The sequence below is a fragment of the Phaenicophaeus curvirostris genome, chromosome 3, assembly GCF_032191515.1.
Source record: "Phaenicophaeus curvirostris isolate KB17595 chromosome 3, BPBGC_Pcur_1.0, whole genome shotgun sequence".
Classification (NCBI taxonomy): Eukaryota; Metazoa; Chordata; class Aves; order Cuculiformes; family Cuculidae; genus Phaenicophaeus; species Phaenicophaeus curvirostris.
The window spans coordinates 632,164-704,252 of NC_091394.1; the positions used below are offsets into that span (position 1 = coordinate 632,164).

The 72,089-nt window shown below is 40.2% G+C and overlaps 2 protein-coding genes across 2 annotated transcripts; both read left to right on the plus strand.

The window, feature by feature from the left end:
• Positions 1 to 853: 853 nt before the first annotated feature.
• On the plus strand, positions 854 to 18,781 carry RNMT (RNA guanine-7 methyltransferase). Its single transcript, XM_069853250.1, has 11 exons — positions 854 to 912; positions 3,407 to 3,683; positions 6,109 to 6,241; positions 7,695 to 7,817; positions 9,095 to 9,210; positions 9,749 to 9,930; positions 10,532 to 10,696; positions 11,569 to 11,686; positions 13,149 to 13,250; positions 14,895 to 14,928; positions 16,942 to 18,781. The coding sequence occupies exons 2-11, from the start codon at positions 3,423 to 3,425 to the stop codon at positions 16,977 to 16,979; spliced, it is 1,272 nt and encodes a 423-aa protein (XP_069709351.1). The 5' UTR covers positions 854 to 912; positions 3,407 to 3,422; the 3' UTR covers positions 16,980 to 18,781.
• Positions 18,782 to 44,007: 25,226 nt separating this feature from the next.
• Positions 44,008 to 48,351, plus strand: MC5R (melanocortin 5 receptor). Its single transcript, XM_069853251.1, has 2 exons — positions 44,008 to 44,260; positions 45,041 to 48,351. Exon 2 carries the CDS (start codon positions 45,123 to 45,125, stop codon positions 46,098 to 46,100), a length of 978 nt encoding a protein of 325 aa, XP_069709352.1. The 5' UTR covers positions 44,008 to 44,260; positions 45,041 to 45,122; the 3' UTR covers positions 46,101 to 48,351.
• The last annotated feature ends 23,738 nt before the right edge of the window (positions 48,352 to 72,089 follow it).

Below are 72,089 nucleotides of genomic sequence, written 5' to 3' on the forward strand. Positions count from 1 at the left end.
TCTTCCAACCTGGTGATTCTATGATTCTATGATTATAATACCCAATCTAAACTTCTCCTGACACAGCCTGAGGCCATTCCCTCCTGTCCTGTCACCTGGGAGAAGTGATCAACACCCACCTCGCTGCAGTCCCCTTTCAGGCAGTTGTAAAGAGCAATGAGGTCTCCCCTCAGCCTCATCGTCTCCAGGCTAAACTGATACAAGACATCGCTATTATGACAAAAAGTGAAATATTTTTTATTTAAGCTAAACTTTCATCTAAGCAATTGTATTTTTTTCAAAGTTAGACAGAATGTCCCTCTGGTATCATGCTTTCTTTCAGGCAGTGTTTTTTCCAGATGTCGTTCATTCTTTGGAGATCAGCACAGACCAGACTTCACACAAGGCGTTATCATCTTCAAAGAACAAAGAATGTCTGGGAAAGAAACTGCCTAAAAGAAAACATGCTTTCAGAAAGAAAACAACTGCTTAGACGAAACTTTACTATTTCTTGTATGGCTCTGAGACCCCATTTGGTGTCAGCAGGCACAGGGGGCTGGTGAAGGCTGAGTTCGACCCTGGAGGTGTTCAAGGCCGGGTTGGATGGGACGTTGGGCAGCCTGGTCTAGTGGGAGGTGTCGCTGCTCATGGCAGGGGGCTTGGCGCTGGATGGGCTTTAAGGTCGCTTCCAACCCAAGCCACCGCATTCTGTGATTCACAAGGAGTCCGCGCTGCCCCTCCACGCTTGCTTTTCCGCAGAGGCCCTGCCCGCACAGCGCTGAGGTTTTCAGGGGCTCGGAGGTGATCAGAGCAGCGCCCTCGCACACATCCATGTTCCCCCTCCCTTCCTCCCCCCTCCCCGCCCCCAGCCGGACGTGACGTCACCGCTGCCATCGTCACTTCCGCAAACAGGATGGCGGAGCGCAGGCCCGGGTGGGTGCCGCGCGGCTGGTGGGGGGCGTGAGGCGGCGGGACCTTCGGCCCGGGGCTGCCGGGGCCTCCCCCGCGGGCGACGGCCTCGGGGCCTACGGGCTCCCCGTTCCCAGCTTTCCCCCTCTTGGCCCTGCGCGGCTCCCCCCCCCCAGCCCGTTCCCCCTGCGCGGCTTCGCCCCCCCCCCCCAGCCCGTCCCCCCTGCGCGGCTTCCCCCCCCCCCAGCCCGTTCCCCCTGCGCGGCTTCCCCCCCAGCCCCCTCCCCTTGCGCGGCTCCCCCCCCCCGCCCTCCCCCTGCGCGGCTCCCCCCCGACCCCTTGCCCCGAGCTGCTTTTCCCTTCCAACCCAGTCCCGTCCCGGGGAGTTTTGAGTGTTTTCGGGTTTTCTGTCGAAGAAGATACAAGAAGCGGTCTCTGTTACCAGAAGCAGAGTATTTTTGATTTATGCTAAAGTAGAGTTAAGTTTCATCTAAGAGGTTGTGTTCTTTGAGAGTCAGAATGTCCCTCTGGTAGGATGTTTTCTTTCAGACAGTGTTTTTCCAGACACTGCTCGTTCTTTGGAGGTGGTAGCACCCTGTGCTCAGTGTGACCCACACTGTGGTGTCTCTGCTGGGATCACCTGTGCCTGCAGCCTTTCCCCATCTCCAGGGCAAAGTCAGGCTGAGCTGGAGCCAAAGCTCTAAATCAGCAACAGATTTGACTGTTGTGAAGTTCATAATAACATTAAAATCAGTCCTTGGAAAGTAACAGAATATGCATCAGATTTCTGGGACCATTTGTACACGTACGTGTAAGTGGGAAGTGTGTCCCGTCCCCAGCTCTTGTCTGGCTGCACACGATGGATGGAGATCACTTCCTCGTGTTGCCCAGGCCTGATAAAGGATGTCTGGTTTCTAAAACTCCAAAACCAGCCTTGGAGAGTTTTGTTTGCCAGCATTTTTGGTATCAAAGGAGCTGCTGCTCCTGGGGACTTGGTTGCCATCGCTAGTTGGGGAACTGTGCTTGTTTCTAAGTTTAGGCCTTAAAAGCAGCTGGTAAACTGCTTGGGGCAGCCGGGTGAAGGTGGGCGAGCGTGTGCTGCTTCGGAAGGATGAGGTAGATGCAGTGTCCTGTTGGAAAAATCATTTATGTAAGTTGTAATTTTGGGACCATCAGCGTTGAATTGTAGAATCACAGGATGGTTTGGGTTAGAAGGGAAGTTCGATACTGTGACCACGTTATTTCAGAAGCAGACTTATCAGTTTTCAACAAAAAGGGTACTAGAATATAGCTTGAAAGAAATTGAGAGCACTAGGAAATGGAAATAAAACAAAATTTCTGAAGGTACTTCATCTACCCACTCCATTCTCACGTGCAGCGTTCGAGAGGTGCATCTTTTCTAGGAGATACTGTTTTGTCTTTAAGAATCAATCTAAAACAGATAGAATCATAGAATAGTTTGATTTGGAAGGGACCTTAAAGATTGTCCAGTTCCAACCCCCCTACCTTTAGCAAGGACACCTCCCACCAGACCATGCTGCTCAAGGCCTCATCCAGCCTGGCCTCGAGCACCTCCAGGGATGGGGCAGCCACGATTTCTCAGGACGACCTGTTCCTGTGCCTCACTACCCTCACAGAAAACAATTTCTTCCTACTATCTTATCTAAATCTACCCTCTTGAAGGAAGCTGTTCTGGGCCTCTGGAATGGTCCTCTTAGTGTTTTGTCCCTCGTCAGGAGACTTAAGCCTGGATACTTGGAGTATCTAATTTTTGTTAGACTGAAACAGGCCACTGCTTTAGATAAGGAATTGACAAATTGTCCTCTCCTATGCTTCATTGAAAAGTAGGTGCTGTACTTCCTGATGATGGTGTAAAGGAGGCTGGGGGGTACTGGAAGCTGAATGAGCTTTGTAGCAGTGATTTGCTTTCCCACAGACTGTAGATGTTTGTGAAGTACAGATAGGAATCTTCAGGTGTAGCTGCATTTCCCTAGTATTCCAAGTGAAGCTTGAGGCATAGCAGATTCTTGACAAACCTGAAAATCCACAACTAATATGAAAATTTGCTTTTAAAAGCCACCGTATTCTTTTTGTTTGAGGACAACCATTAGAAAACATATCAGATTAAATAACAGATTTACTAATTTGAGGGACTCCAACAGCTTGTATTTCTAAATGTACAGCAATTTGTAAATTACTTTAAATGGGGATGAGAAAAGAGAGATTACAGGCTCAAAACCAGTAATGCTCTGCAGTTGAATCTGTAAAGATAGCTAAGAAAGACTCAAACATGACGAGTGTAAATATTTATCTTAATTTGATCTTATAATGAGATTCCACATGTTTTATTGTGCTGTCTTTATTAAATAACTACTCAGATTTGAAGCTTTTATGTTGCCTCGGGCAAAGAAGTATTATTTTTTTATAATGCTTGTGACTGGAAGTCATGACTGTAACAATGAGTAGGTGAAATTAAAAACTAAAAATAGTTGGTGGTTTGGGTTTTTTCTCTTTCTAGGTTTCTGTTCTGATCAATGGACAAGGGGACTAACTGGTCAAAAATGGCTGATATAACCAAGACAGAAGAACAGGAAGTAGAGAAGAGTGTGGATGAAGAAGTGGAGAAAACCTCTCGTACTTTAGAGGCAGATTCAGATGTTGTTTGGGGAAGCCACGGTTCAACTTCAGGTACAGTGCACTCCACTGAAAATGAAAAAGAAGTTGGTAGTGGTAATCAGGATGGCGGTGCAAAACATAAAGCTTTAGATTCTGAAGATGAACCTCCTAAGAAAAAAGTGAGTATCATTTATTTTGAATTATGCTTCGAAGTCTTAGCTCAAGCCAAGATTGAAAATACTTGTGCTAAATGTATGTGACCCAGCACGAAGCACCTAATGTCAGAGTTTGTGGGTAGCTTCCTAGCAAAATAACAGGTGCAGCAGTTACGTTTGGCTTAATGGGATAGAAAGAGGGCTAGTAATTAGAATTTTGAGAAAGCTGATCTCAGCACATGCTTAGTTAAATTCTAAAACTATTGTTCCGTTGTTTATGTAGCAACAATCTGGTGGTGTAGGTTTTACTGGCATTATGCCAAGTCCAGTACCTTGGTTTTGTATGTTGTTATCCTGTGTGTTACTTATCTGTGCATGGGAGGTTCTTCCCTAAGACAATTTAGCCCTTTAATTTCCTTAGCAAGGTATTGAGTGATTTAGAAGTTATTGTGCAGTTTAGGAAACTCTGCAAACGACGTCCTCTGTGATATAATTTCGGTGTAATTTGTTAGCCAAATGAGATACCAAAAGGTTTACAGATGCTGGTTTGTGGGTTTTTTTGGGTTTTTTTTTTTTATTTCTTAAAAGACTGCAAGAGTAGCAGGAAATATTTGTCCTTTTAACTGGGAGGGTGAAAAGGATGTTTTATATGATACTGTCCTTTTTTATGTATGAGCATGCAGAAACTGATGCTATGTTATCCAGTCTAATTTTGAGCTAATTTTTAAGTATAATTTGAAAATCAGGTTTGTGACCAAATGCTTTGTTTTTCCCAGGATGTTAACTTATGGCTCAGCAATCTGGTAAAGTAAAGCAGGTCTTTTGTTGTGGAAAAAACATTATTAACCCATTGCATCTCTTTAATAAGGTTTAGATGGGCAAGAAGTACGTTGTTTTTGTGTAGCTTAGGGGTGTAGAGAGGTGATTGGATTGAACACAGCTGCCAGCCTCTAGATGTTATTGCTGATGGCTCTTTGCAACTGTGCTGGCAGCAGCTGAGATGCGTTGATGGATTGTATGACTACGTCCTCTGTGTTTGTTAAAGTCAGCCATTCTAGCATACATCACCCTCAGTGGCCATTCAGGGAGCCATCTGTGCTTACCTTAAAAAAGACTAGAAATGATCAAAATATTTGTTAGTACCAGTCAGCTGAGTGTGGTATTAAACAGATGATGGTGTCATAGTGATTGCAGACAAGTACATCTGTGTTCATTCTGAAGGTTATGAAATACTGAAGAACTCACGTAGCAGACAAAGTCAGTCAGACCTTCTTTTTCCCTTGAGGAACTGCTGTTTGATAATAAGACATTGGGATGTTGGCTTTTGTAGTCAACTGTTGTGAATGCTTTTAGTTGCTGTGTGGACGCCTACTGGCTGGCGCTTTGTAGCGTGTTTGTGTTTTTTAACCGAGAAACCTTCATTCGAACTTGTACTGTTATTTCAGGCAGTTCTATGTCTCACAATTTGTTTGTTCTCCACATTCTGTTGCTTTGTATTTTGTTTATGGTTTATTTTAATTTCAAGTATATAATTGAAGGTTATTTTCAAGGTGAAGAAGTGTTAGGAACATAATATCTGCACGTACACTGCTTCTGTGTTACATGGGACAGAAGTTTTTTTGACTATTTACAGTTAAGGCTAAATCAGAGGCATTTCTACAGCTTACTACTAAACGTTACATGGGATGCTGTTGTCAAGTCATTACTCTTTTTCCCTTACCACAGTCTGTTCAAAGCTTTGGCAGTATGATCACCCACTTAGGGCTTTATGCGACATCAGCTAGTTGGTAATCTTGCTAAATTGGCAGATTATACATCTTTGTTAGGTGTAAACACTGAATTTCTGAACAGGCTGTTTGAAGAAGCTTAAAGCTGAAATAATACTCTTTGAGAAGGAATATTCTCTTCTTCAATCTGAGGTTTACGGGGAATGAAACTGACTCTTTGAGGGTGGTCAGAGAGCTAGAGAACTGCAAGTTAAGTATTTCTGTGAAGGAACGCTGCTGGGCATCATCCATCAGAAAATTACTTGGAAAACTGAGAAGGGATTTGAATTTTTAAGGTAGTTGTCTCTGTGATGACCAAAATACTGACGGGTTACCAGGATGGTTATGGGAAATGTTTCTATATATATAATAATCATACAATCATAGAATCACCAGGTTGGAAAAGACCCGCCAGATCATCAAGTCCAACCATTCCTATTAAACACTAAACCATGTCCCTCAGCGCTTCGTCCACTTGTCCCTTAAACCCCTCCAGGGAAGGGGACTCAAACCCCCTCCCTGGGCAGCCAAACCCCCTCCCGGGCAGCCTGTTAAATAGTGTTCTTCATAGGATTACTTGTTTATTTTCTTAAATCCTTAAAGTGAACATGTGTCTTTTGATAAATGGAGAAGTAGTAAAAAGAATTCACTGCATGAGTCTATTCCTTCACTCATTTCTACAGCATGAGATAGGCCATGGACAAGCTGTAGCTGCACATTATAATGAACTTCAAGAAGTTGGATTGGAAAAACGTAGCCAGTCTCGCATATTCTACCTCCGAAACTTTAATAATTGGACGAAGAGTGTCCTCATTGGTAAGGTTCCTTAATTGACTTCAATAAAATGTAACTAATTTTTCTATCTTAACGTAACATTTTTTCTGCTATATGATGTTGATTCTGACACTTTGTCGCTTAACACATGGTCAGGTTTTCAAGCGCAATAGAATATCTATTTATTTTCATTTTGAATCTTTGGGATAGTGTTTTGTATTGTTGGAGTGCTGAATGTATGCTAGTTCTAAAGATCAGCTGACCTGAAAAGCAGAAAAAGTTCATATTGGAAGCTGTTCTTCATTGCATTTTTAAAGAGAAAGGTACAGCTTTATATCATGAAGAATCTATTTGTTCATGTGTAGATTGAGCTGTTCTGGTTATTTAAATCTTGTCTGAAATAATTTCATAGCCATTTTCTCAAAGCAGTCTGTCCTCGGGTATAGATTAAGGAATTCTGTAGGAAACTTGAACATGTAAATATTTTCTCTATTATCCATAGTCAATGGTTTAAAAAGATGAAAAACTAGAGGATGAAGTTCTTTAAGAGTCAGCAGCTCCTTATAAAAGGCCAAGTCCACTATCTCACAAATTAACCGTGAGATAGCTGCAAACAAAGTAAAGAATTATTGGCATAGCACCACGGGTTCATGAAGGGGATCTATGCCAGGAGATGTCAGCACCATTTGTATTAGTATGCTGGCTTTTGGTGTGTAGTATCAGTGCATTTAGAATCAATGTTTTGTTTTATATAAAGCCATTCCTGGAGCCTTTGTTGAAACCTTTTCATGAATTCCAGTAGCGTGGCATTGTAGAAGGTGTATCCAAACATATTTCAGGCCTCTTACTGTGAAGGAAGTTGCTAGTGTGATGGTATGTTTTGCATAGTATGCCAGTGTTGGCTATAGCAGAGATAATCTAGGCAGAGTGGAGATGGAATTTTCTATTCTATCAGTATATGTAGGATAAAAAGACAGCAAACAAGTAGCTAGTGTTATTGCAAGGCCTAGGAGAGACTGAGTGAACATCATGTGTGTTTGTAAAGTGACCGCAAGGAGTAGCTGTGGCTGATGCGTTTAATTGGCTTTTACTCTTTTGCAAAAGCCTTCTCCATACTTTCAAATAACATCTGCCTTCATTATAATGGTAATGAAAGGGAACCCTGTTTCCCTACTTATGCACAGGGTGGTGGTTTAGCCATGTGGAGTTTTGTCTTTGCCAGGGAAACAGTTCAGAGCTCCAGTCACATTACAGGCAAAGCACATTAAGGACAGAAAATATTCATTATCTTCTCCATAGCCTTGCAAGTTTGTGGTTCCTTTAATCATTAGTGGTGTCTAGAAAAAGTGTTTTAAGTCTGTAACATTATGAAGACTTACAGGCAAAGTAAGTGTTTCAAAATTCTCAAATCCTTTTAGTCCTTTAAGGTGATTGCTGTGCAATACAAGTGAACTAGAGAGATATCCATATGCATTTTCTCTTTTTATTTTTCTAGGGGAATTTATAGACCGGGTCCGACGGAAAAAGAGCGATATAACGGTTTTGGATCTGGGATGTGGCAAAGGTGGAGACTTACTGAAATGGAAAAAAGGAAGAATTAAAAAACTTGTCTGTACTGGTAAGAAGGCAGGATAGCTTTCCAGGGAAAGCACAGTGTTCTGTGTGAAAAACAAGCACAACTCCAGCCTATTATTTTCTTTTTTAGTAAGCCCAAGCATATAATTACATACCTTTTGTCAGAAAATCTTTGTTGTCTTTTAACCTGAAGACATCAACTTGATTGCTAACGTGAGTGTGTAATGAGCTTTCAGTTCAACTTGTAAATAAAGATTATCATCACTAAAGAAATGCATGGTTATCACAGATTGTCGTAGGCAAAGGGTAATGCTGGGGAAAAGACCAGCGTATATTTGTGTATTTTCTTCTGTGTGCAATATCTTGCAGTGTTTTTACCTGTTCTGAAAATACACAGCTAGGAGTTGCATTTAAAAAAGCAAACCAAACTCACAGCGGTTTGACAAAGTGACCTTGTATGTTACTGTCAGCCAAGGATTTTCAGACTCAAAAGTGGAAGAGCTGAAAGCTGATTAAATAATCTTTTACTTAAATAGTCTGCTTAGATGTTAGGAAGACTGCCTTCCCTTTTCCCAAAAAGCATGCCAAGGATAATCAGAGGGAGCATTACTTAAAGTTTAACAGGTACTAACATTTCATTAAATTCCATTAGTTAGAATTATTCTGGGTATTGTATGTTTTACAGTTTCTTCTTCCCTTTCTTTTGCAGTTGTCAGTCTTTGAATACAGTTAAGGAATTCAGTTAAGGAATTGGCTTACAAAGTTCTTATGTAAATTTATTGTATATTGTTAGTTTTAATATTTTTCAGGGAAGCTCTGTGCTTGAGAGAGAAATAGTCTTGAAACAAAACAATTCCCATGATGCAATATATCAGCATATATCATTAATAACTGCATTTCAGCGTCTTGTATATTTGTAAGATGATGATGAGTTTTCAGTACTGTTGGAGAAGCTTTGGAAGCTGAAGTGTTTTAGCTAATGCATACCAGAAACGTGCTGCTAGCAGCACTTAATATAAATCACCCAGTATCCGTTGAAATTTTGGAGACTTGCGTTGCACTCTTGAGGATGGGAGCTTTCTAAGATCTTAACTTTTGTCTGAAGTAAGGCCTGAGAATGACAGAGTGTTGTAATCCCACACAACCTACAAAGTAAATTCCTTCTTTACAAATTGGAAATTAAAGAGTTTGTTCCTATCAAAATGTCACGGAAGATGAACTTTTTTCCCTATTGTAAAGAATCTGCTGTGTTGCGGTAATCATTCCATTTTCTTGTCTGGGGAGCAGTTTACATTTTTGAAAATTTCTCTCTCTCTCTAGATATTGCTGACATTTCTGTGCAACAGTGCAAGCAGCGGTATGAAGACATGAAGGCCCGATGTCGTTATAATGAACATATTTTTGATGCAGAATTTATACAAGCAGATAGTACAAAGGTACAGTTTCGTATGCTTTGTAACATTTTTGAGATTTAATGTTCTTGTGTTAAGCAAGTACGGGAAGTGATGATAGTGCTGTAATGTTTAGAGTATGTATATTTTTATGTAATTTCATGTTTTCAGGTTGTTGTACTTTCAGGAGAATCGGTTATAGAGGTTACTGAGATGTACCTAAATGTGCTTCTTTACTGTTTTACAGGGTAATGTTCTTGGAACCTAAATGTCTTTTTCTGATAATAAATCTGGCGCTTTCTATTTCTGTCACTTGACAAGGTCCCCTGCGTGATAACTTTGAAACACGTGTATGTATCCTTATTGTTCTCAAATGTTAAGTATGGTTTTCTGTGTAGCAGAGGACTTTTTCTTACTCTTATTTTTTCATCTTATTCTCATTGAACTTGTGAAGGAGTTGAGCCAAAAGGAAAAACTTCAAAGAAAACTTCAAGAAGCAGCATATTTTGTTGGAAGATTTGAGTGAATCATGCTTGTTTCTGTAGCTTTTGTTACAAACATTTTTCTTTTTAATCTGTTTCAGGATCTCTTGTCTACCAAATACAGTGATCCAGATACACGCTTTGACATTTGCAGCTGTCAATTTGTTTACCATTACTCATTTGAGACATATGAGCAGGCTGACATGATGCTTAAAAATGCTTGTGGGAACCTTTCTCCTGGAGGGTATTTCATTGGCACAACTCCAAATAGCTTTGAACTTGTGTAAGTACATTTATATTCTATTAGTCTTTCAAAAGTCTGTGAAACATTGTTAAGTGATAGTTGTTCTCACAGTGCTCTGATGTATTTGTGCAAACAAAAGCAAGTTTTTTTAAATGATTTTGGATTCCACTCAGGAAAAACTCACTTGTGAACTTGACTCAAACAGGTAAATCTGTACAAATTCTTGTCTCTTGCACCCAGGCCTATTCTGGTATAGAGTATAGATCTTCATTCATAAACCCTTTGTAGCAAATGAAATAGTGGCAAAAAAGGCACAACCTGGGAAAAAACTGTCAGGATTTGGTTGTGGTTGTTCCAAGAAGCCTGGCGTGTCCATATAGGGTGTGTCTGGCCTAAAGGTTAATTTTTTAGGTCCTATTAGTTCTTAGTGTGTTGTAAAGGAATGATAAACTATTAAAACCTAGTATGATGCTTCTCTTTGTTTCACTGTTTCATTGCCGTATTAGTTGAGGGAGGTGGGACACTATAGAGATCACTGAATGCTGTAATGCTGGAAGGAACACTATCAGGCCTCTTACAGATAAGTTTGCCTGTTAAATGATAAACTGGTCATACAATTTTTTTTAATCTCATTTTATAGGAAGCGACTGGAAGCTTCAGAGACAAATTCATTTGGGAATGAGGTATACAATGTAAAATTTGAGAAGAAGGGAGACTATCCCTTGTTTGGCTGCAAGTATGATTTCCACTTGGAGGAAGTGGTTGATGTTCCTGAGTTCTTGGTTTATTTTCCATTACTGGAAGAGTAAGTTAAGTTTTGAATTAATTATATAATGAAAGCTGTGAAACATAATAAGACTTGGTTTACCTTGTGTGTCATTGCATAATACTTGCAGAAATTTGTATTTCATTATACCTTTCCTTAGTCCTTCAGCAAGCCTCCTTACATATCCTCTTTGTCATGGTGCCTCTTTCTTGTCTTCTTCAACGTTATTTGGATGTTTGTAGGATTTTTCCTGTGACTTATTTTTTCTTCTTCTAAACTGTCTTCATCTGTGAGCACACATTTTGCTGTCACCTCTATGTGAATTCAGATTTGCCTTTCCCAGCCTGTCTCCTGAGGTACAGACAAATGTTTTCACGTTGAGGGTTTTTCCTGCCATTCAAGCTCAGCATGCTTGTTAATATTAAGCTTTCCCTTCAAACCAGTGTATTTTCACATTTGTAGTTCTCTATGAAAAATACCAGCATCTGTCACTGACACCTGTAGCTTAAATGTTGTATGACCACAGTGTCTATATATAATTGAGATGTAAGGCACTAAAACTAGTAGAAAGATTCTCTAAATATATCCATAATATCTGACGTGACTGTGTGATGACACTGCAGGGAAAATAGTGTGGAACTCCTTTGTGTTGGGAGAAGAGACGTTTTTCTTTTAAAATGTTTGAAAACTACTTCTGCATAGGTTTTTGGTGTCCTAATTTAAAAAAAGTACATTTTTGTGGTGATAGTGCAGCTTTTTTTAATCCAAACATCTTTACTCAAAGACCCAATTTGAGAAAGAGAGTAATCCTAGTGAATACCATAAGATGTCACTGTGGATTAAAATTGTTCCTTTGAAAACAAAACTACAGTAATTTTCTGGTTTCCTAAATAAGCTTATTATTTTGACAGAATGGCGAAGAAGCATGGTATGAAATTAGTCTACAAAATGACATTTCGGGAATTCTATGAAGAAAAAATCAAGAACGAGGAACATAAAATGCTGTTAAGGAGAATGCAGGCCTTGGAGGTAAATATGGAGTTAACTTGTTTCACTTAAATACTGTTTTACCTCTTGTTAATTATTCGTGCAATCATTGAAATTCCTGTTGTGAACATTGTGCAGTTAATTAAGGGCTATCAATAGAAGAACTAAACTGCTGTGGCTGGAAGTGTGACTGTGGTGAATTGACCTTGACTGGCTGCCAGACACCTGCCAGCCTGCTCTCATTCCCTTTTCCCAACAGGATAGGGATAGAAAATAAAAAAAACCCTGAACTTGTGGGTCAAGATAAAGATGGTGAAATTACTTAGCAATTACCATCACAGTCAAAACAGGCTGAACTTGGAGATTAATTAAACTTACTACAAAAAAAAAAAAGATGGTGAGAAACAAAGACAAACCTATAAACACCTTCCCAGCACCCACTGCTTTTCCCAGGATCAACTTTATTCCTTCTCTCCTGACTTTTCTACCTCTGGTCCTTGTCCAGTAGTGCAATGTAGAGGCAAGGTTTTTGTTTTAGTAAGTTTTATGCAGGAGCCTGAGAATCCTGCCTGGTGTCATACAGTGGTAACCATAAACCATTTCTTGCTCAGCAGAGAGAGACTGAAAGTGGCATCTTTGTGCAAGGAATATTGATTGAAAAGACAGAAAAGTAATCTGTGTAGGAATAAAAGGACAAGCTGTCTTTGTAGAAAAGAAAAATGGTAGAAGCTCTAGTTCTGGATGACTTTAACATCTTCAGAGAAGCTTTTCGGTGCCATCTTAGTCAGTTCTCTGTGCTTCCCTGCTCCCTCAAACAGTAGAATTTTTCAGCATAAAACTATCAAGCCAAATATCTGGTGATTTATTAAACTGAGTCACGTGGGCTGCATGTGGACTTGGCTCTCCTTGTTGACTGGAAGGAGAGCCAGTCAATGCTGGCTCTCCTTTGCTTTGTATGGGCTCGTACTGCCAGTGAGCATGGTGACGCAGCCTTTCACGTTTCAGCTTTGTTCCTAGAAAAGTGAGAGTTGTCTTAAATTAGTGACCAGTTACAATTGAGGATTACAGACCATTTTCCTGACTGGGATATATATATGGACTGGGATCCTGTGTGTTATCGAAGCATTTAAGCATTCAAGCAGAATTGCTCATTTTTAATACTTCTGCTTAAGAGATGCTGGTTTGTTCAGTTGCTGTTCTAGAAGAGAGTATATATCTAGGTAATAGTCATAATGAGCTGTCCAGGGAGACTAATTTTTCTAGTTAGTCTCTTTGCCTTGTTTTGGAGATGCAGGGATGCTAGTAAATCTTGGATGCTGGATTTTCTGCAAAGTAGGGAGTATCGGACCTGATCTTGTAGATGCTATGTAGGAGAGATCTCGATTTAAGATCCTCTCTATTACTGACCTCTGTTCTGGGTTGTGTTGTGACAAACCCTTGACTGATGTGATTAATATGTCTTACTATGCAATTAATGTTCTTTTCTTTTTCTTTTTTTTTCCAGCCATATTCTACATTTGGTGATTCCAGGCTTGTTTCTGATAATCCTGATGATTATGAGCATGCAAAGGAGTTCATCAAAGATAGCAAAGCCAAGTTACCATTAGTAAGTTCTTCTTTACTTTACTAGAGCAAATGGTGTCTAAAGTTGAGGTCCTGTTCTTTCGGATATGTGGTGCCTCCTCAATTTCAACTGCAGTGTTATTGGTGTGAATGTCTCTGTGCATGTGAAAAACCACAGAGCTGCAGGGCCAAGGAGTTAATCTAACCTATACCCCATACTCAAAAGAATCAAATTCACTTAATTTGGTAGCTATTAAGAAATTTGTAACAATGCAAAAGGGAAAGGATATTTTGCTGTCTTTCTTGGCAGCTGCTCTAACTCTACTTAATTTGAAAAAAATTCATACATTTCTGATCATCACTCTACTGATTTAGAGGTTTAGATTTTTTTTCTTGTAACCTTCAGACAGGATAGTTGAAAACTTTGTATTTGAATTCTTAAACATTGTTTTTCTGTTGTGTTTTTGGATGAAGAAGGTCCAGCTCCCTTCTCGAACAATTTTATTAGAATTCTGTAAATACTGTTTTTTAAAATCTGCTTTGCCTTCATTTTTTTTCATCCTAGAGTTAGACTAGTCCTAGTTGGACTCGATGATCCGGTGGGTCTCTTCTAACCTGGTGATTCTATGATTCTACATGCATAAAATTAAATCCATATATTTATATATTTCCTCCCTCAGTTTTATTAAATATGATATTGTATTCACATTCTGGAATGAAAAGAAACTTGCATTGTGATGATTATAATCTCACCTGTACAAAACTTACTCTGCTAAGGTGATAGCACGGTGATATAGGGCCTTTTCTTGACTTCTGCACACAGAATCACTAGGTTGGAAAAGACCCACAGGATCATTGAGTCCAACCATTCCTATCAACCATTAAACCATGCCCCTCAGCACCTCATCCATCCGTCTTTTAAACACCTCCAGGGAAGGTGACTCAATCCCCTCCCTGGGCAGCCTCTGCCACTGCCCAATGACCCTTTCTGTGAAAATTTTTTTTCTGATGTCCAGCCTGAACTTCCCCTGGCGGAGCTTGAGGCCATTCCCTCTCGTCCTGTCCCCTGTCACTTGGGAGAAGAGGCCAGCACCCTCCTCTCTACAACGTCCTTTCAGGTAGTTGTAGAGAGCAATGAGGTCTCCCCTCAGCCTCTTCTCCAGGCTAAACACCCCCAGCTCTCTCAGCCGCTCCTCATAAGGCCTGTTCTCGAGCCCCTTCACCAGCTTTGTTGCTCTTCTCTGGACTCACTCCAGAGCCTCAACATCCTTCTTGTGGTGAGGGGCCCAGAACTGAACACAGGATTCGAGGAGCGGTCTCACCAGTGTCGAGTACAGGGGGAGAAGAACCTCCTTGGACCTGCTGGTCACGCCGTTTCTGATCCAAGCCAAGTCAACCAACACCCCCTTCCCGTCCTGCCTGAATTTGATTCTACTCCTGCAAGGCCCAATGCCTGAATTTAGATGTGTTCCTTTATATGGGGTGTTCCAGTTCCCTACTGTCCTTTTTACTGGAATTATAAGTGTCTGTGGTGTACAGTAATGCTCTTCTCATCCCTAAATAGACAACCAGTGTGGGTGGTTAAAAGTTGACCTGTGAAAGATTGATAATCCTGACCTAAATGGGTGGTTCATTGTTTTCTTATTTTTTTGTTGAAACTTGCTTTTTGCGTTTTGTCCCCTTGTAGGGAACCTTGAGTAAATCTGAATGGGAAGCAACAAGTAAGTACTGTATTGAAAACTCAGTGTTGACTTGAATGACTGCTATGGAAAGCGTGTAAAATAGCCTGCTGGTTATGTAAGAAAATTCAAATTTTAAGTATAACAAGATTTTTTTCCTTGTTTTGTTCAAATGCCTATGTATAAATTATGTAGTGCATACATCACAAGGAAGTGGAAGGGAAATGCATAGAATAGGTTGAAATTTGGCTTTATTTAAGTAGCTTCTAGCATGCAAACTTTTGGGCTAAAATAATTTGGGGAAGCCTTACTTAGGATGTATGAAAATAGGATGCCAGTGTTAAAAGATTATTTTGATAATTGTAGAAGATTAAATACTACTATTTGGTGTACTTGGATATTATACTCCTACCAGTCAACTAGAAAACACTCATTTGGGACATGCATTACTCAAAAGTAATACAAATCTTTTTTGGGAAGATAGGGACTGAAGCACTACTCTTTTCCTGTAGTGACATATGTTTGAGAACGAAGCAATTAAAAGAATGGTTGGTGAAGAGGTGTTTGAATGTTTTATAAAGGGAGGAGAAGACAGTCATAGAATCATAGAATAGCTAGGGTTGGAAGGGACCCTAAAGGTCATGTAGTTCCAGCCCTGTTCCATGGGCAGGGACACCTCCCACCAGACCAAGGATGGGGCATCCACAACTTCCCTTGGCAGCCTGTTCCAGTGTCTCACCACTCTCATGGTGAAGAAATTCTTCCTAATGTCTAGTCAGTGCTTCAGACATCGGAAAGGATATAATGTTGTTAAATTATGTTTTGAAATTTTGTGCGCTGTGCCATGGAAAACTTCTGACATCAGTTTTTTCCGATGTTGAATTTAATAAAACTCAGATATAAAAGACTGAGAATCCTAAGGATGAAAGTTGATTCCTAGAGAGACTGTTACTTAATTCTGTGTAACTGCAGCCAACCAATATTTGCATTTTTGCAGACCATTATACTGGTTGTGTTAGTGGTTTGAAAACAATGAAAAATGCTGTTTAATTCATGAATGAAAACAAATCTTTAGTTGAGCTGTTTGCTTTCTTAAATTATTACTGGAGTTCAAAGGCATGAATCATAAGGTAGGCATTAATTCCAGCAATGTAAAAATATTATGTGAAATATTAATCTGATTGAGAGGGGCTTTTTATAACTTTAAAAATTCATCAATGACTGTTTTCTCAGTCGTCTCTTTTTTCAGAGATAGTTGGAGTACAGAGCTTCAGATAGATGGGGCATAAACACAACTTTCTCATTACATGGAACTTTGCTTTGTTTTGTTCCTGAGGAATGTATGATAGGCTTGTTTTGAAATATTTGTAATGTAGCTATGGTACCTTCATCCATTAAAATAAAAGTTGAGTTCAAGTGGAAATCCATAAATATTTAATTAGTCTCGTGGTCTCAGGAAACTGGTTTAACCTATCTGTCTGGTATGAAGCATAAAATCATCTGACTTAGCTGGCATTAATTTTATGCCAAGTGAGAGTTTCCCAAGGGTGCTGGACTGTATGAGTATCCATTTCTAGAATCATACTGTTCTGGAGTTGAGAAACAGCTATCTAGTGTTTGTAAATATTTCTTCTTTGTCCTTGGTACATTCAGAGAGCCAAATTGATAATTTGGTACCATGAGTTTATTCACTTTAATTGAAAATGAAGTTGATAATTTCACCCTTAATTGCCCATTACTGCATGTATGAAGAAGCCTATGACTTTTTCTGCACCAGTGAATTTTAATTATGTGTATAGTGTCTTAATAATTTATGAATTCCATTCACATTCCAGTAATATCGTTAACTAAAGTTAGTGTTGCCTTCATAGCTCTATTGTGAAAGCGTGTCTGAAAGCCTGCTGGAATTGAATGCTAGAGTTACTCATTGGGAAACTAGAGTATTTTCTGTAATTCCAGTAATCTGCTAACAGGTTGTTTGGGGAGACTTTTGAAGACTTAATTGAGTTGCAGAGGAAGCATAAACTTTAAATACTCTTTTTTTTTTTTTTTTAGGTATTTACTTGGTATTTGCGTTTGAGAAGCAACTGTGAAACTGTATGTACTGGGTGCAACAAGAAGAGATCATGTCCATGTGCAAGCTGGAATGGTCAGAAATTCTTTGTGGCAACTATTTTTTTATTTTTTAATTATCAGAAGTGTGCAGGACACTACCAAAAACTAGAGCAAGATCATGATACTGAGTTACATTGCCTGTCTGTGACAGATGGACTTGTGTGTGTATATATAAGAAAGATTCTGAACCAGTCTTTTTAAGCATTTGTAAGCAATCTGCATGCTCTCAAAACTTATGGTTGAACTTTACGCAACTTAATGTTAAAAACAAATGTTTTGTTAGTAGAAGTATGTTTGTGATTATGAGCTTGACCCTGCACTTTCTGAAGTTGATGGCAAAATGAGTGTTGACTTTGGCGGTGCAGAATGAGGGCCTAAATATTGTAATGCAGAGCTCAGTAAATTCCTAATGAGGTATATTCAGACATATAGGGTATGTCTGCATTGCATGCAGAGCTAAGTGGCAAAAAATAGCTGAGTCAGTTTGAGTATTAATACCTCTGTGCTGTGCTCAAGCCTGCAGTGTAAATCTACCTTAGTGATACCCAGGCTGTAGTTTACATGGCAAAGTCCCATGATGTTCTTTTTTATCTTTTTTTTTTTTTTTTTGTGCTTGCTGATATGTAGTGTCACTTCATGGTACTTTCAAGATTACTTGAGTTGATTCTGTTCAAAGCTGCTCTGAAAGAACTGAATTTCTAAAGTTTTAAATCTTTGTGTCATTTTTCCAAATATGACTGTGTGGCGATCAATAACAACTGCTAAACTTGAGAATTAAGAATACTGAAAACTTTCTATTGTATTAAAGACTCCTGAGATTTTGGTAGCTTTAATGTCTCCTAAAATTTGTTAGACAGTTCATAGGACGTGTTTTGTACTTGTCTCATAAAATTCCAAGTGGGCTTAGCAGAAGAATAATAATGGAGACCTCATTGCAGTCCTTAAGGCATTAGGAACATTAGGTCACGTACTGAATTGTGAACTAACGTGAGTATTGAGGATACTAGAAGCTCACTCTGGGAGTGAGGAGTGTGTATTTGTGTACACACCCCAATATATGTGGATAATAACCTCCAAATCAGAGCCAAGTACTTCGTTTGGGAATGTAATCTAGTGATACCAATAGGCAGAAATGTGCCTAGCTACCATCTCAGCTCCCTGCTGGTCTCTTGGAGCTGGCTTAGGGATTTCTGACATGGTGTGCACTCTGCTTTCCATGTACTTATAGCCACCCACTATTGATTGGGGATGGATACTTCATGTTTTTTCTGTCCATTCTTGGGCTAACAGTAGCTTTTTGCTGCTGTTGGCTTGTATAATTTACACAGAGATGAAACGATGCCATGTTGATCGTTTATGAATATTTTAAAAAGTTATAATAAACCTAGGAAAGATGATTTCTGTTACAGAGTTAAGTGTTCAAATTTGAGTTCGCAGTTGTGTTGCCTTGCCCTTGTGGCTAAGGTCATGTTCTTTCCTCCATGAGTCCCGATTTGTTTTTTTATTGTATAGAACAACACCTATAACCTTCAGCAAAGTAGTAGAGTCACAGTCAGTTCTGCTGCTGAAATTAAGTCAACAAGACATTCTTGTCTGCTAGAGTTAGTACTCATGAAACTATCTGCAAAATGCTGACACATTAGAAGTGCTCAAATGTTTCATAGAAATTTGTGTGCGTCAAAGCTAGTTTTGTTAGATTTCTTGTATCAAATTTAATTTGAAAGTACATTGTTATGCTATTTTTGGAAGAAATTAGAATAATAAAAAGAGGGGAAATAGAGTGGGGTGTCTTTCGTCTTTTAAGCAAACTTTAACATATCACAGAATCTCAGAGTGGTTGAGGTTGGAAGGGACCTCTGGAGATCAACCTGTCCAACCCCCCTGCTCAAGCAGGTTCACGGAGATCTGGTTGCCCAGGACCACGTCCAGAAAGCTTTTGGATATCTGCAAGGATGGAGACTCGGCAGCCTCCCTGGACTGCCTGTGCTGATGCTCAGTCATCCTCACAGTACAGAAGTATTCCCTGATGTTCAGAGGGGACCTCCTCTGTGTTATGCCTGTTGCCTCTGATCCTGTTACTGGGTGCTACTGAAAAGAGTCTGGCTCCATTTTTGCACCCTCCCTTCAGTTATTTGTACACATTAAGATTACCACACTGTGTCCTCCCTTCTCCAGGCTAAACAGCCCCAGGTCTCTTAGTTTTCTCTTAGAAGAGAGATGCTCCAGGATTCTGAACGGGATTGACACAGGAATGACCCGTGTGGTGCACTGTTAGTGGACTTATGCTATGTTTTATCACCACTCTCTAGGACTTGCTGCTCATCCAAGGTGTTAAGAGCCTTCCTGAAGTCAAGGCACACTATATCCATTGCTCTCCCCTTATCTACTAAGCCAGTCATTTATTTCATCATAGAAATGTATCTGGATGGTTGGTTAAGTGTGATTTCCCCTTGATGAGCCCATTCTGACTACTCCTGGTGGTATTCTTTTCTTTCACGTGCCTTGAAACTGTTTGCAATATCTGTTGCTCCATCGCCTCATCAAGATGTGGCTGATCGTAGTGTTGCTTGCCAGTTCCTCGTTGCCTTTCTTGGAGACAGGAGGGGCATTTGCTTTCCTCTAGTCTTTGGGCACTTCTCCCAGTTGCCACGAGTATGCAAAGGTTATTGAGAGTGGCCTCGCAGTGATATTTGTCAACCTCCTCAGCACTCATGGGTGCACCCCGTAAAGGTCTGTGGATTTATGCGTACCTAGTGTGCTTAAGGAGTCTTTAACCTGATCCTCTCTCACCTGGGTGTAGAGATATGAGTTGGGAACAGCAGCTAGAAGAGGTTCAGCCTTTTCCTGTAGTTCCTTCTGTGAGGGCAGGGTTCAATCAACTTAAAAAAACTAGGCTTGCTGTAAATCTTACAAGTACTCCTGTTACAATATTAGAATAGCTTAATTTACATAATGAGCATCTCATTCCTTTGACTGAAAGTGTTTTCCTTTTGAATTATAATCTATTTAATAAAGCACTCTTTTCTAATACCTATTTTTATTAAAAAGAACAATTATATGCTGTATTCTAATTGCTAAACTGTGTTTGTAAAGACTTCAAAACCAGTTAATTTAGGGAATGTTAAACTGCACAGCAATAAATTTAAAACATCTGCAGAGTAATCAAGGGGCTGGTAATAAATCCAGTTTTGCAATCCACTTATTGCCAAAGTAATAATGCTTCTCAGAGGGGGCAAAGGGTTTGATATCAGGCAGGATTAACAGCAGTTTTGTAATCTCAGTCCCCAGTGTTACTGCCTTCGCCCAGTGCCCCTCTCTGTATGAAAGCGAGAGAAAGGACGCTGTTACTTGTATTATTACTTACAAATGCAAATAAGCATCCTGATTTTTCAGAACTGTGAAGCACAAAAATCAGGTCATTTAAGTGCCAAAAGATACGCAGGCAAGTGGTTTTGAACAAGAAACCTCGTTTGATATTTAAAGAGAGTCTGAAGACTGAACCCTTGTGCTGATGACATTATGAATGCTGTGTAGTGAACTAGAAACTGTTAATATAGTTGAGTTTTTTGTGGCTTCAGTGTGTAGCATTTTGCATGGATAGGCTAGTGCTGGTGAAATGCCTTTCCCTTAACCTCTCTTAGAGCATAATCCTTTAATACATCACCATCACAGATGTATGCACTGCCTTAAAGTGTTTCTTTTACTTAGAGAACAGATGTAAGGTAGAACAAAGCTAGCTTGATAAATCAGGTTTTGATAAGTTTTCCAATGGTGCATAAATGCCATTTTAATGGAAGCTGTCATTCTTTCTTCATTTTATCTTTGTATCTAATTTAAATCCACCCATGCTTAGTTTAAAACCATCACACCTTGTCCTACCATTACAGGCCCTGGTAGAAAGTCTCTCCTCGTCCTCTCTATAAGCCCCTATAAGCCTTTCAGTTCTATAAGAACTGAAAGGCCTCCCTGGAGGAAGGTCTCCCTGGAGCCTTCTCTTCTCCAGGCTAAAAAAACTGGAGCAAGGCAGCAATATTTTATACTGTGTTGGTATTTAGGAGCATCCAAAATTGATGTACCAAAATCTGGCACTTTATCATAGTTTTTGCCACCACATGACAGCATCATTGCCCCCAAATAAATAGATATGTGCATTAGCCCTTGAGACCAGGATTTTAAACACCCATGCAGCAGCTGTTAGCCCGACATCTGGGACAGGGGGATGTACAGAAGGCAAAGGGTCTATACCAAATGGTTTAAGACTCCCTAGGACACTTAATGGATGCAATAACCTATTTATTTCTGGAACAGAGGTTTGTTTTCTTAGGTAAAGTGCATGTTACTTATCTCTGCTTTGACATCTTTGAAATAGTTTTCCTCTTCTTGCCACACTTTCACCCTTGCCAGAATACAAATTATAAAATCACTGTTTCAGGAAATTATTCTGCTGATGGAAACCGACTTACTCTTTTACTATGCACTAGCAAAATATTAGAAAAAAAGAGGCAGAAAAGTAAGTATTATGTTTTTCCTTTTCAGAGGTTTCTGTTGACTCCTGAGGTAAATGGAAATTAAATGTGCAGTTTGGCTGCTGCCTTCGCTGTTTTCATACACCAAGCAAAACTCTGCCCCTCTTTCTGAAGACAGAGGGAAGGGTGTCCTGCTCGTACAAGTCCATTGATTCTGCAGCATTGTAACTTGTCATTTTCACAGCTTTATTTATGAATCTCAAGATGAAACAATGGAGTGATATAGAGAAATTGCTTTTCAAAGACTAGCTAAAATGTTCTTTATTTAGCAGACTTTCACCTACAGCCATCATGACAAGATAAGCCAGCGTATTAAACTATTTTCTTATGTTCTGACATTATTTTTTAGTACAATTGTTAATTTTAGTCATCAGTCCTGTTGTCAGTTTGTGCTAACGCCAAAGATAACTTAGGTGCATCGACCAAGAGCGTCTGCAGTGTATGAGTATCTGCGCATGAGTCACGGCTGGAGACTGCTGTAGAATTTTTTTGGCTCAGCAACTAATTTCATTGGGTTTTGCTTTAAAAGTGGTTTGTACAGAGCAGAGTAGAACACTTCATCATAAACAAAGAGCATTTAAAAAAAAATCCTGCATTTCCTTTCCGCCTTCTCTATTCTATCAAATGCTGTGCTGAAAGGGTATTTGTCGTGTTCCCTGTGGGAGTTGATCAGTTTAATTATCTTAACTGTGACTTTTATAGTAAGGCTATTTTGGGGAGAAGACAACTTTTTAGTAAAATACATTATTCAGCTTTGCAGGTTTCCCTTCAAACTGTGGTGTAGAATAATGACTGCCCATTTCTTTGTTTTGTTTGGAATGAATCTCGGGAAGTGGTGGTCATTGCTGTCAATACTCTGTTCCTATTAACTGTATGAAATGCTTCCATTTCATGTGTGAAAAGGCCATGGGTCCTTCCGTACAAATACGATTTTGATGGAAATCTGCATTACAAAGCAATGTAAACATTCTGGGTCCCGCAGGTGAGTTGTTTTCCATAAATTGCCCACAGTGGGGAACAGAATATTGTCCTTGTGGATTCAAGGCCAGAAGTGTTTCATGGGACAGAGAACACACCCTCATTGTGCTTTGTTTAGCAATTTCTACTTTAAATTAATGGCTTAAATCGGGTAAATATTTTCTTTCACCCTTTCTTGAAGATGTGCTTGTCTCCAGACAGTATCTGTGGTTTTGCTTATCATGTTTTCTCCTCTCACAGCTGCCCTTTCTAGCAGCAATCCAGCAGTGACACACGGAAGCACATCTTATAGAAAGAACAACTCATCTCTCACAGACGCATGACCTCTCAGTCATTCAGTGTGCTGAGCCTCTTACGTGGGCATGAAACTGAATCCTGATTGATTTAGGGTGTTAATTTTGTCCTCCTCACCCAGCAGAAAGATGACTGTGTCCAATGGTGTGGAGACAAACGAATTCATAGTCACGATTTCTGTTTGACTAGTGGGGCTAACTACGTTTCTCCTCAGCCAAAACAGAAAATGGCATTTAATCCCTATAGAACTTTTTCTTTCTTTCAGTAATAAACCAACCTGGGAAATCTTGACTTTGCACTTAGATAGCGAAGTATTTCTTTTACTTCTATCACCTGGGAACTCTTTTTGGATTTAAGTATGTTAGATCTATTCTAGAAACACAACCCAGTTTGATCGCTGTTTATATAGACAGCAGCTATGGAGTTCCTTGTGGAACTCTTCTTCCTCTTCTTCCTCTTCTTCAAGACCACAAGCTTTCTGCAACTCAGCCTTGTGCTGTAAGGCAAAACTTCATCCTGTTATCTGGCTTGCTTGGCTTGGTTTGTACAAAGGGCTAGTAACACACAAGGTCTCATATCTCTAAAACTGGACTAAGGAGGAGTTTTAAGTTTTTAAATTTGAAGTTGTATCTCGTCCCCACCTGCTTACTAGACTCCAGATTCCTGTAGAAACCACTTCATCTTTTTCCTCTCCCCCTTTTCCCTTGTTTTCCCCAAGTTTAAGTGCATTTTTACCTCTTCTGTAGCAGAGTCCTTGAGAACAACCTGGTCTGGTTGTTTTGCTCACAGATAATGTTGAACAGAATACGTATCGCCTAGAAGAGCCTGTTTTTTCAGACTGACTTTATTGCCATCATTTCTGCAAAGAGAGGGGGCAGCCAGAGAGCTAGGGTAGAGGGGCCAATGTGGAGTAACTCCAGCTGAAATCTAATTTCTCTTCTAGTCACTGGAATCACCAAGTAGGAGCTAAGAAGAATAACTCTAGCGTGAACATTTACTAACAAATCAAATAAGCAATAAATGAATTTCCCAGGCTTTTGTTTACCTATGCTTAATAAAGTGTGAGATAATGAATTACAGTAGATTGCTTATTAACAGGCAATGGCCAGTCAAGGGGATGTGTTGTCATGAACTACCAGAATGAAGTATAGGTGTCTATAAAAATGTCAGGTCCCAGCTGAAGGCAAAGCTTAGGGATTAGTTTATAATCACTTTTGTGATATACAGTGAATAGTTTTTACAAGTAAATGACATGCCATTCAGTACTGCTGTAATTAAAGAATGTTAATGAGACATGCCAGACAGTGCTCTGCTGGGCAATTATCCCAATCCATGTAACGAGACGAAGCAGGCAGCAGAATGAATGCAGACCCGCAGTCTGCCACCAACAGCTCAGGAGTCTGGGAAATGCTGAGCTCATACACCTACATGAATAAGTAATTGAATTCTGATATCTATGGATATGCTGATGGATACAGGAAAACACAAAGTGACTCAGCAAAGGCTCTGGGCAATATTACACACACAAATATTTTTGGTTGCTTGGCTAGATGACTGGTTAGGCCAGAAACTATTCTGTAGGGAGCAACAGGGGTGCTCTGTAGTGTTTAAGCACTGCAGAGCATCACTTAAGAGACAACTAGTTTGCTTTCAACTTCTGGTTTTCTGCTTGTACATACATAACATTTCTAATTCCTGTACCAAATATCAGTAGTTGGCGGATCCAGCTTGACTCTCATCCTTCTATCCTGTTCCTGTGCCTTCAGTTATATTCACATACAGTACTGATGCGATGTTATGCTGTGTCTGTACAATTTCATGTTAGCCTTTACTAGATTTTCTCTCAGATCCACTTCCCCATGGAATATAATTACGACACACCGTTGTCCTTGTTTTCCCAAGGGTGTATGTTTCTGGCTTATTTCTTTGGACAATGCCTAAACAGAGAGTCAGACCAAGAAAGTCCCTCTTTACCCCAGCTGTCGTAGCCTTTGACCAAAGCCTTTTCTGCTCAAATCTGCATTAAAAATGGTGGCAAACCATATTCTGTGTAGGTAGTCAGAAACAGGAGCGGGGCAGGGAAGGCAAAATTCATAGAATCATAGAATAGTTGGGGCTGGAAGGGACCTTAAAGATCATCCATTTCCAATCTCCCCTGCCATGGGCAGGGACACATCCCACTGGATCAGGTTGCCCAAAGCCCCATCCAACCTGGTCTGACACCTCCAGGAATGTGGATAAATATCTTATGTCCACGCTAGATGCACTGTGCCTGAATCGAAACTAAAAACATATAATTTGAAAGCTTCGTTTTATGTTGTTAGCCTTCTTTTTTTTAAAAGTTAGTTGGTCCCTTGCCTTGCTCATTTCAGCACTAACTTTCCTTTCAATTAGTAGAAACTAAATGGTGTGTCAATTTTCAGAAACTGTTTCCCTAAATCACGTGGGAACTTCAGGCACATTCAGAAGCAGAACTTGCCAAGAGCTATAATTTAGAAAAAAAACCATTAGTGACACACATAAATTACAGCCTGACAGAGGAAAAGAAGAAGTAAAGCACGAGATAACTAACTTATTTCCTTAATAACATGAGAGCATTGACGTAGCTGGAAGGAAACAACAACACGGTAGTACATTTTAATACTAGATTACATTTTTGGCCCTTGCTGCCTTTAAAATAATTTCCAATGATGTTTAAATTCTGCTTTTTGCATTAACCATTTGTCTCGGATGATAGAATTATTTTCAGCCATCTTCATGACTTGAAAATTTTTTAGTGATTTTCAAGTGTAAATAGAGGTATCCAGGTATCACACGGTGTCTGTTCTGGAAGACATTTCATTCAAAGGGCTGCAGGTAATTGCATTTCGATCTACTTTCCCTTGCACAGAAGCAGCAGCACTGTGTGCACTGTATGTTTAGGCTCATCTGTACACAATCTTGTATCGTGGGTACAGTATTTTTTAACATAATAACATAAAGACTCTTTAAGGCAAGAATTCTTCATCTTCTTTTACATCTCTCTTAAACTTCCCAAAATAACAGGGGCTGGGAATTTCCAAGGAGGCTACAGGGAGCTGAGATCTGGCTTTGGCTCAAAAGAAATTATGAGGTTTTTTTGTCTCTAGGCTCCTTTTAAATTTTAACCTCTGTCTGTTTTCTAAGGGCCAGGGTACTAAAATACTGTGAAAAGTTTTGTTACATACTCCTGGGTAGCAGGAGTAGATGGCAACTGGGACTCATTCATACGCTACATTTGGAAGTGTCATTGCCCTTTTCATTTCCTGCCCCTATCAATGAGATTCATGTGAAATACTGATGCAATCAAGGCTTTTAGCACTGGAGGTGGCCTATTTTTCTATCCTAAGTGTGTTTGGCTTATTAGTGAAACCACTATACCTTCTTTCTGGAGGCAGGCTGGCAATCCAAGGAAGTGGTTTGCAGTTGTCATCTTTTTTTCATCAGCCTGCATGATTATTCCTTCAAGCCAGTTCCCAGCTCAGCTTGCAACTTGGTGTTGATTTGCACAGACGGGCTGTAATCAGAATGCAGGCTCATCATATGGTTGTATTAAATCTGAGCAGCCTGGTGGTTACGTAGGTGTGAATGTCGAACACATTATTTGCCCTTCTTTGGCCTTCGATCCTTTGCCGAGTGGTATCGCATTTTGTTAGTTTCTTAATGGAGGAAAAACTAGTGATGCTTAACCAGGGAGTACCACGATATACTGTGTTCTTTTTCATCCAGCCCCTCTCTTTGTCATCCCAAGACCAAGGTCAGGTTTCCTCACAGCAGCTTTGCATCCAAGATTTATGCGGTTCCAGTCCGAGGCAGTGGCTGCATTCTCCAAAGACAGGGTAACTTTTTCTTGTCTCCAGGGTTATTCTAACAAAAAACTCTAAACAATCCAGAATGCTAACAGGAACACACTTTTCCAAGAGTCACGATTACTCATTAAGTAAAGGGGGGCAAAGTGCTTCAGACCCCATGCACAGTCTTGTAAGGTGATAATGCCCATCCTGGCAAAGGCCAGGGGCTCTATTGTCCTTAACACAACTCCATGCTTTTCTTTGCCTTTTTTTTCCATACAGAATGTATTTTCTGAGACTGGCTACACATCTACAGACAGAGTTCTAGACATTCATCTGCCATTCCACTTTTAAACCTGAATTAATGCTGAGGAGTAGCCACCAGAGTATAGTTGTCCCTTAACACCAGCAAGAGGAAAGGGACAGAGTAGTGGAGAAAGGATATGCACACGAATATGCACACGATATGCACACAAGCAACACTTGGTTTGCCTGCTCCCTTTCCCTTTGAGATGCCCCACAAACAGAGCAGGAGCATCGCTGAGTCTTTTGTTCTGTGCTAGTACAGGGGACGCTGGTCAAAAGGTAACAGTGAAGTGTGAAAACAGTAAATATGGGCAGGAAAATCAGAAATTTGCTTTCTAGCACAGAGAATTTCTGCCAGGCTCCTATATTTTTGTAGAACGCTAATGCTGTGGTTGAATATCACTGAAGAAATGTAGGAAAACAACAGTGTCCATATTACTCAACACAGCCATGTATTTTCTTCCACTTTACTGCAAGTCTCAAACTTCTCTTCATGCATTTCTTTTTTTTTTGTGAGGCAAGCTGTCCCGTACTTTGTGGGTGGCTTTCCTTGAGAGAGCTGGTTGTAGCTGATAAATCACTCTGTGAGAAACCTCAGTGATAACAAATAACAGGCAACACTTCACTCATAGAAGAAGGAGGAGAAGACACTAGTCCAGAAAGATGGTTTTCTGAATTGAGGAAGCTCCTTTTTCTCCCTCTCATGCACCACATTAGGAGCAAAACACAAATGCTTTTTCATTTGTCTGGTAGGTCTTTGCAGCATAAACGCTGATAAACATTTATTGTGAACAAACTCAGTCACTTTTTTCTTCCTAAGAAAAGTAAAAATAGAAAAAAAGTAAAGCAAGATAGGCAATCTCACTTGTGGAATCTCACAAGGAATCATGTTAGGTGGTTCTGGCAATGGTCTTTTGTCCAATAACTAATCCCAGTCTAGAAATGAAAATATTCTGTAGATCTGAGCACTATGAGGCTTTTAGTGGTGCAAACAATGCCACCATTAAAGCTTTACATGCTAGTGGAAACCTTGGAGTTCACATTGCAGCGTGCACTGATGTTTTCATCTGATATTTTGTGCAGTTCTGTCTAGGTTGTGCCCAGCATGGGGCAGCTACTGAAGGAGCAACGAGGGAGCCAGATTGGCTTCTTTAACGTTTTGGTGCATTAAACTCTCTCTGCTACTCATTACTTCCCAGGAAATATCTTCCGTTTCAATTAGTGTGGGGCAATTATATCGACTGTGGTGACTGTTCTTCTGCAGCAAGCAGTGGCCCTCAACATATATTGCAGCCCTTGGAATCCTGTCAGATATAATCAGAATAAAGAAGCAATACTACCAGCACAAGCTGAAAGCAATTTGCTCTTATTACCTTGCTGAAGAAAGGCAACACATACCACAAATTTTACAGGTTTTATCACAACAGGTGAGCATGTACGCTGTTACGTTAATGAGAGGATGAACATGAAATAAGAGATGCCATTCAGTGTGCCTGAAGACTAGCCTATAAACAGACTAAATCTCTGTTAGGTGAGGGTACAGCACTAAAGCTACCCACCCCTTTGAGCATTTTCCATAGGAAAATCCCCATACACCTCACAGAGGTTGGAATTATTTACCACAAAATCCAAATGAAAAGTGGAAAGTGGCATGCAGCTGCACAAAAATGTGAAGAGGGGAAGTGCAAAGATGGTACCTATGGAAGTAGTATAGATGTTACTCTTGCCTCTCCACATCATCAGGGAGAGTGTGGACAAGTTCAGATTTTTGTGTGTATTTATTACTTCCACATCAAGGCTGCCTTATTGACCTGTGAGAAGTTAGATTCCTCAGCTGCCAGCCTTACAATGCCAGCAACAAAAGCCACACTCTCTTATGGACTTTTTACATCCCTCAAATGATAGTGAAAATCACGTAGGAAATGATCGTTGACCTGTGCTTTTGCAGTGTATTCAGAGTGCGTCCTCAGCTGTACCATACAAAGGTATAAATCGCATTGCAAAGGCAGAGTTGAAACCACATTCAGGATCCTTGGTGATGAAGGAAGCCCCTTCTTTGGTGTAAAAAGGTTCAGTATATTAACTAGACTTCAGTCTGAGTTTCTGAGTAAGTAAGGTGATGACGGAATCAGAAAAGCACAGTGAAGAAAGTTGTTCTTCCTATTCGTCCAGTCCTGAGGGAGGGTTTTATAAGATTTGTACTACACTGCCAGGATCCTCACACAGAACAAGTCCTCCTCATTCACCACAAAGACCCAGAATGACCAGTTTCCTTGATAAGAGTAGCAGCAAGCAAATAGGGATAATTTCTTTCAGTCTTTACTGTCTTCCAAGCCAGCACTTCAACAGAAAGCTTCTGCTTGGCTCCTTTTCAGTATGTTTTTTTATATCTAATGTACAATTGTTCTGCTTTATGCGTTTCTGTCTCAGAACAGACATGCAACTGCAATTCAGATCTCTCTGCATATCATCACAAGCGACATGTCTTGTAATAGAGGCTGCATTTCAACACAGCACATTTACCTGCTGTGCTGTTTAGCCTAAATGAGGAGCGCTTCTTTTGAGGCATCACCCATCCATCAAGAGATTTCTTTCAAACATTGAAAATGAGTTCCGTAAGTCTTTGGCTACTTGCTCAGTTCTAGGAATTTTACTTGAGAAAGACCATCACAGAAAAGGTAAGTTCTGTTGTTTTTGCATCTTTAAGTAATACATTTTCATCTCTGAATTGAAGAGTAATAAAATGGAATAATTTTGATTTTCCTTAAAGGTGGAAATACAGTGTCTGGTGGTACAATCAGACTGTGGTATTAAAGCCTTATTATACATGTTCTGGACTTGTATTAAGGTATTTTCCAAGTACAATACTGTAATGCTATAAGTATTCTAAGTTATTTTACTATAATCCCTTTTGTATGGAGGCTGAACTCTGAGGGCAGTAGCTTATTATTCATCATAAAAGAGTTACCTTCAGTCCCCAGTGGGCTTGCAATCAGCAAATATACCAAAAATAATAAATGGAATAGCACAAATAGTACCCAGACAAACCAGTGCTGCCAAAGTCCATATGATGTCTGCTCAGCAGCAAAAGCTGCGGGAAAGAAGGAGGAAGGGGGGACATTCATGGTAATGACTTTTGTCTCCCCAAGTAGCTGGTTATGCATGCTCAGGCTCTGCTTTCCTGGAAGGAGGCTAAACATCTGCCTGCCAACGGGAATCAGTGAATATATTCATTGCTCATTGCTCTCTACAACTCCCTGAAAGGAGGTTGTAGAGAGGAGGGTGCTGGCCTCTTCTCCCAAGTGGCAGGGGACAGGACAAGAGGGAATGGCCTCAAGCTCCACCAGGGGAGGTTTAGGCTGGACATTAGGAAAAAATTCTTTACAGAAAGGGTCATTGGGCACTGGAACAGGCTGCCCAGGGAGGGGATTGAGTCCCCTTCCCTGGAGGGGTTTAAGGGACGGGTGGACGAGGTGCTGAGGGACATGGGTTAGTGATTGATGGGAATGGTTGGACTCGATGATCCAGTGGGTCTCTTCCAACCTGGTTATTCTGTGATTCTGTGATTTTTCTTTGCCTCGCACACAGGATTTTCTTTCCTTAGTACACTGTCATTATCTCAATCTATGAGTCTTTTCACCTTCCTTCTATTTCCTCCCAACTCCATGGCAGAATAGAACCAGTAAGGAGCAGGGTGGATGTTTGGTTGTTGACTCGGGTCAACTCACCATGCTACAACAAAGCCGAATTTTAAGACACTACTGTTTTTAGAAATTATGTTATAAGACACCTTACAGAAAATGGTATGAAAAGATCAGAATTTTTAAAAGATGACCTGTTCAGCAGTCTTCACAGTCCCTGGTAATGGGCACGTGAAATCTTAAAATATCCTGCATATAATACTGAATATACAAAGCTACTCTCATTAGCTGCTAAAGTGATCTGGGTGTGCTGATGTTTGGTTATCAGTGTATACCATACAGCAAAAGGAACATGTTAGGAAGATGAGCAAGCTTCGGGTTCTATGATCCCCTTCTTCTTGACGGCAAAATAATAAGTTACAGGCTGACAGGGAAGATTATTACTGGTGGCTACCTTTGTGTTATGTATTTGTGTCCCAGCTATTGAGTAGCAATACAACGTAATCTTTCGATGCTTCTGCAGTCTTGTCTTGTCTCAAGTACCTGTAATCATTACATTGATCTACTTCATCATAAATACACAGTGTAATTTTCTGCATCCCTGAGACCCAATTAAACGCTTGTGTTGAATATTAAATATTCTTTTAATGACTGCGTTGTTTTAAGTTTCAAAATTTGGTGGCTGCACAATCAGTGCAACCAAGTGATGGAGCTGGAGTGCAGCATGATTATGACTCTAGTTTTTATGCAGGGACCCAGCAGTGGATCAGGAATATAATAACTGCAGCTGGTCGCAATGCAACCTAGTCGCTTAGCTTTGCTAAGTTGGACCAATTCAGGCCTTTAGAAAAGAAGAACGCAGATGATTTTTGGCTATTTGGCAATAAAGTGCAGTGCCAGTTTCAGTGAAGTAGGAAGTTACATAGCAAATTTGTCCTCAATACCATTTTATTAATTGCTTTTTCAACTCCAGGAAAAGAAATACAGTATTTAGTGTCTTTTATTCCCTGGTAACTTCTGGGATCACACTTATTTTATGAAGTATTTATTTAATAAATAAATTTTGTATTTATTGCATGTCCAGAAAGAAAAAAAAAACCTAAAAGAAAAAAGAAGCAGTAATTTTTTCTTTCACATTTATATATTAATTAGAAAATACTGTGCAGGAAATGATTGAATTGTGCAGTCTAAAAAGGAGATGAGAAAGAATATCTGTATTACTACTGCAACACCAGTGAAACAACCTGCCATTGAAGAAAATACGTGATTTTATATCTCCCCACTGCAGCAACGGCAGCCACATGTACTCTGGGACATCAAACCCTAAATCATCAATATGGTTTTGAGTAAATTTTCACAACTGACAGTCAAGGTGACTTCCAGTAACTTCAGCGGGTAAAATAGGGCTGTGGTGACCTTTAATAATACCAAAGGAACAAGGAGAGGCAAAGGGGAGAATTTCTGGACAAGGCTTTGCTTGCTCCTGAGTGTCACACCAGCCTGTTCAGTGCAATGTTCAGCTCCCATCGGTTTGAATCTGCTCCTTGAAACTTTCACAATTTCCTAATATGTGGTCAAAATGCCCTTGAAGAGAAAAAGTCATATTAGAAAACAAATTGTTTTGAACTACTTATGGCCAAATTTATCATTATGTTATTTAAAGATCGGATAGAGTGCTCCTGTGAAAAGCTGGAGGCTGGAATTTTCATTAAAGCCATGACCTATTGATATTCTGAGAGCTCCCAATGCTTTCTCTGAAATCAATCAGTATTTCTCTGTGTGAGGATAGGTCACTGTGCCTTCTCTGCCAGTAACAGTCACACTAGGCATGCTACTAAGTCATAATTTAAGGTAAATTTATTCAGAAGTATGTCTATCTTACATTGCTCATCAAAGTTTCCCTGAAAGTCTTCTTATATTTTTGGCTTGATTTTAATGGTAAAATCCCAACCTGATTTTTATGAAAAGGCTTCAAAAGAAAAAAAAATACTGTAATGTTAAATATGATAATTAAATATGATTGTCTCCTGACTGAAAGCAAAGGGCAGAGTTTCATCTAATTGATCTTATTACTAAGAAAAAAGAAATCCCACTTACGTTATGGATCAAGCTGAGGACATTGGCTTCCCAAACGCTATTTGAAAAAGAAATTATACATAAAGTAATGGTTTTTAATTTGAACCAATGAAAGAAAACTGGGTAGAGTGGAACGTATTTACACAGTTTCCTTTAACTTCTCACCCCTGCCAGAGAAAGGCAAGTGAGCCTCTTAGGGACTGTGTTCCAGCTGGGGTTTCCTGCCTTCTCCTGCTCCAGCTCCACTTTCTGGGATTCTCTCCAGCACACGATGATGATTAGTCCTCAGTTTTTGTGTCTACTCCCGGCACAAATACACCACTTTACCTCTTACGCATCTTACCTGGAGAATAAACTGCTGCTGAACTGAAAACATGATTTCAGTTCATGTTCCCACTGGAGTCCTGCGAGCGTGTTCCTGAGAGCCAGTGTAAGTGCTTCAGAACTACACCTGTCCTGTAAGCCAAGAAAACGTGCTAGTCTCTTCTAAAGTAAAAATGTTAAAACAAGTATGAAACAATTAAAATTTATACTATGCAAGCCTTTTCAGAGCTGTGCAGGGGAGGCGTATAGGATAAAAATCTGGAGTTAAAACACAGTCATGAATGCATGGGTTATTCTTTGTTGGTAATAGTAATACTGCCTTTTAAAATTTTTTTTTGAAACAGCAAATCAAGTGCAGTTAGTACTAAAAGCAAAAGTTCACACAAAAAAGTCCTTAGATATCGCAGTTAATTGCAGAGGAAGATGCTAGAGCACAGCTCCTCAAAAAAAAGCACAAGGATCATGTATTTTAATCAAGATTTCTGCATCAGGACTAAAAGAAGGTTTCTGTACCCTTTAACGAGTGCAAAGGCTGCCTTGCTGATACAGTTGCTCAGGCTTTTTTTCCAGGCAGCAAATAGAAATAGGCTAAACAAATATATCATTTCTCCTCTAAGCAGTTGTATGTGAGCATCCAAATGCTCAGTTTCACCCAGGGCTTCCCTATAGGGAGCAGCTGTTTTGCATTAGTTCCACCAGTTACGTGCAATTGGTACAATTTCTTCCTGCAGGTGCAGTTGTACGGTCACAGCTCATTCACAGACGCAAGGAGGCAGCTGTGCTACAGAGAAACATCTCTACTCATTCCAGGATAAAGTGTGACAGGGGAAACTGTCCTAGTACAGATGTCACATCTATTCCTGGCATATCTTTTCTAAACTAGATAAAGAAAGTTTAATTGGAGTTTGATCCTCCTGTCATAACCTCCAAGCCAGAGCAGTAGAAAGCTAACATTGCATTGAATCATAGAATTATAGAATCATAGAATCATAGAATAACCAGGCTGGAAGAGACCCACCGGATCATTGAGTCCAACCATTCCCATCAAACACTAACCCATGTCCCTCAGCACCTCATCCACCCGTGCCTTAAACCCCTCCAGGGAAGGGGACTCAACCCCCTCCCTGGGCAGCCTCTGACAGGGACCAATGACCCTTTCTGTGAAGAATTTTTTCCTAATGTCCAGCCTAAACCTCCCCTGGCGGAGCTTGAGGCCATTCCCTCTCGTCCTGTCCCCTGTCACTTGGGAGAAGAGCCCAGCTCCCTCCTCTCCACAATCTCCTTTCAGGTAGTTGTAGAGAGCAATGAGGTCTCCCCTCAGCCTCCTCTTCTCAAAGAGAAGAAATTGGTTCGGATTTACAGCCTGGTGTTCCTGGTCTCACTCCTGCTCTGTCAGTATCACTCACTTGGAGAGGGATTCCCTGTGTCCTGTTACGGGAAGGGAAGCTTGGGCTTCTAATTTTAACCATTTCATCCTGTATGACCTATTTTCTATCATGGTTACATTGAACTTGGCATCGCTGTAGCTGAAATAACTGTCCATCAGGCTGAATTTCCATGCCATGACTGGAGCCTAGAGCCGCGTGTTCAAAGAGATGCTGTTGGGACCCAAACTGGACTGTCCAGGGGTCTCTGGCCTTGCCCCATGGATTCCCTCAGGCTAAATTAAGATGAAAAGACACCAAACAATCAACTTCAAATAAATTTATTTACACGAGTGAGGTTTTAGGAATAAGATAGACATTGGCTTGTTGAATCTGCAGCAAGGAAAAGGGAAAGAATAGAGGGGAGAAATGGAAAGAAAGAGAAAAAGAGTAAGATGTCACAGCTCCAGCGTTGTCTTCTAAGATCCCAGAATGGCCAGCCCACAGGTGCGTGTGCTACCCTTAGAGTGTTACTTACAGGTGAGAATCCTTCAGCGAGGAGTTTTGTTGCTTGCTCAGTGCCCTTTCTGGAAGGTTCAAGAGATTCTGGAAAGGAGTCTTGGGTCCTCAGGGTTCTTAGTGATCTTCTTGCTCCCTCTACCGGCGAGATCCTGGGATCATGGAGTCCTGGAATCATAGAATGGTTTGAGTTGGAAGGGACCTTAAAGACTATCAAGTTCTAGCCCCCTGCCATGGGTCCCACCAGACCAGGCTGCCCAAGGCCCCATCCAACCTGGCTTTGGACACTTCCAGGGATGGGACATCCACGGCTTCCCCGAGCAGCCTTCTATGACCTTCCTTGTCACGCCAGGGCAGTCGCGCTGCTTGCAGGATAGGGAGGTTGGCACAAAAAGAGGCATCCCTTGCTTCCACATGAGTTGCTTCTTTCTGAAGTTCAACAGCCGGAAAACAATTGGTTTAAGGCACACCGGTTCCATCACAGCATTAGCCTGTCACAGATTCCTGCCATTTATTGAATGACTTTGAGGCCCAAGCCCTTACTCAGGATGATGGCAGTTCCACTGCAGGACTCCTCAGAGGCAGGGACTTCAACCCCAAGCTTCCCACTTCCCAAAGAAAAAGACCTGCACATCTGACTACAGGGTGAAGCCACACCGAAGTGAGCTCTCTCAGGCTGAAAAAAGGATCAGACAAGAGGAAGCCATGATCTCTAAACAGTATCTGATCTATAGGACTCTCTTCTGAGAAAGGAGCTGGTATTCCAGGGGGTTGGAACTAGATGATCTTTAAGGTCCCTTCCAACCCAAACTATTCTATGGCTCTATGATTTTTGACCTTGTTCCCTGGACAAAGTGTTTTATTGTCATTGGATTAGAAAAAGCAACAAACCTCACAGAATTCAGCTCTTCTTCCTCTCAAATGAGTATATGGTCTTCTGGGCAGCTAAGGGCCATGATGGTATCTGGGTCAGGAGAGGAGGAGCTGGCAGTTATCGTTGCTGTGCTTCTGCTGAAGGAGGCTACCTCATTCCCTTCATCCGCTAATTGTCTCCCTCAGTTAAGTAAGTTTTTCCCGAGCTAGCTCATCCCGTTGCTAATTGTTCTGCGCTTCAGTGAAAGCAAAAACCATTTGATATGCATTTGTATTCCTGTTAGCAGATCCAGTTTGTTAGCTGACACACATCAACAACTAAGGTCAGCTGTATTTATTTAATTTGTATGCGAAAAGCATTTAAGATAGCAGAATTTTTTTGTTTTCTAAGGCTGTGGTTGGGCACAGAAATCCTTTGGCAGCTCTGCCGGCTGCAACAGTTTCTGTCTCCCATTGACCACTTCTCCCTCCCACTTGTATTGCACAGATCTATATGCGTATATATAGACCAGAGACCAAATTTAGCAGAAAAATAAGCATCCTTGTAAGAGACTATTTTTTCCCAACCCAGAACTGTTCCCTGATTCTGCTTACCATATGGCTTCCAAGAGTTCCTGCTGGCATGGCTGGTATGGAGGCCCTGCTGGGAAATGGAGCTGTGGAAATACATGTATTTCCACTCATGCCATATTGTGTGAAAGCTTCTTTTCATGGTTTTACTTTCCAGTGTTTACTTGTAAATGATATTTTTCAGATGCTTCAGAAAACTTCAGTTATGCCAAAGAAATAGGAAAGATGCAAACCCTCCCTCAAACTTAAAAAAACCCCTGAATTCCCAGCTTCCATATCTACAGTATATTTGCATAACTCTACCTGGAAACTCTGTAGGGCAAGGTGTTCTGAGATGTGTGCCTGGGGTTAGCCTTTAAGTCAATATTTAATGACCCAAAGATATGTCCTGAATTTCAAAAGTAATGACTATTTTGCTGTTAATAACAATCTATTCTGGAATGTATTTTAGGAAAAAAAAAATTCCATGATTGCATAGGAAAATCTGAAGAAACTCGAAAGGTTAAGAATAAAATTAAAAAGTGGTCTGAAAGCACAGGAAGAAGAATTTTTAGACCAGGCTAAAGTATTGAGATCCACTGCATTTTAGTTTTCTTTATTGTGTGTAGTGGACATGTTCACATGGAAAAAACCTTATTATTACAATTGCAAGTAGTTGGCATGTTAGCGTGCAATATTTAAATTGGCAAGGATCTTGACTGTAAGGGATGTCGGAGCTGTGGTTTGACGTGACAGTAAAGTTAATATTCCGATCCTCTGCTAGAAATGTGTCCGTGATGTAAAGCTCTGATGCCATGCAGATTTATTTAGCTAGTTCAAATGTCTTTAAACAATTTTGGTGGGTTAAGTTGATGCTGACATGCCTTCTGGCAGTGCTTGAATTGCCTGTCCACCCTGTTCTACCTCTGTGTCTGGTTAGAGACTGACAATCTCATTGCAGGTCATCAACTCTATATTGTGTGCTAAATTCAGCAAAAATATTTAGGTTAAAAATATCAATTCCATTCAATCAGGTGTCCTGAACTTTTTCTCATTGAATCTCCGAACTCATAGGAGCATGTCTTCATAAGAAATTCCCATGGTCTTCCTGTTATTCTCTGGCTCTTTACAGGCTAGCTAGGTTAATCTCAAAATAATCGAAGAAGACATTAAGAAGAACCATCTAGTTACTGACAAATTTATTGTCTTTTAGGAAGACTGTAATGAAGATAAAGAGGTGGAAATTTCATTAGTTGATTGAATTATCACTCTTATATTACCAATTCTATAATAATATTGTATTTTCATTTGCCTCTGTATTTTAATCAATTGTATTATTTGTAACTGAGAAACAGTAAGTTTTTTTCCTAGTTGTGTTTAGTTTACTGAGAATAGACTTATATAAATCTGAAAAAGAAAACTGCGCGTTAGTTTCAGTTTTGTTTTGTTGTTATTATTGTCATCAGATTAGTAGCTGCTAATTTCAGCTCTCAGCGCCGGAACCAACACTTTGTGGCAAAACTCAAATTAACTGTACATTCTTGACAAGGTAATAAATTTTCTCTAGTTTTAATTTTGACTATATATTAAGTCAAATCTCCAAGTGTCCTACAGCTGAGGCTATACTGAGAAGTGTTTTTTGTGTTTGCTGGTTTTCAAAAGTGATGGTATCATTGCGCTTGATAATGTTGGTAATGCAGGTCAGTATTAATTCTGTTCCCTAAAACTGAGGTGTATGTGAACAAAGTGCATTTCTTTCTCATTGCTGGAGATTAGGATCCTTTTGTTTCATTCTGTTCTTTGAAAAATGTATTCTGTGGAGAAAAGTCAGGATACTCACGATTTCTCTTTGTCCTGATGCTTCTAATTGATCTGAAACTTTGGATTAACTTGTCTTCTTCTCCTGAATAAAAAAGTATTTACATATATATAAACTGACTACATTGCTACTACTTTCCCTGAAGCCAAAATGAATTCCTTGCTCCTCCTTTATACGTGTTAGGTAGGTGTTCAGACCTTAGTTGTTCCCTGCTAACTTTCAGGAAATTTTTCTTATGAGCTAGTCATTGACAGGCCAGGGCAGGTCAATAAAAATATACTTCGTTTTGTGCATCAGCACCATGCTCTGTAGCTGTGGAGCACTACTGACATTAATGTCATTAGGCTAATGAGCACAATCCTTGTTTTTTAAACTTCTGTAACAACATTGGTGGTGGCTCTGTATGTCCGTAGGAGAGTACAATAGGTGCAAGAATAGTCACTAGCACTTAAGGGCCATAGTGTTTTTGTGGTACTAAACTTAACTGCTGCCTCATCAATGTGTCTTATACGGACACGTGGAATAAAACTGCGAAGCTGAATTATACACCAAATTAGTTGTTTTTTCTACATACAACAAATTATTCTTGTGCACAAGATTTTAATGAAGCAAATGAACAATGTGTTCTTAACGTTTGTCTTTGCCATGCTGCAAGATAAACTTACAGAAATTAAACATGGAATGTCTTATAATATGTAATTAAAGTAGCATGTTTAACCACTTATTTTAAATTATTATACTAATGGATAAAGACATTTTATATCTTCTCTGTGGTCTTGCAAGAAAAACTTTCCTTTCTCTTGTAGGAAGTAGTATCCAGTAAGAACCTGCTAAGGCTTCTGTTTTCTCCTTTTTCCCCCCCAGTCTGCTTGTCTATTTTTTAATTACCCTTCCTGCCCGTCAGAAAGTTTCCATGGTCTTTCACTGGTTATCTGTGGTTTTTAAGTCTGTAGCTGACACTTCTGTATGATTCACCAGATCTGTTCTGCTGACCTGTGCTCTAACAAAATGCGAGCAGATGATTCATTATTAGAATTGGCTCCAGTTAGAAGGCACACACAAGTGATGGTCACTAAAACTCATATTACTCTTTTACAGTTTACGGGCTAGTTACAGTTTAGGTTATTAAGATATGGCTTTCTAAAATGCCTTTTTTACTGTGTTGCATCTTTCACAGCTTTCTACTCCAATGTGAGAAGCACCACTGATAGGTACCAAGTGAGAATAGCCAGGGATGATCTCAAGCCCTTTTGAAGCACTCAGATGCAAGGAGTGATAGGAGTGTTAGCACAGTCATGCTAAGTATGGCAAATCCCAGCCTTTGACAGGACACAGTTTATATCATATTTTGATGTCTTTTTTTTTTTTTTTAGTCTTGCCTTTCTGGGATTCTTCCTGCAAAAAACATTCCAGTCTTGTTTTGAAGATCAGGGCCACAACGTAAAATAATGTACTAAGCACACCACTGCTTGACTCAAAATTCTGACTTTTAAGCTTTCAGCTGTCCCCTGGACAGTGGAGGGGACTGAACTATCACAATTTTGTCTGGTTTTGTTTTAATTTAAAGACAGCAAAGATTGATGTTTTTTACTTTTGGTCTGGATTAATTGCTTGTCTTTAATAAAGGCTAACTGGATGGTAATGCTGGGGAGGTAACAGTGGGGACCTCGACGGGGCTCAGCCAAAGCTGCTCAGGGCAGAGGTCAAGAGAAATGATTTTCTCTGTCTGAGAAGTGAGAGAACATTTTTTATGTGGTTATAAATCTAAATGCAGAGAAGACCATGGTCTTCACTTTTCCCTTGGATTCATGGCTTATCTCTCAGAGCAAAATGTAGTCCGAGAGGATACCCTGGGGCTCTGAAATGCTCTGTTAATGACAGCAGAGGCAGGGAGTGGACAGAAGAGAGATTTTGTAAACAGGCCAAGAGCACCAATCCAAAGCTACGTTGTGAAGGACAAAAGTATTTTTGTCAAACAGATAAAAATAGCAGCAGAAAGGCACTGGAATTAAATTGCTTTAATGTATTAGCACTAGAGAATTTGATAGATTTGTATTAGCTTCAGTAAACCTCTTTTCTGAACCTGTTAAGATTAGCACAGATTAATACCAGAATGCATCTGAGTGCAATAAGCTGTTCTTACAGAAACTTCTTTGGGGCCACATTGCACCATTGGCCTCATTTATGCAATTGATAAAATCAGCAGCTTGCTGGTCTATGGGTCAGTGTAGTCACAGCATTCCCTGTCCCAGCGGACGTGCTGGGCAAATGGGGCCTTTGTCGTGATGGCTTGTGGTTTGGCAGCAGGCAGGGGCTGGGTCTTTCTGCCCACGATGTTGTCATGGCTCCTACTCTGTCACTGATGAAGCCTGCGAGGCAGATATGCAATTGGAGCAGCTTTATGCTCTCTCACTGCTTCACAATGGAAAGAAATGGCATGGACAAAAGAGGCCCTGGAGTCACTTTTGCTGTTGGCATCGTGTTTTAATTTTTTCTTATGTTCATTGTTGTCCTTCTAGGGCATTTGTTGTCTTTTTGCCTGATGCCCCAAGCAAACTCTTGGTGAGTTCAGTGAATCATAGAATCATAGAATCACAGAATAACCAGGCTGGAAGAGACCCACCGGATCATCGAGTCCAACCATTCCCATCAATCACTAACCCATGTCCCTCAGCTCCTCGTCCACCCATCCCTTAAGCCCCTCCAGGGAAGGTGAATCAACCCCCTCCCTGGGCAGCCTCGGACAGGGACCAATGACCCTTGCTGTGAAAAAATTTTCCCTAATGTCCAGCCTAAACCTCCCCTGGCAGAGCTTGAGGCCATTCCCTCTCATCCTGTCCCCTGTCACTTGGGAGAAGAGCCCAGCTCCCTCCTCTCCACAACCTCCTCTCAGGGAGTTGCAGAGAGCAATGAGGTCTCCCCTCAGCCTCCTCTTCCCCAGGCTAAACACCCCCAGCTCTCTCAGCTGTTCCTCTTGTTCTCCATCCCCCTCACCAGCTTTGTTGCTCTTCTCTGGACTCGCTCCAGAGCCTCAACATCCTTCTTGTGGTGAGGGGCCCAGAACTGAACACAGGATTCGAGGAGCGGTCTCACCAGTGCCGAGTACAATGACTTTGAACAGTTCGCATTTTTCTTATAAGATATTACATGAAGTATAGAACAAAACACCTTTTCCTAAAGATACATTTTAGTATCCCTTTTGGGATGACCATGGACCACAGGAGCCCTCCCATGGGTGTCAGAGGCAGGGTCCTTGTTGTGTGACCGGCTGTGCTTGTTTCTAGGCTATAGGAGACTTTTGCGCCCACGCCCCAAGACACCAGTCCAATGTCCCTTCCCATTTCTATTTGTGGAAAGAAACTGCTGTTTTGAGGACAGCACAGAGGCAGCGTGTTCCTCAGGGTGGTCACTCTGCACACCCCACGGATCCTGTGCTGTGTCGGTACAGCCCAAACACTACATACCAACACAGGCTTTGCCGTGCACGGTGCTGCTCGTTCACACTGGGGATCCAAACATGATCTTTATGGCCTTGGAAAACACTGAGCACCAGCCTGTTTGTAAAGACAGAGAATTTATTTAACTGAACAAACAAGGGAGCTGAACACCAAGATCGTGAACATCAGAAAGACCGGCATATCTAGTTCGCAGTCCTCCAGCTGGAAGGTGTAGCCAGTCTTGAATTCTTCCTGAGAGAATACAAAGATCTGCCCCTGTGCCCCTTTACTTACAATGCTTATACCTCACCTGCATCCCTCCCCCAACTGCTAATTAGGTGCCTCTCCATCTACTTGCTTCTCAAACTATAATGCTTACAGTGGCTTGCTGCAGCAGTAGAATGATACAAGTCTTTTTTGGGGAAAAAAAAAGAAAAGTATTTTTTTCATTTTGTCTTTTAACATAAACAAACCACATCCTTGTCACTAATTTTTCTTCAAGCTATGTAAATAAGTGAGTTTCTTTGTCTAGCACAGGCACTTGTACCAGGGTTTATCCTTGGCTTGTGGAAGAAGAATCCAAAGACTGATTCATAATTTATAGATGAGAGACCAGACATTGCTCTAAGGAATAATAGCCTAACCATTCTGTCTGATGTGTGATTTATTTCTTGTAATCAGATAGTCTACTGAGTCCTACCAGGTACGGTGAGAACTTTTGTTATGGCAGATAAGCGAGGCTGCAGAGAACTCTATTAAACTGAATATACGGAGGAATTTGTAAATGGGAAGATGAACAGAATTTAAAAAGAGAAAGTAATAAAAAAAATAGGATGCTGGAAAGGAATTAGTTGGAAGTGGAAAGAGCACAGTGGCTGCATAATTCTTGGTAGATACAGGAACAGTGGAAGAAGTAGAATTTTACATTTAGGTATATGATTTCCAGAGTCTACAGTGGGAAAATCAGAAACTATGCCAAAGATAACCAAAATTTGACCAGGTAACCAAACTAAGATAAGTTACCTAAAGGCAACTTAGGAGGACTAAAGCTTGCTGTACATTGAAAAAGGGAAAGAGAATTACAGATGGGCATCCTCTGTTTTTTCATATGGGCATACACAGAACTGTGAGCTCAGATTTGGCTCACAGTCAGGTCAGGTACGACAGGGAGTGTTGCTGTTCACCAGCTGGCATTATCTGCTCAGATCTAACAGCTGCGTAGTTTGCCACCTGTATTCTGTGATAATCTAAACTGTCTTTCCTGTAGAGGGGAAAAGGGACATGCAAAGTTAATCTCCAGACTGTAACTACATAATGCTAGAGGAGACATTTTACTGAAATGAATAAAAATGCTTTTCACTGTCTCCTTTGGTGCGAGGACTGTTTGTCTTCAAGCACTCCTAGAGTGAAGCTAGCAGTAACAATAGAGGAAGCTTCTGTGGAATATAATTGTCAGAAATATGGATTTAGTTGCATTATAACAATAAACTCTTTCTCTGAATGCTGGAAACACAAAATTGGCACAGGATGCAGCAATAAAGTTTGTGTTTGTTGGTGGCAATTAAGAAAATGCCTGTAGGCTAAGAAAGCATTTTAAGTGGTTATATACTATAAAAAAACCCAACAGCCTCTTGATTTGTGGAAAGGTAGTGATTTGGAGAAGCTGAGACTTTTAATGTCAACCTGACTTGAAATCCTCGATAGTATTTGACTGGCTGGTTAGTGGATAACATAAAGGGCATCTGGTAGTGTCAGGAAGGCGTGTGCTTTGTGTTCCTCAGTCTGCTGGCAGAAGCAGAGCACATTTGCTAAAGAAAAGACTCTCACTAATTTTTTATCTTTTAATTAAGCCCAGAATGAGCATGGACTGTGGAACTGCTGGACCCACACAAGCATGGAGTTTCCCAGCTTTTGGAACCTGTGAAACCCGGGGGAAATCACATCTATCTTGGGAAGCCTTGACTTCCAGCAAGGTGTGCTGGGTGCTCCTTTCACATCTGCATCAAAATGTCTATTCTAGCAATGGCACCAGCACAGAATCATGTATTAATTCCATTTTCCCCCCATAAATTGTTATATTTTCTGCTCGTGGTGTCATGGGCTTGACTGTACCTTCTCTGAATTTTGTAACAGTGTGGTTCTTACGATTGCAAAATTATGACTGTGTATATAAGACAAATGTTTATAAAAGTAATAAGCCTCTTATTTCAGTTAGAGTCTTCTCCTTTCATGTCTTTTGGAGTCTATGGCAGTATGAAGTCAGTGAGTACTAGCAACAGCAGAGAAAACAAACACAAAAGAGAAATGTTTCTGGAAAGGAGCATGCCTAGTGAATTTCCCCCTTTATTTTGAAAAGCTGTGAATTTTAGATCAGAATCACTGCTCACTTAGAAAGACAAGAGAAGACCACGAGATGGCGCTAAAAACCCAAACCTTTCCTAACAAAATCGGTGAAAAGAGAAGTTCAGAGGGGCAAAGGAGGGGAGGAGGAGCCACTGTTTGAATACTGAAGTCATTATTGCTTGGAGTCTATAAAAAGGCAGTTGCACAGTAATTTATACGTGGCCAGCCTTGACTCTATGGATTTACTCATTGCTTTTCCTCTTTTTCTGCCACTGGGTCCCACCAAGGAGTCCCCTGTCCCAGATGCTGGGTGAGGAGGGAGTGGGAACTTCTGCTCCCTGGAGAAAAGGTTGCGGGCGATGAAGAGGAAGAGCAGCTGAAGGAGCAGCTCTGCTAAACAGGTACAGTTAATTATTAATTACAAACAAAAGCTTACTTTAAAAACCTGAAAATTATTTAGATTGATAAGCTTTGAATTTTACTTGCAACGAGTCACTAACAATCAGCTTAGTGTTCCCATTATTAAGGATCTGATGGCTTACAACTTGCCCTGAGTATTCTTATTACCAAATAAAATACCCACAATATAGAATAGAAAATGTATTTTTATGATAGTGTTCCACCCATACGGATTCTGTAACCTTTGTCTATCCTGAATTTGTGGATTTGCCTTGGTTAAGGGTTTAATACTACCCTCTTATGCAAGCATGTTAGTATTGCACAGAAAAGCTGTTTATAACAGAGTTCATGCAAACTTAAAAGTACAAAGGTCAGGAAAGCATTTAAATATTTTACTGAAAATGTTCAAATCTTAATTGTAATAATTCAAACTTATGTATATTGTATTCAAGTGAGCAGGCTCTGAAACTGAGACTCTGAAAACTGTTTGTTGTTTGGTGTTCAGCAGAATTTCCAGGGTAGTGTGCTCAGTTCTTGGGGACTGAATGGAATAAACAAAACTATGAATGAAGAGCACATAAATTGCTTCATTACTTTGTGTTTTTAATTTCCCAGTAAGCACAGGTAGAAAAACTCTGAGCCAGTTGGAGGTTAATTTAGAATCAGTAGAAGAATATTATGTGGATGAGGCAGGATGTGTACAAGCCAAATTAAACAGAAATGGGTGATATTTGCTTTGTGAATTTCTGCCTGTTCTTGTCATGCTATATTTTTTTTGGCAGGGTCTTTTGCTGCTTGGAAAATGCATTTACTGCACTCTTTGGCAAGTCCCTCAGGAAGAACAGAACGTGTTTACTTCCAGAGATGAACACGTCCTCTCAACTGTATGTTTCTGAACTAAACCTGAGTGCCTTTGGCAGCAACTTTACTGTGCCTACTGTCAACAGCAAGTCGTCACCATGTGAGCAAGTGGTCATTGCGGCTGAGGTGTTCCTGACTCTGGGCATTGTAAGCCTTCTTGAAAATATCCTAGTTATAAGTGCAATAATTAAGAACAAGAACTTACATTCACCCATGTATTTTTTTGTGTGCAGTTTAGCAGTGGCTGACATGCTAGTTAGTGTCTCTAATGCTTGGGAGACCATAACGATATACTTAATAAACAATAGGCATATAATTATGGAAGATGCCTTTGTCCGTCATATAGATAATGTCTTTGACTCAATGATCTGCATATCTGTGGTGGCTTCCATGTGCAGCTTGCTGGCTATAGCAGTAGACAGGTATATCACCATCTTCTATGCCCTGCGTTATCACAACATCATGACAGTGAAAAGATCGGGGCTTATTATTGCATGCATCTGGATATTTTGCACAGGCTGTGGCATTATCTTCATTCTTTATTATGAATCAACTTATGTGATTGTTTGTCTTATCACTATGTTTTTTACCATGTTGTTCCTTATGGTCTCGCTGTACATCCATATGTTCCTCCTGGCTCGTACTCATGTGAAGAAAATAGCTGCTTTGCCTGGGTACAACTCTGTCCGTCAAAGAACCAGCATGAAAGGAGCCATCACTCTGACTATGCTTCTTGGCATCTTCATTGTTTGCTGGGCTCCATTCTTCCTTCATCTTATCCTGATGATCTCCTGCCCTCAAAACCTCTACTGTGTTTGCTTCATGTCGCACTTCAACATGTACCTCATTCTTATCATGTGCAACTCAGTGGTTGATCCCTTGATCTATGCCTTTCGTAGCCAGGAAATGAGGAAAACCTTCAAAGAGATAATTTGCTGCTATAGCCTGAGAATGGTCTGTGGGTTATCAAACAAGTATTAAGAAAACCAAACCAGGGAAGAGAACTGAAATGCAACGTCTTGCTGCAATTTGCGATTCTGCTGAAATGCCTGTGGAACATCTTTCTCCATTCAGCTGTCATGATTCCTGCAGCAATCAGAGACCAGTTTTTTAATGCAGTTTTACCTTTCTTTGTTTCCACTGGTGGTAGGAGCACCTAAGTGCATCTCTATTATGGGCAGAAAGAAAATTCTGAATTTCACTTACCCTTCTGAAGAGTGGATCTTATAAGAGGATTATACAGGGAAAGCCTTATTTTTCTTTCTGCTAAATGCAACAAGGGTCACCTGCCATGCAAATGAGCCCATCAGCCTCTCAGTGTGTATTTATCTTGATATTCATTGTCTCTCTAGATACAGTTTGGCTTCTTTTGATACCCAGAATTAACTTGTTTTTTGCTATTTCCTTCTGAAGACTTACAATCAGAGAGGTAGCTCCAACTGTCAGGGTTCACACACCTTGCTCAACATATCAGTAGTCTTGTATTCCAGTCATGACTGTTACTGTCTTAAAATATGTCTTATGTAAGAGGACAGTGTTCCTGCAAGATTTTCCAGGTTGGATGCAGTACTTCGTTGTATCTGACTATATGTGGTGTTCTCGCTGTGTGTGAAGATTGAGCTGTTTCTAATTTTTCTGTTTTCTTCATTCACCAGGGCCAGGGAATTAAAGAGTACGTGGCCTCTACATAGTCACATAATGTTTTGTGGAGAAGGAAAGACTGTCTGCCTTAATACAGATATTAGAAAATCATTTCAGGTGGGAGTAGCTTTTGTTTCTGGAGGAAGCTCTATTGTAGATTGAATCTTTAAAGCTGGGAGAGACAAAACAAGTTTGATGATCAGAAGCACAGAAGGTGATTGCAAAACGGGTTTAAAAACTCAAGCACTTGTAGTTATAATAGAGTCCTGACTTTTGATCCCCAAACAAACAGTTTTTGTCTTTATTGAGTGGATTCTTAGGTGAAACCCTCATGCATTTTGTGTGAGTAATTTGCATCTAGTCATGCTATCATAAACATGCTGTTCTGCAACAGCTATGTAATGTGCAGAATATTGGATTTCTCACAGATGAAGGAAGTGCAAGTGTAGCTTTGATGTCTTGATGCCAGTGGATGGCATGTGTCTTGCACTGAGATACAAGCAATGAAAATATTTCAAGCAGTGGTACCCTACTGACTAGCTATTGCAAAACAGGTTGGAAAAATGAATTGTTACTTCCAATGAGCTGGAAGGATAACCCTTGTTATACCTGGTTTAGGGATGCTCCAAAACTGTTGTTGTCAACAGAAGGACTATGATTGACTCAATGGATCTTAGATTGTACATTCAAGGTAAAAGTCCTGATTAGGAGAATTTTTTTTACAATAATGGTGGTCAAACGTGGGAACTGGAGGCAGCCCTGAATAACCTGCTCAATGTTGAAAGCTGACTCCAACTTTGAAGTTCGGTCCTGCTTTGAATGATTTGGAATAGATAACCTCCACAGATCTCATCCAACCCAAGTTATTCTGTGGTTTTATGAAACAGGTTGTGTGTTATGATGGAATTGTAATTTTTTCCCCTATTAATCTCTTGTGTCAGAACAACTGTAAAAGATTCTCCTCCACACATCTAGAAAGATAGCATACTTTGTGTCTTCATTTGCTTTGGAGGTCTTTTGCAGGGTGAGTAAGGTGCATCTTTAGCACCAGAGTTGTATATTCATTTGCCGCAGCTCAACATATATACTGCCTCCAGCACACACATATCTCCCTCTGATACAGGTGAGAATGTTATTCTCGGTGGAGACACCTTATTATGTTGACTGTAAACACAATGTTTATATCAGTGCACTAGGTGCTGGAATCTTTTTAGTTATATCTGAAAATGGGATTTCAGAGGTATGTTTGTGGTTGGTAGTGAGGATCTAGCCTTGTTTTAGTCCAGCCTCTCTACCGTATCCATAAATGGCACCTAAGAGTGTGCTCCTGCTGCTATGAATGTAAACAGCAAAAAAGAAACAGTTCAATTGCATAGCAAAAGGCACTAGCTGTTGTAAATAAGTAATTAAATCTTCACTGGGTATTGCAAATAAGACAGTTTTGTACATAATTGTAAATCAACAAAGAGGAGGACAAAACTGTAATAGCTTTGGGCATTTTCTTGAGTTGTACGTTATTTCTTTTGTTGGAAGTTTATTTGATGTATAAACAGACATATGAAGAAACTATTAAACTGGATTGCTGGAAAACCCACTACTATTGGTTATTCATTGTAATGTGTCCACTAACCTTCTAGAGTATTTACGGAGGAAATATGGCATGACGGGCTTTCTTTTCTCAATTTAAACAGATGCATTGTTAAAAAAAAATCACATTGTGAGAGGGAATTACAGACTGATAGAAGGTATTTATATTCAGACCTGCGTTCCTCTAGGTGTCAGCATCACATCCTCATTATAAACTTCACAGGTGGAGAGCTAAAACTGCTAAAGGGGGAAATGAAAGTATTTTCAAGAATAGGCTGGAACAGTTCCTGCAAGAGAAGGCTGTTTACACTACAGGAATGCATATAAAATGCGTATTTTAAGGCCATGACATATTTTAATATGTTTCATTCTGCTGCTTAGCTGCAGAATAAAAGCAGGCTTTCACTTTTACCAGGGCCTGAAAAAGATGAAATATCCTGTTAGACAGGGAAAAGCAAGCATTGTGTAAGGATGAAATTTGTTGTCAAAGGACAGTCATACAAACAATAGCTGCTAGGTTGTCACTGGACTGTGTGCCCACACCTGATAGTACTGCTCTTGTTTACAGTGCCATTCATTTATGGTTTGGTATCAGTTATTGGAAAGAATCTTAAGTCTCACTATTCCTGTCCCAGAGTTTCACAAGCAACTGCTATTGCCCACTGCTGCTTTAATGACTGAACACTTCACTGTGTCTAACTTGTGTGTCACCATTTTAGAGCTTTTAATAAAAAATTATTCTGAAATCACTTCTCTTGCAGGTGGAATTAATTTCTGTGAGATGACAAAGGGTGGTGAAATTATACTTGCATGTAAAGTAGATTAGTAGGAGCAGGGAACATACTAAAACAAAACCAAAACTAAAAACAGATCAGCATTTCTAGCTACACCAGAACATCATCTAGTAAAGCAGAAGACTACATTCTTCAGTCTATAATAACGCAAAGAGTGGTTGATGGTAGGCGTGTTGCTCTGTCTCCGGTTTACACTGAAGTATTTGATATGTTGCTCTAAGTTTTGCTTGCTTTATTAGATTGAAGTAGAAGGTTGTCTTCTGCAAATGATGATATTGCCTGGATAATCCCATACCCAGCAGGCTTCTATACTTACATTGGGAAAATCTGATTCTTTTCTCCAGGCCAAGGCCACAATAAGGTACCTGGAAATACTAGTTTTCCAAGAGCCATAGCATCTCTTGGAACACATAACAATCATAACTGAATGGAGCAAAGAGGTTGTTAATGTTCCTAAGCTTATGATCCTGCTTTCTACTTGGGCACAAGCCTGTCACAAAGGGCCCAGGTAGAACTACTGAGCTCTACTACCTCTGGGTCTGGGCTGGGAGGAGTTACTGCTTTCAGCTCAACAACCTGCAGCTCTGCAACTTCTGTGCAACCACTGTCAAACACCCTTGTGAGAGGAAGTTGCACATTCCCACTGGTTAGACTTTTCCTTTTAAGAAATCTTGTCTGAGGGGCTCTCTGGAGACTTAAGTTGCATTTTTTTAGGAATCCCTTGCACAATAAGTGCAGAAACCACAGGAATTTCCTGCACACACAAACTTTATGAAGGCAGAGAAGGCTTATACATCTGTGGGAAAGCAAACAACTCCCTCACACAATGCACTCTCTGAAATCTCAAAGGACTCTGTTTTGTCTCTGAAGCCTTCCTGGGGATTCTTCTGTCTCTCTTGTAGTAAATCCTTCTTCTGTTGCTTGTCTGCTTCTTGCAGCTCACAAAGACCAGTTTAAGGTGACCATTGCTGTGTTCATGGATTGCAATGGATGGTCCCGGTTTTTAGCGATGTGGATTTGCATTCACAGTGCCCTGGATCTGGAAATGGTGATCCTCACAACGGGGACAGTCATGCAGGCTGTAATGGAGCTGCCTGAATAAATTTCTGTGCTAGGTTATCTGAAGGTGAGAAGCTCTCCCTCCTTTTCTAGTCTTATGCATTACAACCTGAGCTGTGTGCATCTTGGATCCAGTTTGTTCTTCATACAGGACAGAAAAGGAGAATCTGAGGTATGTGTGTGTGTTTATACTTACATACACACCTACACGTGTATGAGGTCTTACTCCCAAATACAGAGTACAATCGCTGGTCATGTCAACAAATGAGATGTATGTCAGGATATAGTTTCTTTTTCCCTCATCTTCCTGCTCTTTGCTGTCCAGTTATTTGTTCCACTACCTTGCAGTCTGCAGCCCATTTCTCACATATTTCCTCTACCTGTGAAGAAACTAGCAACAGCCTAAATCTGAAATAGAAGAAAAATAATCAAGTGCTTTTTGCATCCTGCACTTCTGAAAATCATAGTGAATCAGAGTGACAGAACATAAAGTTCCCCTAGTGCCTGTCATTCTCAAAATTTAGTAGAATTTAAATCCTTATGGTCTTTAAGCAGTGTCCATGAACAGTTTCTTCAAGAGTTACTTGCCTGAAAAACCTGGAGAACAGGTGGCTGTCTGCACTGAGCACTGAGAGTGAAGGGTTTCCATCAAAAGAAAGAGCAGCTGTTTAAGAGAATTATACAAAGGTGTACATGTACGTGGTGATCCTTTGGAACACCCTTCCAGCTTCCAGCAAGCTGTGATTTAGGCACTTCTTGGGCAGGAGGTACAAACCCAGGAGCCAGAGGAGCAAAATGAGGCTCCCGTGATCCAAGAGGAGGTGGTCAGAGCCTTGCTAGCCCAACGAGATGCCCACAAGTCTATGGGGCCGGATGGGATCCACCCAAGGGTATTGAAGGAGCTGGCAGATGTGCTGGCCAAACCCCTTTCCATCATCTTCCAGCAGCCCTGGCTGACTGGGGAAGTCCCACTGGACTGGAGGCTGATGTTGTGCCCGTCTACAAGAAGGGTCGCAGGGAGGATCCAGGAAACTCCAGGCCTGTCAGTCTGACCTCAGTGCCAGGGAAAGTCATGGAGCAGGTGATCTTGAGTGCTATCATGAAGCACATGCAAGAAAACCAGGTGATCAGGCCCAGTTAACACGGGCTCATGAAAGGCAGGTCTTGCCAAACCAACCTGATCGCCTTCTATGACAAAGTGACTCGGCTGCTGGATGAGGGAAAGGCTGTGGATGGATCTTCCTGGACTTCAGTAAAGCCTTTGACGCAGTTTCTTACAGCGTTCTGCTTGAGAAACTGTCACCTCTGAGTCCAATGGCATGAGGTTTAACAAGGCCAAATGCCGGGTCCTGCACTTGGGGCACAACAACCCTGGGCAGCTACAGACTAGGAGAAGTCTGGCTGGAAACTGTCTGGAGGAGAAGGACCTGGGGGTGTTGGTTGACAGCGACTGAACATGAGCCAGCAGGGGCCCAGGTGGCCAAGAAGGCCAATGGCATCTTGGCTTGGATCAGAAACGGCGTGACCAGCAGGTCCAGGGAGGTTCTTCTCCCTCTGGACTCGGCACTGGTGAGACCGCTCCTCGAATCCTGTGTTCAGTTCTGGGCCCCTCACCACAAGAAGGATGTTGAGGCTCTGGAGCGAGTCCAGAGAAGAGCAACAAAGCTGGTGAAGGGGCTGGAGAACAGGCCTTATGAGGAACGGCTGAGAGAGCTGGGGGTGTTTAGCCTGGAGAAGAGGAGGCTGAGGGGAGACCTCATTGCTCTCTCCAACTCCCTGAAAGGAGGTTGTGGAGAGGAGGGAGCTGGCCTCTTCTCCCAAGTGACAGGGGACAGGACGAGAGGGAATGGCCTCAAGCTCCGCCAGGGGAGATTTAGGCTGGACATTAGGAAAAAAATTTTCACAGAAAGGGTCATTGGGCACTGGAACAGGCTGCCCAGGGAGGGGGTTGAGTCACCTTCCCTGGAGGGGTTTAAGGCACGGGTGGACGAGGTGCTGAGGGACATGGTTTAGTGTTTGATAGGAACGGTTGGACTCGATGATCCGGTGTGTCTCTTCCAACCTGGTTATTCTATGATTCTATGATTTACAGGTTTGTGACTGATAGCTCCTGAAGAATGTTTCTTAGAATTTATCTAATCACTTTTGAATTTCTTTATAATCATCCGTAACATCTTGTGACAGTAAGTTTCACAGTTTAGATATGTTTTGTGGAAAAATGATTTTTTTCCCTCTTACAAAATATCTGCTTGGACGTCTTCTTCAATGCCCCTGAGTCTTTATGTTGTAAAGAAGAGAAATAACCAATCCCCATCGGCTTTCCCTGTGCCATTCATTATCCGACTCCCTTATATTCTGCTAAAAAGTTTCTTTTCTAGCCAAGGATTTCAGCCTATTTACTGGTATTTTTGTATCTTGCTGTGCTTATGTTGTTTTCCTAGATCTACTACATTCTTTCTGATTCGGAGGGGACCAGGTAAGCATATGATTATCCAGATACAGGTAATAAATAGATTTCCACGGTGCCAGACGATACCACATGTTTTGTTCTCTATTCTTCTCTTAGCAGTACATAATAATATACTTTCATTTAATATAGCATGCTCCATAATTTGGAAAATTTCAAGATCTCTGAAAGAATTCCCTCTGCATAGGAAGACATATTCTCTTGTTCTTTAAATAGGGTTACACTTTCAATAATGAGGACTTTGTTCATACATCAGCATGTAAAACATATGCAAAAAATATGGTGTTTAAGAGTCCTTCTGTGTTTCCAGGTCTAAGTACACGTCTTGGCCGTGCCCCGGCTCTGTAGCAGAACCCATTTGATGGGCTCAGCTTCCATCTCCCCACCTCCGATGGAAAGGAATCCTGGCCATAGAGGCTGGAAGGGCCTTGCAGTGTGTCCCAGGCATCCTCTGAGGGGCTGAGGATCAGAGGTCCCATGGTCAGACACAAACTTCTCGTGGAAGCACGTAATTTCTTTGAGAAAGGTGGTAAGGATGTAATTTGTGCAGCTATCTCCAGATGGTGATTCGTCACTCCTCTCCTTTCAATTAGGTTGTTTTTACACCTGATTAAAGCAAGATGAGAATTGGAACTATGAGCTTTGTATGCTGGCTCCAGATGATTTTCAAAGGTACCAAATGAACATTTTTGATGACCTGTCATATAAATGCCCTAATTAATAGCAACAAAACAAAACCCCACAAAGACTGTGGGATTAATTTTTCTCACTAGTTTGCCAGTTTTTAACAGGACACAGTTAGTTTCGGCAAGCAATAAGTGGTATTGCCTGTAATTAGCTTTTTCATTAGCTTTTGTATCTTGCACAGAAACTTTGTGCCTACTTCACCTACCCTGAAAAAATGACCCTAGGAATACCTGTCATCTTTGTATTATGCCTTTTGTTTGTCACAGCTTTTCTCTGAACTCCTTCTGGAAAGTTTTATATGGATTTTGATCCAGGACGTAAATCGCTGAATTTCTATAACTCAGCAGTTCATAGGACACATAGATCTTCCGATTATTTCTGTCTCACAGGTTCCATCTGCTTTTTAAAGTCAGAGGAATCTCTTCAGGATAGTCTTCCTTTCAATGGGTAGCAGGAAATATTCCTATGCTTAAATGCTGTGTTTTTTTAAAAAAAAACCTGTAGCAACATAATTATTACTGGTGCCAACATTGACCTCAGCTCAGAGATACACTGCTGAAAACAAAAGCAGCTCTTTCCCAAAAGTTTTTCCCAGAGGACATAAGAGCTCTGGTTATAACAAGGAGAGGACATTCTTGCTCTCTGCTCATACAATGGTGGATAAGTGGTGGAGCTTGGGGGAGTAAGTGTTTTAAATCTATATTAACATCTCACTCTTACAGAGGATGATGATGAATTGCTTTCTCCTGCCGTGAGGACTGGGCTGTATTCAAAAATATCCTGGTCAGCAAACTTGTGCCAAAGTCAGTTTTAGAGGAAGAAAACCAGTGAGTGATAGAAACTTGAGCCGAAGTCTGTGTGCAAGACTCTCAGCAGGTGTGAATGAATCTCATTCCACTGAAATGTCTTGTAAGGCATCTTCTCCCCACAAAGAGATATTGTGGAAATTCAGGATGTGGTAGTTCTCTAGATCCTTCCTCCTTAGAAAGGAAAACAATAATATTTTAAACATTAGTGGAAAATCAATGTGTCAACAAATACAACAGTTTCTCAGGTTCCTCAGACTGGGAAACTTCCAACTGTCCCCAGTGAGTCCCCACAATCTAGTGCTCCGACTGGAGGTCTCTGAAACATTAGGTCATAGGGACCTTGCTTAACTCACTTGGAAAAGGTAGGTTAAACCTTCCACTTCTCCTGGACTTAAATGCCCTTCTTGTCAATCACAGCTTGTAAAGCAGGTGCTTAAAAAGCCCTTCTTTCAAATGGCAGAGGAAAGAGATGAATCACTTGAATTTCAAGTGCAGTTCCAATGACAGTTCATGTCCCTGCATAAAGTGAATAAAAAATGAAGAGGTAGGAGGTAAATCAGTCCTTGAATGAAGTCCAGGTCTTTCATCTCACAGTGAAGCTTCTAAATATTCAGGTTTTCATTATGAAAAGGGCCACTGGTGTGGCCACCTCTGAATCTGGAGGTGGATTTTTGAAGGAAAACTTTACAAAGAAGAAAATGGTGTTTGGAGTGTAGCCTGCTGTTTTAGTTACACTCTGGGAAAATCTGACAGTCGCTCTATCAGAGGGGAACATCTTCTCAGTTAATTTTGACCAGACTTATTTTTAAGATGCAATCTTCTGTCCATAGCCCTCCATGCCTCTGCTGCCCAAAGCAGAGCTGCTCAGCTTCCAAAAAACTGGAAGGTGCAAGGACTTTATGTACAAGTGATGGGTGGATTTCGGCGCTCAGCTCCGTATTCAACTCCAAGGTTTTCTTGGCCACATGCCTGGTGCATCAGTCATGTGCAATTAATAATTGAACTTAGCTATGGCATTTTAAGCAATACACTGGAACTGTATTTAGGGTAGGGAATATTGAAAACATGTCCAGCTTAATTAGAAGGGAATGGAAAAGAGGAAAGCCACCCTAGAGCTACCTCGTAGAAGACAGCCCTGGCATACAGACAAGCGGGCGATCAAAGCCTATTGCACAATGTAATGAGTAAATAGATGACAAGTACAGCATTAGCTCTGGTGGACCTTTAGATGGGAAGGCAGGCGATACGAGGAACACCGTGTGTATTTCAGATGACCTTTTGTTGAAAATGTCAGTTAGAAGATTATACTGAATTTATAAAGAGGGTGATAAATAACTGGACTGAATAATGAAAGTTTTAATGCTCAGCGAAGAACCAGAGCAAAGATCCAGGGAGGCTGGATACCTGGAATTACACATACTTTAAAGCTTTGCTTAATTAATAATGGCCAGTGAAAAGACAGTGGTGTTAGTGCTGTGAAAAAAAAATATGAAAAGAATATGGCAAATAATAATAATTCAATAAACCTGTGGTCAGCCAACAGAGTTGTCAGAGGAAAGACCCCATGGAAATACTCCTAGACCTCGTCCTATGTCCCCTGTTCCCTCCACTTGCATTCCAGTCCTGGGACGGGGCCGTCCATGGGCCCCAGACATTTGTGCACTCTGAAAGAGAGATAATAAGCCTTCTGCATAGAGAAACAGGGAGATATTTAATCCTCTTCAAATTGATTTTTGTTTTGATTTGTTCTGTAGTTTACCTTTCTATGGTATTTGTAACCTTTCAGCTTGACTTCGTAAAATAAATTCTGAACAGAGCTAATTGTGCAGATATTTAGAATTCAGTCTCACCTGCCTTCTGAGAGTCTCAGTATTTTGCAAACACTAAAGAATGAAAGCTCAAACCATTGCTGCAAGATTGCTTGCAGAAGCATAGCATCACCCTGAGGGTCAAGATAGAGAGCTAAAGATGACTTATTTTTCAAAGTAGATCTCTAAAATACTGATTTTGTCCCTTGCAGTTATATAACACTTCCTTGAAGCCACCACACAACCTGAAGATCTTGGCTTCAAGACACTAAAAAGACACCCACAGTGCAACATGGGGTAGTAGGATAGTCCCAAGCTTAGTTTTCTCCTGTGCCAAACCTCAGGAAAATGGTTTTGCCCTGTGGTACCGTTCGCGACACTGAAGTCCCCGCTGTGCTGCGAGGGCATTTCCTCCTCTTCAAAAATGGATTTCCAGCACTGACTTTTCCTCTTCCCTTGAGCCCAAAGGCAGTGATAGCACAGGAGGGAGTGTACAGGTAGCAGTGCAGTGTTTGCTGAGGCGGTTGCTGCCTTGAGGGATGAAGACGGTTGTATTACCTTTTTTTTTCTATTTGCTCTGGCTGGTGGCTTGTGAGTAGCATGTTTGTAGCAGGTCCAGACTCAATATGCAAACTGAAAAATACTGAAGCAGCAGCTGCGATCACTGCAATGAATGGAGCTTGAATAAATGAATAACTACATTGCTGAAACAGAGGTTAAGAATAGGGATGGGACATTGTGACTTGCAGGACATGAAAGTGTTTGGAGGCCTTTTCAAATTGTTTGAGAGCACTTTGCACACTAGAAAGCCCTCCTAATACATCCTTAGTTCTCTGAAAAGTCTACACTGCTAAGGACTGTCCTCTGATAACAAACCAAATAGAACTCATTTTCTTTATTAATTAACTGAAACAGGCACAGGCAATAGGATTTCAAGGCTTAAGGCTGCCATATTAATTGCCACTGACTTGGATGTTAGCAACAGGCTTCGCTGATAGTTAAGGTAAGTTTTTACTAGACTGGCATTGTTTTTCTAATAAGCTAGATCTCAGGGGAAGCACACTTTAAAAGCTGTGCTTGACAGGTTTCTGTGTTTTCCTATGAAAGCTTTAATTTAACTGTACTTTCAATACAATATCAGCTTTCATTGAAAAGTTTCCAGACACTGAGACTTGGTAAGGCAGAGGCAGGATATTGCTAGTAGAAAGATACAAGAAAGTATCTCTAGATTGAAATGATCACTCTAATTCAACTTGATGAAATATTGATTCTTAAACCTCATAATTTTACCACCAGGATTCCTATCAGCTACTCTGAAAAGAGCATTTACATCTACTATCTTTTGATTTTGGCTTGTAGTGTGGGGCTTAGTAGTTCCAGAAGGAAGCATGCTCAGACTGTAGCTCAAGGGCTTAGAAAGGATGATGGTAGTCTAAAAATGTTATCAATTATGCAAATACGTTGGCAAAACCATAGACAAGGCAAAGGTAGAAATTTGTGTCAGCTTCTCCCTGTTATTTTCTGAGTTAGTTAGAAAATTGTCCATAAAAAAGAGGAGTTAGAATATTAAATTCCATTTCTTGCTCTTGAAATGTGCAAATACATAGAAATTAGATAGTGATTTGTTAATGATATCCACAGTTTTCAGCTAATATTTTGGTACAACTTGAGGTATCTACAAGACCAATGCAAGCAACTTTTATTCTACAGAATCTACTAAGGCACATTTGACTCCCATTTTTTTGGGGGCATTAGGTCTATTGCTGGTTAGTTGTCAGTGAGCCTCTAACTCTGCTTTATATTACTTGTGCAGCAGACAAGGCATTGTTTTTTGTTGCAGTTATAAGGATTTTCTTTCCAGTTTTACGCTTTCATCAATCTACTGCTCCAGCCTAGTAATATTATGGGTCCACTGTGAACTTCTTTCTTAAGTAACCATGGAGTTTCATAGCAGCTAGTGGTAAGCAGTGTTTGTGCCTCCCACAGCAACAGTTTTCTCTGTACTGCAGTAACAGACTAAATTAAAAAGGAATTTATCCTGTAGGAAAAGGAAAATCAGTGATGGATGAAAACAGGTAAAAATTTTGAAAATACCTTCCTTTTACTGAGGCTGCTCTCTTTGATTACTTACCCTATATGTAGCCATCTGGTCTAACATCCCCTTAGTGTATCTGCAGTCAGATGGTTTGAGGGCATCTTTTTCAGTTTGCAGGTTTTCCTCTGAAAAAATGTGCAGCTGACTGGCACCTGCTCTTCATTAGCTTTATGGGAGCATTCTTGATTTAGTCTCCAAGCAAATAGATGAGGACAGTCTGCTCTTTACGAGTGGAAACAGTCCTTCTGAAATCCACAGGACTGTTTGCGTGCTTGACAACTCTGGGGTTAGACAATGGTGCTAGAGATCCCACAACTAGACCAAATATCCTTGCATAATAAAGGGAAATATGACTTGAGGCTCCCAGATAATCTAAATATGGTATTGTGTTTGGGCTAAGTGTAACAACCAGTCTCAGTGCCTACTGTGCTTCTCACGGTCTTGGCAATACCTTGTTTAGGGCTGTTTCAGAGATCTCCGTACTGTGACGCTGTGAAAGGAGTAGATGTAGTCTGAGTAAGTTACTTTGCTAGATCATTGCCTCCATATTCTGTACTTGACAGATTTAAGCGCATAATGATGTTAGATGACTCTTCATATAATTTATATTTGCAAAGTGTCATTAATCTCTGCCCCTTCATATAGTATGCACATATCTGGATGAGGCTTTGAGCAGCCTGGTCTGGTGGGAGGTGTCCCTGCCCGTGGCCGGCGGGGTGGAACTAGATGATCTTTAAGGTCCCTTCCAACCCAACCCATTCTATGATTCTATGATCTCATTTTGGAGCTAGAATCAAGAAAGAAAACATAAGCAAAGATACTATCAATGTAAATTCTTTATCTGTTATGTGGAAATGTGAATTTTCACGTCTAATGCCACTATTGCATTAACTTAATGGATTTAGAGACTATGAAAACAGCTGCAGCAAGAACTTACTGAAACTGAGTTGTTAATAGTGAGGAATTAATACTTTAATGATTTCCATGCAGAAATCACAGACTGAGGTTTTTATGGTATTTGTCATAAAAGTCAGACTTGTCAAACATATTAACCTATACTGGTCTTAAAATTTTAAATTAAGTTTCATGGAAAGTTAGCAAATATTTATGTCTCTTTCTCAAGAAAGCTAACGAAGAGTGATGACTCTGTTCTTCTAAAGGGGTAAATTAATATTGTACAAAAAAAAACCTTACCTACATTTATAAATGTGAGTGTACATGATAGAAGTTCTTATGAGACCAGACTATGATCAAGACATCAGACCTATACAATGTTTAACACAAAAATGGGATCAGAAGTTGTAGCACAAGTGAGCAACCTAAACTGTGACGTAGCTTTGTACAAAATTTTGCTTCAGCTGAGTAGTGTTTAGAGTATAATTAACTGACAAAACCCCTGCAAAACAGAAAGAAGAATTAAGCTCATGGAATAATTTGTGTTAAAATTAATATATCCAGATGTAGCAGTGACATGACACATTTAATTAATGACACATCAGCTAATTTCCCAAAATTGTTTAACTTTTGAATCAACCATGACTAACCTAATTTAGTGTTGCATTGATTGTGGTTACTGCATCTCTGTTATTCCAGAGTTTTGGTCATTTGTGTGGTTTTGCTGCCTCCAAAATGTTTAGTATAGGTGGTAAAGAACCACAAAATTTAGAGGAGGTAAAATGAAAGGGGATAATGATAATCACCTCAAATCCATGCCTGTCAATGTTAATTTTTAAATTCCCACAAGTAAAAGAATGACCTGTCAGTTTAGACATACATTTAACTATCAGGATGATAAACTGTGTAAATAAAATTGTAAAAGATAAATGATAGAACAATTCCTGATTGGGACGAAAGAATGTCTTTAGGATAAATTTTGAAATAAGTATTTAATTCTGGTCTCTAAAGCAGCTCTGAAAATTTCAAGCGTACATTTATAATTTAATTTGTTTTGAGCAGAAATTCCTTTTTAATACTAACATTTATGATGTCTGGATATTGTTTAAGTAGCCCCATAGTCTAGCTGGTTAAGGATAATTTTCAGCAGATATCTTTATTTGCTAAAGATTGTACAATGCACGTTTCTATTTACTTAGATATTTTTAGTGGGTTCTCTTAAAACTCATTTGAATTCCCCTGACGCAGACTGTTTTGCCAGCTTCTCTGGCTGCAAAGCAGTGATTGCAGGGCCACTAGGAGTTATGGATACTTTGGCTTTTTGTGGCTTTGGCAGAGGGAGGAGCAGTGAGCAGTGATGTGACAAAAAAGACTGGCTAAGAAGTTGATTGGTGAATGTCCAAGTAAGCATCATGAACGTTTATGCAGCAGGCGGGGTGTTTGGAAAGAAGACATGTATTCCAGGTGTCCTCTGATGGTACATTTTTTTTCTTCTATGCAAGACAAAAGGCAGGGAGAACTTTAAAGGACCTGATTAATTGCTGGTTAATGGCGTTGTCCTGATCTCCATTTTATATATACAATTATATAACCCATGATTAGGTGACAAAATAAAAGCCAGTCATTAGTGTGGACTCCAGAGATATGCTTTCTTCGTATGACTGTTTCTTGCAAATTCTGTTAAAATATTCTGCTTTAGATTTTTTCCTCCAAATGTACTTAAAAAAGAATGAATGAAAGTAACCATTATGCCTCAGTATTTTTTTCTCAACCAAAATTGAGTAGGAATGCAGTAAATATGGGGTTGGAATTTCCCAAAGGCTGTAGAACACCATGAGACATAAAATAGCTTAAAATACTCACCTTAATCAAGCAACAGATTTCCTGGGAGTGCAATGGGCTTTTAAAATGAATGGAGAGCTGAAGAGGAAGACCATTTAAATCCTGCAGGGGGATACTTCACATTGGGTATTATTCTACTTATTTCTGTTCAACAACTTGTGGACCAATTGTATATGAAGCAGGATTTTTTTCCCCCTTTGTGGCCCAGACTGCAAGCTGCAACCTGGCCACAGGAGAAATAAAGGCACCTACAGAACTGCAAGAAGACAAAGTAAAAATCTGTGATTGAATTTTATCTGTTGTTCTAACCATCTCATATCCATGCACTCCCCTCAGGAGACAAGGGAAATATGAAGCACTGCCCCCTTTCTTAGTAAGAGACACTGTTGGAAACACTTATGACCAAGCAACTAGCTCAAGAGCACTGAGCTGAAGATTTCATCCCATTGCTGCCTTTTACACACCCAGTGCCACTAGGCTAATTGGCCTGGAAACTGGGACAAGGATTAGGACTGTAACAAAAATATTTTAGTAAATATTATATCTGCAGTCCTCACCCTCCTACTTTATGTAATATGAACACAGAATAATTCATACATAAACCATGCCTATTTGGAGTATCCTGCCAATTTCCAGTTTCAAATGTCTGTTTATGAAGCTTCACTATTTTTTAAAATGGAAGGAGTGTTTTTTTCTTATTTCAAAAAATAATAGAATCATAGAATTGTCTGGGTTGGAAGGGACCTTAAATATCATTCTCCCCTGTGATGGGTGACCCACTAGTTCAGGCTGCCCAAGGCCCCATCCAACCTGGCCTTGAACACTCCCAGTAATGGGGCAGCCACAGCTTCCCTGGACAACATGTTCCAGGGTCTCACCACCCTCATTGTGAAGAAATTCCGTGTTGTGTCTAGTTTAACGTCCTCCTCATGATTAGTGTATTTCATCCTTCTGATGCTGATGGGTTTTTTCTACCAAATTTTATTGGGAAAAGAAAAATTAAAAAAAAAGGTATGAAAAAGCAATTTTTTTATTTGGTTTCAAAGTTTTTGTGTTTGGGTTTTTTTTCCCTTGTTTGGAATGTTAAAATTTTGAGGGGGCTAAAAATTCCAAATATTTTCTCTGAATGCAATTCCTGTTTTGTTTCACCAGCTCTACAAGATCCAAAATTATTTCATCTGTAGCTGGTCAAATGATCAGGTTTCATGTAGCAGCTTGATCCCTCGTGAGCAAAGAGTACATTGCTGTAACTCATCCTGTGTTATGATAAGCACTTTGATAACTGAGAAGCTTTATTTACCTCAGAGCAGTACGGAAACATCTGAACAACAGCTGCCAAAAGGGAAAAAAAGACACTTTGGCTTTCTTATTCTTATAGACTTAAACTCTGGACTTCAGTTCTAATGTTCCATACCAAAAGGAATTGATGCAAAATGACAGAGAGAGGCTCACAGTTGCCATGTCAAATTATTTTCTTATGTAACTACCATGAATAAACATTTCCATCCAGTAATTGCCTTATACCCCAGAAGATACATATGTGAACATTTTGAAGATAAGGGGTATCTCTGTGTGCATCCAAGACATCTTTTCTGTAGGCACACAAATGGTGACATGCTGTTTATCTGCAAATGCCTTTGAAAGCCTGTTAAAACTGCAGTCCAGTCTTGTGTTATCTCTTTCTTAGAAAAATCATTAATAACAAGACCTATGGAGCCATTTAGTTTTTAAATTACTCCAGAGCTTCTTAGATCTAAATGAACAGATTTCAAATATTTTTATGTATTCAGGCCTATAATTTTGCTGTCTCCTTTTACATTAGTTGAGAGATGGAGTTACTTGATTTTTCACTGTTGCTACAGAGGATGAAGCTAGAATATTTTTCAGAAGAGACGGATTATGCAATAAAGATCAACCTTTCTCTGAAGGCTGGAAACAGTGTCAAAACATAAAACCTATTAGTTTCTTGTGAATAATTCTATTTCAGTGAGTAGCTAATAGGCATTAAATAAATCCCAAGGGAAAGTAATGTGCGTAATTTTCTGCAAATGGCAACTTCAAAATAAAATGCTGCTCCAGTGGAATGTGGTAAGACTTCAGCTCACTGTAGTAAAATCTGCTGGGTGAGTTTCATGCTGTGGAGTTCTGCCAATATATCTTAACACAAATCTGCAAAAATACACTTCGTTCCCACGTTGATCCTGCTAGTTTGCCTGAACTGTATTAACGTCAAGTCTCTTAAGGGTCACGGGAAAAAGATGATAGTATTTAATTCTCTTCTGTATCAGTATTTTAGTGTATTGCTTCAGAAACTTCAGCTTCTTTCATTTGACAAATGAGCAGGTATTGGCCTTTGTTCACAATGTCCCAGTTGAAAGAGAGGTACAGTACTGCACACCAAACCGGGAATATACATCTGTCTTCTCCTCTTTCTCTTAGTGAAATTTCCTGCAAGTTCAGTTCTCTTCAGCTAAGTGTTGTTTCTGCAGAGCAGAGGCAAAAGTTAGAACAAAAAAAGGGAGCAAGCATTTGCCAGCTAAAGAAAAAGGATTTTTGCACTCTCCCATGTAATTAATTCTTGAGGAAGCATTAATTTGTGGCAGTATATGCCTAAAAGAACAGTAGGCACAGAAATACAAAGCTCTGAAAGTTCTGTGTACAGAGTCAATCTTATTTCTCCTGCTTTCTGGGTCTATTTTAAGATACTTTACTCCTGTATCTGGTAACTAGAACAACTATACTCTGTAGTACTACAGTACGTACTAAAAATACATGTGAAAATTCCATAGATGACTTAGAATTTCAAGTTCCATCTCTAAAAGCAAAGAGGGGTCCAAATTCTCATTGGAAAGTTAATGGTATATTTTTTCACATTATCTCATCCTTCAAGGTGCTTTAGGTATTTTACGACACTAAAGGTCCATTTGGTGCTACTCTTTTCTTTTTCTGATTTCTACTTTACTGGTAGTATTAAATAAGAATTTTTATTTTAAATTGATCATACTTCCTATAACTGAAGTAAATACAATTTCTTTGATATACTGGTTTTGACTGAATTAGAGTTAATTTTCTTTGTAGTAGCTCATATGGTGCTGTTTTGGATTGGTGGCCACAACCTGTTGACAACAGACTGATGTTTTATTTATTGCTAATCAGTGGTTACACAGCACCAAGGCTTTTTGTGTTTCTCATGAGTCCCCACAGCAAATAGGCTGAGAGTGCATAAGAAATTGGGAGCGGACAGAGCTGGGAGCTGACACCAGCTAACTGAAGGGATGTTTCATACTATATGACATTGTGCTCAGTGATAAGCTCAAGGAAAGGAGGAGAAAGAGAGAATGTTTTTCTTCCCAAGTAACCAGTACACGTGATGGAGCCCTGCTTTCCTGGAGATGGCTAAACACCTTCCTTCTGATGGGAAGTAGTGAATGAATTCATTATTTTAATTTGCTGGCATGAACGGATTTGCTCTACCCATTAAACTGTCTTCATCTCCAGCCACAAGTTTTTTTGCACTTTTCCCCTTCCATTCTCTCTTCCATCCCAGTGGGGGTGAGTGAGTGAATGGGGCTGAGCTGCCTGCTGGGGTTGTTCCACAGCGACTGCTTAGAACAGAACAGGACTGACCCATATCTGGCAGAGTGGGAAGAGTTTTTTGTAGAAGAAACAGCCTTGCGCTTGTGCTTAGAAACCTTTGGTCCATGAGCTACAGGTGTCACTGTGGTCCTCTGAAGACCTTATTCCAAACAAAACTCTGTGAAAGAATAATTTCCTAAGGCAAATTATGCTGCCGCAGGTCTAAACATTGCAGGGCACTGAGAGCACATCTCTGCAAAACTGTCAAATTCTCTGGCTTTTTGTGGTATTCTGTGTCAAAAGAGTTTCTGTTCTCCTCAAAGCCTTTGTTGTACAGTTGGAGGTAAGGGGATTATACAGATGCAGAAATAAGTAGGTACAAAGCTGAATACAACTTGCACTGCAAGAAGACTAAAACAGTGACAGAGGCACTTCACAGCTCTCAAGTGACCCGTGTTATTTTGAAGGTAAGACACCAGACCAGAGTTCGTTCAGATTTTGCATTCCTGCTAGATCTGTTGTCAAGGTGAAAGAAGAAGAGGAAACTTCCCTGAAGTAGTTTTGATCCGCTTGAGCAATCCAAGTGACAGAGAGCTCTGTGATGAAAGGTAAAGGTGTCAAAGATGATTCAAGAAGTTCAGGGAGAAGCAGAGATGCAAATGAGTTGACTGGGAAAATAACTTTCATGGAAGGCTAGAGGGCATCATAAACGAGTTAGCTCACTTTTCTGCTCTTCTCCTTTTCATTGTCCTGTTATGACAAGGTCAAAGGAGATTATATATTTACAACATCAGAACTCTCCATATTTTAAAAACTAAGTTATCTCTTTATTAAGAAACCTGTCAAGCATGGCTGCTGGTAGCGTCCCATCACATGCTGACAGCCTGACTTATTTTTCCACTTTCTTCTCTTTTGTAACACGTACTGTCCTTGCCAAGTTCTTTATCACATCTCTTTATAGTGGTTATTGTTGCTGAAGTGTTTTTGTGAGAGCTATTCACGGGAACTAAAGGGGTTTAAATGTTATTAGCTTATTACTGAAAAATAGTTTTACTCTCTCAGGGCTGCTTTACTGTCCTTACTACAGCATGTTAGATCTTGGTGCTCTTTGTGCATTCTCTTCCCTGGATCATTCTTGTCTGTATCACTGCTCATGCAGGGTAATGGCCCCTATCCTGTTGCTACAAACCCTCCTTTGTTAACTTTGTGGTCTCTTCATGGCTCATGGTTTCTTCTTCAAGAAGCAAACTGAAGATTTTTCTAAGTCCTCCTGGTCTTGTTTTACTCCATGAGTCTAGTAGTTTCATGAGTTTATCCAAAGCTGCTGTCAGGCTGCTGCCAGCACTGCCCTGACTCTGTAACGAAACTGAACTCGAATCGCTGTACTTATTCTACACCTGTGAATGCCACAGTTTCAGGCCTTTTCTTGAAAACAAAACTAATGTTCCTGAGCTGGTATTTGTCCATCCTTCCTTCCTTCCTTCCGAGCAGGCCTGCTGAACCATCTTGGTTCTTACCTAACATAGGAGGCTGTCATCAGATCAGGCAGAAGAAGAAGCAGGGATCCTAAATCTGCCAACAAAGCAAAATCACTGAGACCTCAGTTTACGTGGACAGAGACTTGTGAGGTCAGCATTTGTGGCAGAATCCAGCTGCCAGAAGTACTAACATGTCCGGGGGAAATGAAAACGAGTGGAGGATTGAGCCTGTGCTCTAACTGCACGTGAGAGATGGTTGGTTGTGTTCCCTTTCCCATCAGTATCAGGATTCTTTTCCCGATTCCTCAGGAAGCCTTGACAGTTTTAAAAAAGTGCAAAACGGCTTCAAGCAGTTTGAAAGAGCACAGAATTAATGGTGGCCTCCTATTAGAAACTTAAAAGATTTAAGTTCTGGAGGGAAATAAGGTGAATGCCTAAAGCATGTGACACTTGGAATGATATAGTGATGCACTGGTGAATGACAGGTTAGGGAGAAAAGGGTACCTGGGAAAGGCTTCCCTTTCTTAGACAACATAATTCTGTCTCAGCGTGCTATTTTCTTCTCTAATTTTGTGGATAGGAGAGTGCTATAACTTTTTTCTGCACCTGGTGCTGTAAGCAAGGAATTCCAGTCTTGTGTGCTGAGGTACTACCTAAAACCTGCTATTAATCAGAGTATAATTAAGCTGAATGTCTGGATGTGTATCTATGGCCTAAGTTATTCTTCATGAGAGTGCACACGGACAGCTACTGCATGGAGAGCTACTGGTGACGCGAGTTCCTTATGATTTAAAGGACACAACAGGATTATCCCATGTAAGTCACTTGCCTAGAGGATTCAAACCAGCAGGTAGAAACACCACAAGGAATCAAGGCACTGTGCACTACTCTGGGCTTTACTCTGAGCTTGGCTTTGTGTGTATGCAAGAAAGTATGGACCTACGTGGAAACACTCTTTCTGTATTAGGAAGATCCACTACACTGACAAGTCTGTCTACAGAGTAAGGAGCCATCTCTCTCAGCAGGACACATTTCTCTGTCTTCTGTTGCGCAAGCGTTCGGGAAGGTGAGGAAGCCTGGTTTGCCCTTGTTGCTCTAGCTGGGAGAAGGCACTGCTGGCAACATAAGGGTAGGAGGCAGAGGAACAGGTACCAGCTGGGATGCCGTGTGTGTTTGGGATGGGGTTGCAACCTTGCCAGGTCTTTGAATGTGGTTTTCCAGTGACTCAAGAATGACTTCAGGCATCAAAGTTGGAGTGATTGCAGAGTGGGAGCATGAGCCTGTGCACTGAAATACCGCTTGTGCCAGGAGAATAGGTGCATATGTGATCATTAAGTATGGGAAGAAATGTGAATATAAACACAGACCTGAAAGCACAGTACGGTATCTTTATTTATGCTGTTGTGTCTGAGCACAACAGATCTAATAGGAAAGCTGGTCGTCCACCAGCAGTGAGGTACCAGGCCAAATGAAATGGATGAAATACGTGGCATTTCCAGCTGCCTACTTACTATTTTTCCTTTGCTGTCATCTCTCCAGAGCTCCGTGCATGTTTTTATTCTATTGCCTACAAACACACTCTGTCTGTGAATCCTCAATTACTCACTGTAATTATAATAATAATAAAGGAAGCTGAAATATGTTATGCTGAAATTCAGATATTTATCTCTGGCTGGGTAAGGGACTAATTAGTAACTATTCACTCTGTCTTTCTGCAGTTCTGGGTTTTTGCTTTTTTTTTTTTCTGTCAGCACCATTAGGTTTGGTTTTTTTGTTCTCTTTCTCTCTTTCAAAATCTTTAGTTATGCAATCATTAGAGATGGAAAGGACTGTGGTTACAAACCTTTGTCCCCGAGATAGCTGCCTTCACATTATCAAAATATCCTTTCCCAGTTCCATTTATTGTTTCAAGTTCCATTTCTAGCTCCTGAAGAAAGTACAGATTTTGGACTGATTCTATTTGACACATTTTAGTTTTCTTATAAGTTTTAAAAATAAAATTAAAATATGTTATTTGCAAGAAAAGAAATTTCCCTGCAGAACACTATTTTAATAATTTAATTAGGGAAAAAGGTAAATTTATACACAGGACAATTCTCCTGTGAAGTGCTTTTTGAGCAATTTTAATTTTTATTAACATTATTTATCAAAATAGGAGTTACAGTGGCTAGGAAAGTAATGAAAAATCCTATGAATACAGCTGCCATGGTGATAATGATGGTGAAAATATTTAGATTCAATTTGACATGACTAGATAGAGAAATAAATTTTTACTTCAAACAACATGGCAGAAAGGAAGTGAATCACTTCTTGTTTTCTGATAGCTTTTGATTAAACAGATTTAATAAAACTTTATGTGAAAGATAAGGAAATCTGTTTCCCTAAGTGAGATCTCCTGTTTATTATCTTCTGTTAATAACCCAGACCAAGATGAGTCTTTTAGAAGGGAGTACATTTCCCCCTTTAATAGAAATTCCATTACTCTTCCTTGGTTAATTACTATAATTGCTTAATTTTTCCTCTGTAAAAGATACTAGTTTTTGATCAGTGGGGCTTTCAGAGGTCAGGCAGAATAATGGTTTGTCTGCAAAATATTTTAGGGATTTCTTTCACTAATGATTTAATAGGCTTTAAATCCACAAGTGCTGTCATAACAGAATGCATAAAATTATATGATGCTTATCTTCAACTGCAGAATATGTGCTTTTTCAATCCAGAGGAATCAATGCTTTTAAAACAAACATCTGGAGCAACTGATTGTACAACTGTCCTGTCTGTAAAAGAGATGAATACAAAGTAATTTATATTCTGACAAATGAAAAACTATGCTAAAATGTGGTGGGAAATATAAGACAGAGCTTTATCTTTCAATTTTGAGAAATTCTAGACCTTTCTTTGGACTGCAGTTCTGTCTTTGACACTAACATGAAAGCCATCTTCATTAGTATAATAATTAATTACATTAACAGAGTACCTGTAAATAAAAGCTGCCACTATAATAACTAGTAAGAAGATTCTGACTCTACAATTCCACGTTAATTTTTTCCCTAGCCTTTGAATCAGAAATTCTTTAGATTTTTTAGAGGTTTGCCTTCACCATTAAGATTTTGGACCTCATCTGTGCTGTAGGTGACAACATTAATTCTGTTTTATTTTTTTTCTTCTTCACTGTATTCTAAAGACAAGGATGTAAAGTTCTTATTTCCCCTAGAAACCACCATCTCTACATGCCCTTTTGTTAGTTGCAAATAGTAGTAGTCCTTTGTGCTTCAATCATATTTGCCTTATTATTTGAGCTGTCCTTCCCCAAAAATGTACTTTTTTCTTACCGGTTAACTTCTTTCTCTGAGGCTTTTGTACTGTTCTATTGAGTGGCAAAATAACATACTAATGAGATAACATTATTATCTATCTATCTATCTATCTATCTATCTATCTATCTATCTATCTTCTTTATTCATCTGACAAGTGATACATGTTGGTAATCTAAATGCTAACAGCTCATCAAACACAACTGAACCTCTTGATTGAAATTTTTGGGTGTCTCTTTTTAATATTCCTGTTTTTCCACACGTACAAACAACTCTGTGGAACCTATCTCTTGTCAGAGATATGCACGGACTGTTGACAGCTGAGAATGTGTGGTTTAAAAACTCAAACAGTCTTGTGCAAAACTTCTTTGAAAGCCTCTGTTTAGACCAGCTTCTGCATGGGAGTGTGTCCCTCTAGCTCGTTCAACTCCTCTTCTGCAGTAGCACAGCGACTTGTGACCTCTCTAAGGGACCTAAAACCATACTCGTGTAATAGCTCAATTCTTTTGTAGGGAACTTGTGCAACCAGCAGGGAACTACAGTTGGGAAAGACATTTTTCCTAGAACAAAGAGAGTAGTGAAAAACAGACATCTGTATGCAGATCCAAAGGTCATGGGCTGCAAAGCTAAGGGTAGACTTTACCAAGTTGTACACTGGCATGAGAGACGTGCAGTCCTTGCCGGTTCTTCCTCTTGTCCTGGTGGTTTGTCAACTTACAGTTTCCTCATGTCTTAAAAAAAGGGCCTACTTGCATTTCTTCTCCCTGATGTTTGCTCTTACACAATTATTGGTGGATAGGTGAAGCTGTTCTTTTTTTTCAGACTCCTTTTCTCAGCTGTTGCCCTCTCAGCCTTAGGAGTGGGTACATTTGTATTTCAAGTACATGAGATTGTGGTTTTGGTAATGCACTACTTGTCAAATGGTACATAAACCATGTCAAAGATAATATGTGAACTTTCCTTAGTCAGCTGAGGACAGACTTCTGAATCTTGAAGATGTGCACAGACATTTGAAATGTAGACAGCAAGATGTGACCAGAGAGTGGAGAAGAAGCGATGCTAGCTCAAGTGTGGTTACAGTCCTTCCATATATAACAGGTAGTTTTTCACCGTGGAAACATACATTTGAAAGCTTATTTCAAGTATCTGTTCTTTACTTTCACTGCTGCTAGTATTCCTTATGGAAAGATAGTACACTGGCTGTTAAATTCCACACAGTAAATCCACTACTCTTGTTGTATCAATTTGGTAAAAACAAGATGGTTAAAATCCAAGGGTTAAAACAACAACAATCTTATTAGAAAGCCCCAGTGATTTGAACAGAAATACCATAAACAACCACACAGAAGTCAGTCTACACTACTAAGTACTAAGACTAATCAATTCACTGCTGTGTTTGTTGTTTCTACCTTTACCTGCTTTCCTGCAGGGATGATCTGTGTTTGGGTTTCAACTCACAGTTGTTTTCTTCTTTCTCTGGAGTATAATCCTGTGGCTCACCTCCTGTTTCTTTAACATTCTCCTCAGAAACAGAAGCTGGCTGTATTCTGGTCTATTTCCAGATACAGTTTTTCTTGTCCAGCTGATTACAATTTTGTGTTTTCATTTAATGTACTAATTCACTTAAAGAACAATTTTTCCAATTGCAGAGACCTACTAGTGGGCGTGTGTGCTGGTAGCACAGGGTTCATAGTTTCTGGAGTTTCTTCAGCAACAACGGTGAGGATGGGATGAAATATTTTGTAGCTATTCCCTGTAGTGGGACTCAGATACCATTACTGGTCTGGCCCACATAGGCTGTCCTGGAGGAAAGCAGGAGGGAGTTTCTACCCCTGTTCCAGGCATGTTTCCTCCATGTGGCCAAAAGATGTCCTTCACAGTCTTCAGTTGTGTTTACTGCTTAATCTGGGGACCGTCCCTCTCGCTAGTATTATTGTAATAAACTTGAGTGTTGTTATTGAAAGATGATATAACTAGTCCAGGAGAGCAACACTAACACTTCAGCTTGCAGATGGTTGAAAAAAGCAGTGAGAGTGTCATGAAAAAAGATTTGGCAGCAAAGAATAGGTCTTAAAAGTGCACTCTGATTTTTGAAAAAGCTGTTTTTAAAGGGCAGCAAAAAGTCTGTAGCGTTGATGGATAAAAGGGTTTATAGAAAATGTACAATACTATATCTCAAATATATCTCAATATATCTCAAAAATCAATGTGCAGTTCAGGTAATTCACAGATTGCTAGGATTTAAGCAGAAATATTAAAGTTAAATTCCTCTTTTAACCTTTACTGAGTTACATACTATTTTAAATTTAATTCCCAGTATTCTATCTTTAGTTCTTTCTCATTTCTTAGTCCTTGAATATTATGCCAAGGAACACCTCTACATCCCCCAGTGCCATGGGCAGCGTTATGCTTTACACATTTCTCTTGATAATTGTGACACTATTTCTACTGTTGCTAGAAAGCACTAATAAAATGAAGCAGTTTCTTTGCCTTTTCTTTCTCTTAAGGTTATATTTGCTGGCAACTCCTTTGCTTTGCGTCACTTATGCTGTGACTGTGGGTGTCTAGCTGCCAGCAGCTGCATTGTTGTGCTAGAGAGGTTTGTGTGCTTTGGATAGCGTGGCTTCTCCTACCTGTACCCCCTTTCAGAACCTGGGAGAACTGTCACCCAGTGTGCTGCAGGTGCCGGCAAACATCAGATTTCTCTCTTGTGGGAAAGGTCTCTTCTCCCCACCTCCTTCCTTCTGCCTTGTACTAGAGAAGCTGTGCTCTGGGCACCTAAGCTCACAGGCAAGACAATCTGCTTTGCAGCTTCTTGCAGAGAAATTGGTAACTGCTCAGGTGCACAAACCAGCCTTTCCAGGACTGAAGAAGCAGACCTGAGCAGGTCTTTGTTGAAGAGATTCACCAATGGACACAAAA

Coding starts and splice junctions, on each gene's coding strand:
- RNMT (XM_069853250.1), top strand. CDS start 3,423: ATGGACAAGGGGACTAACTGGTCAAAAATGGCTGATATAACCAAGACA. Junction 9,211..9,748: donor TACAAGCAGATAGTACAAAG/GTACAGTTTCGT, acceptor AATCTGTTTCAG/GATCTCTTGTCTACCAAATA. Junction 10,697..11,568: donor TATTTTCCATTACTGGAAGA/GTAAGTTAAGTT, acceptor TTATTTTGACAG/AATGGCGAAGAAGCATGGTA.
- MC5R (XM_069853251.1), top strand. CDS start 45,123: ATGAACACGTCCTCTCAACTGTATGTTTCTGAACTAAACCTGAGTGCC.